Genomic DNA, 60,025 nt, shown 5'->3' with positions numbered 1-60,025 from the left:
CGGGAGGGAACAGCATCAGTAGAAGGTGAAACCCGTGAGTCACGGCCCGGGCCTGAACCTGGGATCCCCAGATTCAGGAGAGTTTGTCTCTGACATGGCGGCAGACAGTGTTGCTTGTAAGACTGTGGGGAGCCACTTTGTGGGGGCGCCTTCACTGTGGCTATTTAGGATTCTTTTTTTTTTTTTTTTTTTTTTTTTAGTTTTTCGAGACAGGGTTTTTCTGTGTAGACTTGGCTGTCCTGGACTGGCTCTGTAGATAAGGCTGGCTTCGAACTCACAGAATCCACACTTGCCTCTGCCTCCCAAGTGCTGGGATTACAGGTGCCAGGCCGAAAGTGGGATTCTGACATGTAGGATTGTTGACCAATTTCGCTGGTGTAGAGCCTCAATGTGATCAGATTCAAGGCACCATGGTGAAAGCTGGCTCCCTGGATTCCTGAAATCTTAGCATTGACTATCATGAGCTAACTCTAACAATCAGTTGTCTGGCTAGTTGGAGATGCCCTTCCAAACCCGGGGACCTGCGGATACTGACAGGGATATGAGAGACAGGTTTTAGCTGGAATCGAAGAAGACAGAATCCCCATCAGCAGCCTTCAACACAAAGATCTTTATTGGGGGTTCACAGAAAGGCTGAGAGGGGGCGGGATCGGGGTCAGGCCTGAGCTTCCAGCTATCCTAGCTTTCTGCGTGGCTCAGAGCTGCCATGGTCCCAGAACACTCCCTCTCAATCTATGACTTACCACCCCACCTCTGACCCGACCCAAGGAACTCAGTTTAGAACCATGTCTTAAGCAAATGCATGTGACTAGTAGGAGGGAAAGGGCCCAATGGGGCCAGTTGGCTGGGATCTGGGATGATAGGTTTATACTGACTCGGGTGGTGGTGGTGACAGGGCAGGACACTGAGCCACAGACCACCCACTGTGCCTGAGAACATTTTGGCACCTCTGTTATGTGTGGCAAGGCCCTGCCTGCCTTCTAGGGTTGGGGGCGGGGTATGGCCCAGAGTCTCCCAGATCTAGGGGGTCTGTGCAGGGTTGGGGAGAGAAAACATCTCATTGAAGGAGAGAGGGATGGTGAAGCTGGTGGAAACAAGTGGGATCCAGGGAGGAAGACCATCTCAGGACAGCTCTGTGAGCGCACGCGCACGCACACACACACACACACACACACACACACACACACACACACACACACCAGTCTCTGTCAGGGACTCCAGCCTCATACATTTATCCTGTCTGTGAGCTGGTCATGGGAAGGAAGGGAAAGGTATAAGAAAAGAGGACAGGGACTGGGTTGGCAGAGAGATAAGAGTCCAGAGCAGCAGGGCTGGAAGCTTGGATGAGCAGGAGAGTGCTGAGGTCTCTGGAGTCCTCCTCACAGGAGGAGGGGGCGTGCTCGCTCCAGGGTCCACACAAGTAGACCTTCCCCAGCCTCCTCTTCCCAAGCAGGGGCTGTGAAGGAGCCCTGCAGATGTACAATTAGGTAGGGCCAAGCCCTAGGCTAAGGGCAGCAAGCCTGGCAGTGAGTTGAGTGGCCTAGGAAGGAGCCCTACCCCTGTGTGTCTGAAGTGCCCACTGGGGTGATTCTGGGACAAGAGAGAAAGAAGAGCCCTGGGGTGCTGACCTCACCGCCCAGCCTCCATGCATGCTCTTTCCTGACCTGGTCACGTCAATGGGGCAGGCGTGCTGGATAGTGACAAACTCCTCACACAGGACCTCCTTACTATGTAGGATAGTGGAAGAGCTCCAGGGGCCCCGCTACCAGTCTGTACCCCCAGCCTGGAAGCAGCTACCCTCCCTGCACTACGCAACAAGAGGAATGCAAGCCATACCCTCCACACTAGCATCTCTCAGAGCAAGTGCTGGGCTAGAGGTGTCCCTGAACACAGGGCAGACACAGCTACTTCAGCACCACCACAGCTTGGATGGCACCTCCAAGCCCTCATCTCTGGCCTTTTAGCCTCTTCTCCTTGGCACAGAACCACCCAGGTCCAGACCACCCTGCCCTCAGCAACCTGCCTCCTCTGAACACCTAACTGGACATGTGTGGACCATGTCTGTGCCACGTGGGCCAGTCAGCAGTCACAACTGTGCCCGGTGTCCCTAGGGAGGCTTCCCCGAGGCGCCAACCCTTGTGGGAATGGGGATGGTGCTACTAGCTCTGCCAGGGCCTGACCCTTACAGCCCTGCAGACAGTGAAGCTTGGCACAGTGCAGTGGGGACTAGGGAGCAGGGTCTGAGCTCATCCAGGCTCCGTATTGATACTCCAGTCACATTACACATGTGGGCATGCTGGCCCCAGGGCCACCGTGGAGGTGTGGCCACTCAGCATCGGGGAAAGTCTGGAATTCATGAGTGTCTTTCTTTTTCACGTACATCTGCAGCTGACAGTCATGTGGCCTGAGGCCACTGTGGGGATGCTAAGACCAGGCCAGGCCGGGCCCCTGACACAGTCTCACTTTGCCCCTGAAGATCACAAGAGACTTTCCAACAGAAACAGAAGCCATAGTCGGTTCCTGCTTGGAGAGGCATGTAGATCGGACACTCAGCATCCCCCACAATCCACACCGATTTGCTTCTCCCAAATACTGGATGTAGCTTAGGAGAGAAACACTTATACAAAAGGATGGTAAATGATAAAACTGGAAGTTAGTCGAGTAGGTGGCTATAAAGTCTACCCCTGAACATGAAGTCATCTAGGTAAGAAAACTGATCAACAAACTCTGGGATTTCAGCGAGGTGAAAAGAGAAAGTTCTCGTTGCTAGAGAAAAGCAGCATCCTGTTGATTGGCATGGAAACCTTCAACACCAGTCCCTCCTTTGAAAAGGCTGCTTCAGATATTGGCAGTAGAAAAGCAAGGCACAGGAGCCGTTGTGACCGACAGGCTTCCACTGGCCAGGCACAGATGGGAGGGGCAGAAGCAGGGAAGAGCCACAAGTTGTCTGGCATTGCCACAGTAAGCCCTCAAGGGACCTTTTTTTTTTTGTGTGTGTGTGTTTCCCCATTTTCTCCCTCTCCGGTGGACTGAAAGTTTGGCACAAGGGCAACTCAAGCACTCCCAGAGCAAAGGTCAGCACGGGCCAGTGCAGGCCGTACTTTGCACTGACCCCTCTAGAAAGGCCTAGATCGCCAGCGCTTTGCTTTGGGAAAGGGCAGCATCTCTGTGTTCAGATGTGCCGGGAGGGCAAGCGTCAACAGAAAAGGCCATCTCCCAGTGGCAAAGCTGCTGGAGCCATCCTCCAGGGCCCCGTCCTTGCGTGCATATACATCCACTTCCCACAGCAACCGTGTGGGAAAGGTAGGCAGATCACGGGAGCGGCAGACCTATGCCGCGAGCAGCCTGGGTTTAATCACCAGCTGAATCCAGCCCCGGCAAGCTATTCCGTTTCTCTAAACCTCAGTTTACCTTCCCATCAAGATGGGCAAACCCCCTACTGTGGTAGGCAGTGGCTGCGGGGACCAAATGCCAACTCCGAACGTGCTTCCTGGGCTGTGCGGAGGCACCTGCCATGCACCTTCCTGGGGGCACAAGAGCACCATCGCCTCCACCTGCTGCAGAAGCCAGGGCAGCCAGGCTCAGCGGCCCACCGGAGGCAGACGCTAGGGCACAGGGCTGAGAGGCTCCTTGGAGGCCGGGGCACTAGGCAGGGACTTCAGGTACTCCAGGTGTCGCCTGGCGTCCTCCTGGTTGTGGCGCACATAGTAGACGACGTAGGCAATCACCATGGTGAACCAGCCGAACATGGTGACCAGCATGGCCACGTCGGTGGTCTTCCGGTGGGTACTGCAGAAGCTGGCACCCGAGTCCAGGACCTGGATCAGCGGCTTGCCCACGAACTGCTCCTGTGCCGAGGTGTGGCAAGCGATTTCATCCACAGAGTCAGGGTCCAGCTTCAGCTCCCACAGGGCCTCCTGCAGGGCACACTCACAGTGCAGCGGGTTGTGGGACAGGCGGATCTTGGCGCTCAGCTTGCCCAGCGCGTCCTTTGGAATTCTTCGGATGCGGTTGTGGGATAAGTCCAGAAGCCTCAGGGCCCCGGCCAGACCTGAGAAGGCTGCAGGCCCGATGGCCTCAATGGCATTATGGGACAGGTCCAGCTCCCTCAGCTGGGGCAGGTGCTGGAAGGCTCCGTTGGGGATTCGGGAGATCCTGTTGGCGTCCAGCTTCAGAAGCACCGTGTCGGCCGGGATGTCCCTGGGGATCTCCTGCAGGCCTCTTGAGCTGCAATGGACAGCCACGGCCCCGGCATGGTCAGGGCACTGGCAGGCCTGTGGGCAGGAGGCACCTAATCGTAAGCAGAAGAGGATGAAGAAGCAAGACCCCTGAGAGGCGGCCAGTGGGGATGACAGGCTCTGCCTGCCCCTAGGGCCCATCTCTCGCCTCCCCAGGACCCAGGCAACTCTTCTGTACTGAGATTTGCAGGTGAGTGTTCTTTCCTCGTGTTGCAAGCCTTCATCCAACACAAACTCTGTCTTCACCTGCAGAAGAACCTGGTGGTCTCAGTTCTGCAAGAAAAAGAGAAAAGGAGGATGGGTGACCAGAACTGAGCATTTGGTCTATCTGGGAGGATAGGACCAGGGAAAAACGGAGCCAAAGGCACACCAGGCTTGAAGCAGGGTTGCAGGCTATCAAACATACCTGCTTTGTAACTCCTTGGAAGACTAAGGCCACCCAGAGAAGCGTCTCCCGGCTGCAGGAGACAACTAGAGCTGACAGCTGGCTGGAGACCGGCCCTCGCAGCGAGGTAGTTACAGCACCCTGCCCTAGCCCTCTGGTCACCCACCCATAGCTGGGGACCCAAGTCTGGGCGGAGGCCCAGGGATCCATCTATCTCTCCCCTCCCCCAGCTCCGAGCCAGTGCTGGCTGAGGGCTTCTCTTCCCATCCGTGCAAGCCAGGTCGGGTGGGGCAAGTGGCCCCGCGCGTGCCAGTCTGTCCCCGAGCACTCAGCTACCTGTGACACCTTAAAGATTGAGGTCATCAGTAGAGCTCGCCGTGCACCTTGAAACAGCAGCTCCACGCCCGCCGGCGCTGAGAGAAAAAGCAGCCCCTTGAGTGCGGCAGGGTTGGGCGGGGAGCGGTGGCAGAAAGCAGGGCGGCAGGGCCGGGACCCTGGAGCTCCGAGGGTGGGAGGCCACGCGGGCGGATGGGGGCTTTACCTGAGCGGCCGCGGCTGGTCTGCGCCTTCCGAGCCTTCCCGGAGCCTGGCCAGCGCCCTCCCCGAGCCGCGGCGATCTGCCCGGCGCCCACCCAGCGGCCAGTAAAGGAGAGAGGCTGGTAAGCCAGGGCGGGAGGGGCGGGGACCTTTGAGATAGGGGCGGGGCCGGCAGGAGGAGGGGCAGGGTGGGGGGGGTGAAGCCAGAGGGGCGGGGTTTTGCGTGATTGAGGCGGGGTCTTGAGGGGAGGGGGAGGTCGGAGAGGGGCCTTGCGATAAGGGAGGAGCCGGTGAGAAGGGGTCCTGGTAGGGGCGTCGGTGTTGTGTGCGTTGGGGAACAAGGCGAAGTCTGTTGTAAACGAGAGGGACCAGGTAAGGGTGTGGTCTGACCGTTCAGGGGCGGGGTCTCTAAAGGGCCGTCTTTTGCGAGGGGAGGGGCATGTAGGAGGCGGGGCTCGGTGGGGGAGGGTGCTGGTTGAGGAGGGCCAAGGCCATAAGGGGAAGGGCCAGATTGGTGAGGGGCTGGATGGGGTCTGGGGCCTGCGTAAGGAAGGGCTGAACTAAGTTCAAAAAACCTACCCAGCCAGAACACACAAGGGGTGGCCTGGGGAGGGACGAGAGGGGCTGTGGGCGAGGTTTAGGGTGAGGGGCGGGGCCCGGCGGAATCTGGGCGGGGCCTGGGAGGGAGTGGGCGGTTTTAGGTATCGGCTTTCTAGGGCATTGGTAAGGGGAGTGTCCGTGGACGTGCCACGGGGCCATGCCCCGCCCCGAGCATCCCCACCGCCAGAACGACGCCCCTCACCCCAAGTTCCAATGCCCAAGGCGAAAGGGGGCGTCAACGCGGGACCTGATCCTCAGCCCGGAACCTATCACCACCGCCCTCGGGAGGACCTCCGTCTCCCCTTGTTACCTGCCTTCCTCGCGGCAGGCAGCGGAGTTTCCCGTGACTTCTCTAAATGGCCTCCTATCACATAGGTTCTCTTTGGGCCTCCTTACTTCTCGAGTCAACTCTTTGGGCTTGTGGTTCTCCCTAGGTCCAGCGTGCCGGTTTCTGTACACCTGTGCAGCTGCGGCCGGGTTTTAATCTGGAGCTCTAACAGAAGGTCCACGGGAGCACTGTGCAGCAGCCCAGAGTTCATATCCTGAAGGGCAGTGGCTGGAGCATGCTTGACTTCCGGCTCCGTGTCACACCCCACTGACCATGCAGGCTCAATAGCTCCTGGTGGGCCAGTGGCCTTGACTGGAGACGCTGCGCGCGGAGTGCTGTCTTGGCCTGTGGGTATGGGTCATGGTGTGCTCTGTTTTTCCGTCTGCTCCCCGCTTCTGCCTTTGTTGTTTGTTTTCCTTAGTTTTGAGTTGTGAGAGTTCTTTTGGAAACACACCCTTCGTGATGCGTAAATATTGCTCCTCAGTCTGTGTGAGCTGTCTTTCCATTCTCTTGACAGTTTTCCCCCGCAGTTGGTCGGTTTTGCATCTTGAGCGAGTCTAACTCAGCAGTTTTCTTTGATGGATTGTGATTTGGGGTGTCATATATAAGATGTCTTAGGGAACGGGGCAGGATTTTATGGATGTAGAGATCTGCGTGTGAGTCCGGGTTTGGAGCTCATCTGGGTACAAGAATGAGACATGGTAAACAGCCCATTTTGTCTGTTGTCGAGAGAATCATCTTTTCCCCTGTTCTCTGGGAATGTTTTTTTAATTAGGAGCAGATGTTGGATTTTGTGTTCTCAAGTCTGTTAACACTGAATTACAGCAATTGATCCTCAAGTTTGTTAAACTGGCCTGTGTTTGGGGAGAAAGCTGACTTAGTCGTGATGTTATCTTCTTTGTATGCAGTTGCGTTGCTGAACACATTTACCAGGGCGGAGTTTCCCCCCTTAACCTTATGTTTCATATCACTCAGAGTTCCCATCTCGCCAAAGCTGTCGCAATTGTCAGCATAAAGGAGTTCGTAAACACATCGCCGTAACCCTTTCAGTGTCCGTGATTGGCACCGTTCTCACGTGTGACTCCTCCAGTGCCCTGCATATATCGTATTGTTGATTAACTCAGAACAACAGTTTTTGGTTTAAGTGGCTTCTCCACGGTTTCACTTTTCTCCCGTTGATTTCCGCCCTGAACTTTCTTCCGTCCTTTGCTTGCATGTATTTAATTTCCTCTCCCCTTCCTCCCTAGAGGCCGAGCTCCTGGGCAGTGTTTCCCTTACCAGCATAGGCACACCCTCGCGTCCTGTTTCAGCTGCATCCTAGAACTTTTGATATTCATGTTTTTTTAAATTTTCACCAAGTTTAAAATACTCTATAACCTCTCATTCTACTTTTTAAATAAATATTTATTCACTTGTGTTTGTGTGGTCAGGCAAATGCCACCCAAGTGTGTGGAGGGCAGAGGACCGCCTGCAGAAGCTGCCTCTCTCCTTTCCACCGTGTGGGTGCTAGGGATCAAACTCGGGTCCTCAGGCTTGGCAGCAAGCGCCTTTTCCTGCCGAGTCAGCTCATCAGCCTCTCTATTTCCTGTTTGATCCATGAGTTTAGCAGTGTGCCATTCAATTTCCAGACGTTTGAAATTTCTCCAGTAATGTTTCTGTTATTACTAATTTAAATACACTGTCGGGAGATATATTCTATGTTTCAGGTCCGCTTAATTTTACCGAGGCCCACTTGCGGCCCAGAATGTGGAGATGGCTTGCAAGCACTCCAAGCGTGTGTTCTGTTGCTCAGTGGGGTGTTCTGTGTCTGTGGGATGGAGGCTGCTGGCTACATTACAGAGAATTTTCTGGGATTACCAGCTTGCCTACTTGCTCTAGTAATTACTGAGTATGGGGATTGAAATCCCTACCTATAACTGTAGATTAGGACCATTAAGGCGGCTCAGAGAGCAATGGCCCTTGCTAAAGCCTGATGGCCTATGTTCAATGCCCAGAATCCCCAAAAGGGTAAAGGAGAGAACTGACTCTTCAGAGAAGTTCTCTGACTTCCACATGTATGCTATGGTGCACACACACACATATATATAACACACAATAATAAAATTAAATGTTTTTTGTTTGTTTGTTTGTTTTAGGAAGGTTGTTTTGAGACAGAGTCTCTCTGTGTAGCCTTGGCTGTCCTACATGTTCTGTAGACCAGGCTGGCTTCAAACTCACAGAGATCCGCCTGCCTCTACCTCCCAAGTGCTGGGATCAAAGGAGTGCGCCATCACCAGCCAGCTAAAATAAAATGTTAAAGAATAATTTGTTTTAAATTGTAGATTAGTCTGCTTTTCATGTGTATGTGTGTGGGGTGTTTGTCTATGTGGGCATGTGTATGCTTACAGTGTGTGAGTGAACACGTGTGCGTACAAACCAAAAACTGATATTTAGTGTCTTCCTTGGTCTCCACTTTAGTGTTTGAAACAGTATCTTTCACTCAACTCAGTGTTCACTGATTTGGCTAGTGCAACCGGCCAGCAAGACCCAGGAATCCCTCAGTCCCTACCTCTCCAGCACTGAGAGTCCAGCACTGAGAGTCCAGTGCCTGCCTTTTTAAAACATGGGTCCTGGGGATCTGGGCTCAGCCTCTTGTGCTTCTGCAGCAAACACGTTACCAGATGAACTCCCCAGCCCCATCATCAGAGTTTGTTTCGTTCACTTTGACCCTTTATGTTCTGACTGAAGGTGTTCTCGGACTAAGTGGCCCTGTTGTCACTATGGATTGGTCCTCTGTTATCACTAGAAATCCACCTTGGGTGACCTTAATACAGCCATGCCAGCTTCCTTTGGTGGAGTTAGAGCAGAGTGTCCCCTTCTGTCTTTTCTCACCACACAGTGGGGTTTTCCATTTCAAGTCATTTCCTTCAGAGTCCCACAGTGTCCACGTGCCTCTCAAAACCAGTCAATTCCAAAGGGGAAAACGGTAATTCCCTAGGGATAAAAGCACAGTCTATGTAGCCAAGTGTGCTGGTTGCTCTTCTCATTGGTGTACTATATATATATATATTTTTTTTCAGGACAGGGTTTCTCTGTGTAGCCTTTGGCTGTCCTGAACTCGCTTTGTAGACCAGGCTGGCCTTGAACTCACAGTAGCCCACCTGCCTCTGCCTCCCTGGGTGCTGGGATTAAAGGAGTGCACCACCACGCCCAGGCGGTGTGCGATTTCTTACAAGCCACTTACAGGAAGATTTATTCTGGTTCCTAGTTTGGTGGGGAAGGCTTAGCAGCAGAATCCCACCCACGGCCTGGAAGGCAGAATTCGTTCAAGACTTGCTTACTCCCATCTTGGAGGACCAGAAAGCAAAGTGACGAAACGGTGGCGTTCAGCTGCCTTTTTCCTCTTGTATTCCACCCAAGTACCCAGCACATGGTGTGGGGTCACCCATGCTCAGGATAGGTCTTCCTGCCTCAGTTAAACTCCTCTAGAAACACCCTCACAGACGTGTCCAGATGTTTAAAAACCCAGGTGTGCTGTGTGACTATGTTTTTGTCTTATTCCCAGGTATGGGACCTAGGGCTGCTTCGGGTTGTCCATAGCTGCTGACTGTGATTTGTCTCGTGCTTTATGAGAGGAGTGATTTTTGCCAGCTAGAGATAGTTTATGTTTAGAATTCTGGGGACTCTTGAGGGGCTATAAATCAGAGGGCCCTAAGAGGGCCTGCAGTGGCTGCTGCTCCCCTGCTGCTGCCTTTGCTATTGCTGTTGGCTGGGTTGCTGACTGGAGATATCCTGATGAAGAAGATTGGACTTGCCCCAAGGAACTCAACACCCATCATCAACAGGAAGTAATCTAAAGAAGTCTACACCTCCTCTAACCTTCTTTCTTGCCTACCTCAAGTTGGGAACTTGGAAAAGATTGGGGTGGAGAAGGGTAGATATAGGAATACACTAAGATAGCCAGAAAAGCTCCCAGTTACATCCAGAGGTTTTCTTCAGTCTTTTAGATGATTCTAAGTCCTATCAAGTTTACAGTGATTAGTCATCACATGGGTTCATATCCCACTGACCAGACAGGCAGTGGCTACACATTGAGAAAGGTATAACCTTGCTCTGCGGATGCTCTTGTCTAGTGAGTCCCTTCATGCAGCTGTGAGAAGACAGCAGACATACTCAAGCTGAATACACTGTCCAGAGCGACAAGATGGTCAACAGTGAAAAGATTACTATGGACAGCAGGAGTCTGAGTCACTGCTGCAGACGGAGGAACTAAGAAGTCAGTGTATTGAGATCCTAAGACCAAAGACAGCCCTGGGAAATCCAGAGAAATAGAGTCAGTATTCAGTTAGACTGCATCTTTTTTAGCCTGTGATATCTCCTGGCACTGCTGGCTCGGCAGCTGGGAGGTAGACGGGCAATTAGGCAATCTCTCAAAGTGCCTTTTGTTTCCTCAGCTCCTGCCTTCTTGGCCCAGGCATGGGACTTGACTGTTGGAGTCCTCGTCCTTAGCATGGTGTTGCTGGAAGGTGGTGGAACCTTCAGGAGGTGGGACTGAATTCGAAGGTACCCTTGAAGGAAACCATGACCTGCATCCCTCAGCTGCTGCACATGTGATTGGTTTGTTTTGCTCTCCATATGCTTGTCCCACCTCTATCCCTGTGCCATCGTGCTATTAGCCCACCCAGTGACTCAATCTCAGGACAGAGGGTGGCCAAGAGGCTACAGGGCCAGCCAGAGCAGAGCCAGTTGCCTTTTAGTCAACTTTCTCAACAGTTTAGGCCAGGTTGGGCCTCCTCTGTACCACTAGAATCATTGTTTCTCCTAGAATTCCTAGCTCTCTCAGAAAGCCTGGAACTCCAGGGCTTCCTGGATCTTCCAGAATTCCCAACTCTCTGCATTGTTTTGAAGCCTGAACTGGAAAAAGAACAACCTAGGACTATGTCCTCCAGCTTCCATGGAGCCACTTAGCAGCCCTCCATAGGCTACCTGTTGCTTCCCAGAAACCCTTCTGTTGCTTGGCAGGAGATGCCAATCTGATCACTTCCCTCTGGGCATCTTGGCCTCCTTTCTCGGAGCCAAGGATACCTGCTGTCTAGGAAACCAGGCTGTTTCCAGTGTCTCAGGATGGCTCAGGATGTGTTTCCCAGTCTACTGGAACAGGCCCCAGCCACCCAAGAGCTCTCATGCTTTCCTTTGCTCCCGGTGTTCCAAGTTGAGTCCCAGACTTTTCCAAGATTAGCTTTTGGATAGACTGGTCATATCAGTTCTTTATTGTCCCATCGCATTAAAGCCGAGCTTTGCCCACCCCTCCCTGGCTCCAGTGCTGATCTCATTGCCAGTACCAACCCCTGAGTCACCTACCCTGTCAGAGAAAGCCTCTCATTCTCAATGGTGCATTCCCCTAGAGGCCATGACATAGTGACTGCCACTGTCTTCTTCCAGTACTTTCTGTGCCCTGAGGTCAGCTGGAGCTGGGGGTGGGGACGCCCCTGCCTGTGTGCCTTCTGAAGTGTAGGGATGAGAATGGTCCTACCTCAAAGCCCTCACTGCCTTTCCCAACGCCTGTGACCCAGCACTGGCTGGGAGTCATGAGGACAATGCCCCTTCCTGAAGGAGGCCCAGCCTCTATCTATGGTCTGCTTAGGGCAGAAGGCTCCCACAGTGAAGACAGAGGCCCCTCCAGGGGATAGCGCCTGTCCCAGAGGTAGCACTTCCAGCCAGGCTTTACAGGTAGTGGCAGCATCTCACTGGACAGGGCCCCATTTAGCCCCAGTCAAGGCATGGTCCCTGAGAACAGAGGCTGCTGTAACCCCCCTGTTGTGGCAGAGGTGGCTCTCAGGACAGCATCTCCGGGGACCTGTTCAGATCCCGGTGGTCACCCAACCCCACCCCACAACCTGCCACCCGGCCCTAAACTAAGCAGCCCAAGTCCTGGGGGCCATTGGTAGATGGCCATCCCTGCCCCTGGAGCTTCCGCCAGAACCCGCAGTCAGAAGTGAGCTCCAAACAGCGAGGCCACCTTCTGGAGGATGGTCTTGTGGTTTGCATAGAGGGGGATGCGCCGATCCACCACCTGCCACTCGGTAGACATCCCCAGGACACTGGCCGACTCCTTTGGATCATGGGTGTGCAGGTTCTGCAAAGACAAACACCTATATCTACCCGGAACCCTGGATCCTCAGGCTGCAGGAGCCGGTGCAGCCTAACCATACTGTCTCCCACCCCTGCCCACTGTATGGCTCAGGATCGCCAGCTCTGGGTGCTGAACCGGCCCCTTTGGATCTTATAGTCCCAAGTGAATGGGGAGATTTGACCTTACTCAGAGGCCTTCGTTCTACCAGGAGGCCTGGATTTCAGAGTGGGACTTTTCCCATCCTAGTTCTAAATCAAGCAGTATAGAGGACTGGTGGACAGATGTCCATAAAGAGGGCACAGGGAGTGGAGAAGGCCTTGCCAGCCTCTCTCTGGACATGGTCCTCAAGTCCTCTCTCGGTGGCTCATAGGGACCATCAACTTGACAGTGTCTAGAATCACCTTGGAGACAAATCTCCAGGCAAGTCCACCAGAGACTGTCTAGCCTGGACTAACTAAGGAAGGAAGACCCGCTCTGAATGTGGGTGGTGCCATTTCTGGAGATGGGATTCTGGGAAACATAAGGTGTTGAGATGCATCCCACATCTACTTCCTGACTGAAGATGCAACCTGAACATTATGGGAGCAGCTGCTTTGTGTTCCTGCTCCCATACTCCTCAGCCGTGATCAACCGCGAGCCAAGAGAAACCCTTCCCCAAAGCTGCTTTGTCCCAAGTATTGTCACAGTAATAATCTACTAATATACCTCCTCCCCAAACAACTTGGGAACGGGCCCACTGTTCAGCCTCTACCGTGGTTCCCCGGCCTCTCCCTGATGCCCCTTTGGTCTCTTCAGGATGAGAACCTCCATGTTAGCCTCCCCATGGATGGGCATCCCTGTCTCGAGACGCCAAGCAGACCACTACCAAGAGGGCCCCGAGACGCATCCGGAGCATTCTACCATGCTCCCTGCTTTGGAGGCTGGCCTCATACCTCTTCTAGCCTCTTGAGCTCCACATCATTCTGGCCCTGGAAATGGATGCTGACAGCCACCGTCTCGATCCAAGCATTGTCTGTGTTCCGTGGGTCATCCACGTACCCTTTGTACACCTGGAGGCCGGGGCAGGGGTAAGCCAGCTGGTCTAGCGAGGGGGCCCTGACTTCCCAGCCCACCCTGCAGGAACTCCGATCCACAGTGAGGGAGGGATTCCTGGGGCAGAGTCTGAACGTGGCTGGCTACTCCTGCCTGAGGCTACCCAGTACCTGATTTCTCCCTGACCAGTCTCGGACCCCACAGCCTCCTGACCCTACTCCTGGCTTCTGGCACAAGTCAGTCATAGGACCCGGCAGCACCGGGCATCCAGCAGCCTCATCCTCAAGTACTCTGCTCAGGGAGAACCCAGACAACAGTCAGTGCTACACAACCCCACACAAAATGGGAGTCCAGAACCACAATCCCAGAGATAATGGCAGAAGGCTTCTCTGGGGCATGGGGGCTTCTTTTTTGGTGTTGAAACTAGAGTATTAGGGAGTGTATAAATGTGAGGGAATTGCTCATTCTAGACAAAGTCTCTGTCAGCCCCCTAGTGGGGCTAAGGAGGAATCACAGGAAACTTAGTCTGGAGGTGAGCAGGATGGCCTGAGCTTTCTCAAAGAGGGTGAGTAGCAAGCATTTCAGCCTTGTTTCTGGATGTGTCTGTGTTTATCCACAGACTCCAGACTCATGCTATGTGAGTTTTACTCTAATAAGAAAAGAAATTATTTTTTTTAGTTGCAAGAGAGAAGGCAGTGGTGTCCAGTGAGGTACTGTACCAATGATACCATCCAACACTGAGGGGCTCCAAGTAACATCAGGAGTCACCAGCCATCACTCTTGTTTCTTTCTAACATACAGAACAGCTGGATTGCCCCCAGAGGGCTGTTGAAATTAGTCACGGTATATCCACCAATACATTAGTCCCGAAAGACAGAGATGAATTTGTAAATCTGGACGTAAAGACAGCTTCTCATATGGTATGAAGAAGCAAGTCATAGTCTGCTTATGGCCCATGTCCATCAGGAACACACATGTCTGTGTACAAAGAGTCACCCAGACTGACTAGGGAGGGTAGAGGGTCCTATAAAGAAGTAAGCATCAGAGCCCTGCCCAAGGACCCAGGACGGCGCTGCTGAACATGTGGGACCCAATACACAGGGCTCAGTGCACAGGGAGTGGGCCCTACCTCTGTACCCTGCATCAACAAGGTCTCAAAGGCCACCCAGAACTCTTGCCGGAGGACCCGTTTCAGCTTCCGGGGCAGCATCTCCCCTGGCTCCCGAGAGCCCTAAGCAGAGAAGAAGTGAAGTCCAGTCAACAAGGCATGCAAGCTGGATCCCAGGCAACCTAGGAGCCCATCTCCTCTGGCCACCTGCCCAGAGTAGGCAGCCAGCCAGCCCCCTGGAAAGCTGAAGGCAGCAGCGTCTGTCAGCTTGCCGCCTGAGTGACACTGGCCAGATCCACCAACCACGTCAGCAGCCTGCAGCCTGAGCAGGGGTGTGGAACTAAAGAGGGGCAGGGACAGCCACTGTGACTCCAGGAAGGCAACTGGGCCTTATCACCACCTTCCATCAGGGACAGGCACTATACCCTAATTGTTTGCCTGTCCCCTGTTCCATCTGCCTAGTTCCCGACGCTGGGCTCTCAGCATCCAGAAGGCCTGGATACTGCCCTGGCCCTGCAAGCCACCCTCTAGCCTGAAGACCCTGGCTGACACCACTGGCCCGTACCACTTCAGGGACATGTGCCTCTACCAAGGCAGCCACTAAGCTGTGGGCACAGACAGAAGCCTTAAAAGCGGGACAGCTTTTTGTTGAGTTGGGGAAAAATCGCAGACATGGGGAATAGGGACAGAGGAGGGACATCATTCCCAAAGGGCCTCTAGGATGCCCTCTCACCTTCAGCCCCTTAGTTAGCAACTGTTCCTGAGCCAAAGGCCTGTGCAAAACCCCACCCTTAACCCTTAAACAGCACCTCTCTGCCTTTAGGGCTCAACTCAAGAGTCTGGAGCGGGAGAAGCAATCCACATCTGAGCCACTGGGAGCTGTCCCTGCCCTGAGCTCTGCCACCCAGGGAAGGCTGGCCTAGGATACACAAGTGTGAACCTGTGTGGAAGCCGGGAAGGGAGCTCTGAGGAGGCACTGCACCGTATTAACTCGCTGAGGGCGATGGGAGGCTGGGATTGTCCGTGTTCCTGCAGTGAGTGTGACAGGGATGGATATGGTGTCTGGCTTACCCCTGGCAGTGCCCAGTGCTCTGAGTGAGGCAGCTTCATCACCAGCACCTCCAGCATCTTCCTGACACTCTTCCGGCAGATGGCTCCACCCTGGTTCCTCTTCCACCTACACAAGGGACCCTTTTACACCTGCATGGCCACGGGTACCCTCATGCAGAGCAGCCGGCAGGGACTGGCCCCAGCCGGGAGCCAGCATCAGACCCACTGTGGCCTCTCCGACAGCCTCAACCCCCACCCTACCCCAATTTTCTTCCTCCCTATCCCACCCCCAACCCTACTCTACCCCCATCTTCTTTCCTAAGCACCTAGTTCCCAGGCAGAACAGAAACAGAAGCCACATGGAGAGAGCCCATCCCAGTTGCCCAACTCCACAGCTCTCTGGCACTGTCGGAAGAGCCCAGTGTCTTGTTGTACTCCACACATCCTGGGCTAGAACCCCCCAAAGGATCCCCCAAGTGCAGCCAGTCAGCACCTGCCTAGAAGGTAGGCGGGACCCAGGGTTGGGTTGTGGTTAAAAAGCTTGAGGGGAGAATATGGGACTATTCCTGCAAGGCTGTGTAAGAGTGTGGATTTGTACACATTCCCCTGTAGGAGAACCCCCAAATTTTAACATTACAATGGGATTGTGCGTGGGCTTTGTTTTGTCTTGTAATTTCTGTAGCTTTTTCTTTTTAGCTCTAGACACAGTTTTTTATCAGCCCCTTAGTAGGGCTACAGGAGCACCCCAGGACACTTAAACAGCCTCCAAGGGGTAAAGGGGTAGCCTGGGCTTTCTCAAAAATGGTGGGGTGCAGGACACATGTCTGCGTTTTTCCGCAGGCTGTGCAAAGTGTCACGTACCACAGCCATCCCGGCGGCCCTCAGAATATGGGGGGTGGGGGAGTCAAGGCGCAGATGGCAGACATGGCGCTCACCGAGTAACCACCGGCTGCAGGGTATGGTTGGGCCCAAACCAGCTGAGGCTCCCGCGTCCACGCAACCCCGTTCGGCCCATGGGGTTCCTAGGTGAGAAAGGGTTCACTTACCCACTGTATCTGATGAGGAGGTTAGGAGCAGGGACATTGGGCAGGTGGGGCCAAGTCACAATGGGCACAGCAGGGATAGTGTCCTGGCTCCTGCCAACCTGTCCTGGCTCCTCAGGGATCTCCACGTGGTGAATCTAGTATACAACCACCACGGCCAAGCCTCCTTCACAGGTAGGGCCGAACACCCAGAGAGTCCTGTGTCTGGTGCTTGGGGCCACAAATGATGGGTGACTGCACTTGAAGCCAGGCTGAAGAAACTAGGCTGTGGATACGTGGCTCCACTGTACCCTTGGAGCAAAAGGGCTAACCATGAGCAGCAAGGTGCACAGGTGCCTCTCATTGGGCCAGGACCCCTCTCTCCCCTCCTCTCGTACAACCGGACCCCATTCCAAATCAAGACTAGGAACTGGTAGATCTCATGACTTCAACACAAAACAGAGGGAGATGCACCCCAGGGCGGCCACACAGGACAGGCCCAGCCTCCTCCACACATCACCCTCCTAGCCCACCACTCCACATCTGCCACCTGGCAAGACCCACCTCATGGGCAGGCTCTGCTTCCTTCATCAGTTCCTAGTGGCCCCGGCCACCCCTCTTCCTTCCCTCTCCCATCTCTCACTGCTCAGCTAAGGTCCTAATGTCCCCACACCACCCAATGGCTTGGTCCTAGTGTGGAGGTATTGGGAGGTAGAGCCCTAGGGAGGTGAGGCCTGATGGGAGACTTTACCTCATCGGGATGCCCTTTTGTTTTCCAGTGGGGAGGTGAACAACTCTCTCTACCTCACACACTCTGCCATGATGGGGTTACTGCCCCACAGAGCCACCAGGGCCAGCTTGAGTCTGAGGCCACAGTGACAGTGCTCTGTCTCTCTGCTGGTTGTCCTGGGTGTTTCGTAATGATGGAAAGCCGACTGGCCCAGTAACTTCTCTACCTCGGACAAGCACCCCCTCCAGCTTCGAGGTCAACTGGGAACACTTACTTCAAACACCATTTCGTAGAAGGAGAACAATGTTTCCTTACCATCTACGATCTGCCCTTGTTCCTGCCAAAGCCCACGTCAAGTCCACCCCATCACCAGACACATGGAGCACTGGGATCAGGAGGGACCTTCAGGGAGTAACTGCCCTCACAGACTATCCTAGCCATATGGCATCCTGTACTTCCTCTGCCCCATCAGCAAGAAGGCATCATCGGATGCAAGCTTCTGACCTTGGGCCGGAACCATGAGCCAAAAGCAACCTGTTTTTTTTTCCCTCATAACATATTTAGTCTTCAGCGTTCTATCATGAGTAACATAAAACAGACTTAGCCAATCATTTCACAAATGGAAACTAGATCTAGGGAAATATAATTTAAAGAACAGTTCATGGGTCCTAATTACATAAGCAGTGTTATTATATAAAAATTATTGGGGCTGAGAGATGACTCAGGAGGGAAAAGCGTTGGTCGTGCCAGCATGAGGACCAGGTTCAAATCCTCAGAATTCATGTAGAAAAAAGGAGTGAGTATGGAAACATGTACCTGAAATCCCAGGGGGTGGCAGAGACAGGAGGATTATTGACCAGCCTGCCTAGCCAGCTGGTGAGCTCCAGTCTCATGGAGAGACCCTGCCTCAAAAAGTAAGTTGGAGAGTGATCCGAGGAGACCAAACTCCTCTGGTTTCCATGTGTACAAACACACGGCATCTGTTTCCACACAGTGGTCATGACCTGTCACCTCATCCTTGCTTCTCCTCCTCGGTCACTCACCCCACAACGGACCTTCCTTTCTAAGCACTGTTCGCCCCATCTGTTATGGCTCCATCATGCAGACACCCAGGTTGGAGCCCTAGTCTGGTTCATGCCACCTCTCCCCTGCTGCCAGCTTATACAACCTCTGGCTGCTGGGACAGTAGCCCACTCTGTTCCCATTTAAGCCCTTAGCATCCTCTGCTCCACTGCTCCCCCTGCTGGCCACATGCCATCTGGAAGCACAGTGGTGTTTATGGGTCACTTGCTATATCCTCATAGTAAGGGTAACCATGCCCTATGGTTACTATGGGCTCACCAGCCACACACTGAGGCAGCAGAGTGCTCTCCTCACACCTGACTGTGGCCCCTGCGTTTCCAACCATGAGTCAAAGTCCCCAGGTACCAAACAGACCCGTGTGCTTGGGACCCTGCTGGCGTAGCTCCAGGAGCCTTCTCGGGAAAGGGATAAAGAAAGGCTCTGAGCATCCTCTGAGGAAATGACTCAAGTTGAGTTTTCGTTCCTCTTGTTGCTTGCTTTTTCCAGAAAGAAATGTCAGCTTGCTCAGAAAGGAATGCACCCCAAGGGCCAGCTTACTGATGCCACCTGACTCTGGCCATACTTACAAGGGGAGCCCGTACTGGACCACATAGGCTCCGTGGAAGCTTCGACGGTCTGTCATTCCATCCACGATGTTGTAACTGATCTTAGACAGAGGTTCTGCCATGCTGGGGGCAAGCAAGAGGACATTTCCCTATAAGAGGGACATTATGGCAGAGTAGGGACACAGGGAGACGGGCTCAGCCCAACTCCAGTGACCATGGGCCTTTCCTTTAAGAGGGGCCTCTGGCCACAGCTCATGTCCATTGTCAGAATGAGCTGTTGCCCAGGACAGGAAGAGCTGACTTAGGGTCCCTGGGGCAGATGAGGGAGAGCCTGCCTGGGCCTGCCCCATGTGAATCCTGGGACCCCTCTACTCACTCTCCCACAGGGTCTGTGAGAGCCACGTCCTTCTTCTCGGCGGTGTAAAATGGAGGGTCATAGATCAGAAACTCCGCCTACAACAAAGCAGATAAACTCCCTCAGAGGGTCACCCTAATTCTAGGAAGGCTAGGCCTGAGGGCTACAAATGGGCCCCTGAGAAGCTACAGCCAAGGGTACCACCCAACCAGGACCAAATACCCTTCCCCAGTGTGCATGGGCATCTCCCAGCCCTTGTGGAGTTGAGGAGGAGACTCCAGGTGGACACTCCAATGGGACCAGCCCAAGCATCATCATGGATGGTGTGAGCCCTTCCCAGGATGGGGTGGGGACTGCGTGGGTCCCTGGAGGTGAAAAGGATTCCATGCAGCAGAGGAAAAAGTGAGATGTGAACTGCAGCCTGGAATGTTCCAGAAGAACTGAGAGAAAGCAGGCAAGCAGGTGAGCTCCCAGGTGCCATTATCTCCGTCTCTGTGTGCAGAGAGGTCTCTCTTTTATGCCCAGTATTCAAAAGGAGGGTGATGGTTGCTCACTAAGGACCAAAGAGTCAAGAGCAAGGAGGAGTAGGTGGGATGGCAGGGCCAAGACAGCTGGAGCATGTGAGAGGCTGCAGAAACATGACTGCAGGGCCATGACTCTGAAAGGCCACGGTGCCTCAGGACCCTTCCACAGTTTGGTTGTCTGGCTCCTGTGATTGCGTGGATTACCTAGTCCACCAAATGCTCAGATGACCAGAGAGGCTGTAGTGGGCGGAGGCCACCATGAACACAGGGGTGGGGGAGCTCTTCTCCCGCAGAGCCCAGCACCACCTCCTGCCTTGGTGCACATGAGGGAATTATACTCACCTCCCAGGGCACCTTCTCATTAGGCACGGGGAAGCGCATGATGCGGGCATCGGGGTAGAGGAGATGCCGGGCGTTCACGTGGTAGCCATCTCCTGGCTCCTCTGCTTTCCTCCTGATACTCAGCTCGGCATCCGGCTCATCGAAGGCCTTCTGGGGTGCTAGAAACGGTCACATGTTTAAATGCCAGATCCCGACTTCCCACCTCAGGGATCTCAGCCATGGAAAGGCAAAGAAGAAGTTAGGTCACCATCCACTAGCAGACACCTGCCACTGAAGCCACACTGAAATGTCTCAGTTGGTGAGCTAACCTCACAGGCTGCTGCAGGGCCTGTCCAATGAATGGGGACAAGTTTGCTCCCTCAGGGCCAGCCAGGGAAGACCTAAGGAAGACCACAATCATTTGTGTCCACTTCCTTCCTGGCTGCACATTCAGGGAGACGGACTTTACTTTCTATTCCTTGACTGACACGATAGCCTCAGTCACTTAGAACTGTTCTTTGCTCCCAACTTTGCGGCAAGATGTAAAGAAGGAAGTCAGAAAGGAGGAGGTTAGTGAGATGTGTAGCATGCTGCCCCTTGGAGTCTAATAACAGCTCAAGCCAGCCTGGCTCACAGGCAGAGCTGAGGGCTGGCCCCGCAGGGCATGGAGATGGCTACCGCCAAAGTCCTCCTTCAGCAAAACCCCTAGAGCTCCCTCTCCTCCCAACCCATCCTCTGGACTCAAAACCACAGATTATTGGCGATGGCTCCTGAGACACCATATACTCACCCAGGGTCAGCACGCCTGCCCCTGAGCCAAAGCCACTGTCCTTCAGGGCTGTCACGATCCAATGCAAAGCTCTGGCCGTCTGAGCCACCTGGATGGCATGCCCCAAGAAAGACTGGGTTGGCATGTGTGGTCCACAAGGCATATGGCTTACGTCCTGGAGGACTGGCCTCAATCCCCGAGTGACCCAGACAACTAGCTGGGTCATGCAGCCTCAGAGGAGAACTTGAGGTTGTTACTCTAAGGTCCCAAGATATCAGTGTCTCGGGGGTGGTCTCAAGTGGAGAGAGGAGCCATGTATACTGTGGGACCACCAGAGCCATGTACCAAATATGGCTGCCTCACAGCTCAAACCTGGGAGAGCTCAGTGTTAGAAAGCTTGGGTAGAATTTTCTAGGGAATAAAAAAAGGAACTTCTTCTTTGGATAATGACCCCTCCTCTTCCTCCCTCCCTCCCTCTCTCCCTCTCCACCCCCCACCCCTTTACAAACCTCCATTTCTCCATCTTTTCCCAAAGTGCCCAGTCTCAGCATCGCCACACCACAAAATGCCCCACCAGGCCCTGACTCCCAACCCTACCTGTTCCTCCAAGGAGGCCAGCCTCTGTTCCATGGAGCCTGACCTCTTCACACGGTCCATGTCCAGCAGACCCACCATAGTGTCCACTCTGAAAGAGGACAGATGGATGAGCGTTAGTGAACTTGCCGATTATAGAAAACATGACACCCCAATTCCAGACAGCCCCCCAAGCCCAGCAGCCCAGGCGTGGCATCCCACTGGCTCTCATTTCAATACTGTCTCATGTCATCTGAAAGTATCTACAGCATATGTCTCTATCGTAAACCAAAACTGTCCCAGCAGGTGGGCAACCCAGGCTTCTGTGGCCCAGCTCAACAGGCCACCCGAGGTGTCAGCTGGGGGAGGTGACAGTATGCACAGCAGCCCACCTGTCTAGATTTGCCACACGGTGCCAGGCCACAAGCTCTGAAAGCTATCTCAGCTGACAAAGCTTGTGGAGACAGCTAGGTTGGTACAGGTGGGGTACTGGGGCTGTTGGGGAATGTTTAGTTTGAACTAAAAGCCCCTCCAAGACCAGCTGTGTTTATAGTCAAAACACCACTAAGCCTGCCTGCCCAGCTCAAAGTTGTTTACCCAGGGATTCCTTTACTTCCTCTCACTTGCGGTGCCAGACTGCTAGCAATATCCGTTTGTAATAAAGTGAGCCACTTGGTAATATCTTATCAGTGTCTCCGGGATGTGACCCAGTTTAAACAGTCATCCAGGGAAGGGAAGCTAGGAGCCACCCGGAGTGCGCTGGCTTCTGCTGCTTCAGTCCACAAAACACACCCCTGGTGCCCTTGCCCCTTTTTCCAAGACAACCTTGCCAACGTGTAAGGGTGAGGCTGTGATGTTTTCAGCATGTTTGGAAACCTATGATTCAGTCATGGTGACACAGTGAGAACCATTTAGATTTGCAGAAACCCCAAAACGTCCAGCTATTCTCTACGGGTGAGAAGCTGGGACCAACTTAGCTCAGCCCAATGCCATGAGGTGCTAGCACATCATGCATCAGGGTGCCTCCCTGGGTCTCAGATCCCTCACCGTGCCCCCAGAGAGGAAGTGGCCAGGCCAGGGTCTTCACCAGGTCCGAGGGACCGTCACTCATCATCTAACCTGTCACTCTGTGCTTCACGGTACTTACGCCCTAGGCGCATAGACTTCTGTTAAAGACTTCTAAACAATAAGCCAGAGACCCCGAGAAGCTACATCTTAGCACGCTAGGTACGATTCCCACTGGAATGCCTTAGGAACCATCTTGGAAATTTGATATTTTAATAATCCCTTTTAACCTCAGGAAGTAACTGGAGAAGCCCAACTTCTTCCAGGCCCCAGGCTGGAAACTAGACATCAGATCCTTTCTGAGCCTCCTTCTGGGACAAGGGCTGAGTGGGTCCATGTAGCTGATGTCTTCAGGGCCAGCCTAGTTCCCTGAGGCAGGAGAGCACAAAATCACCAGGACAGGCTCTCGATTCCAGGCTATATTGTTCACCAGCAGTGAACGCTGGACCCATGATACTTTTGCCCCTATCTTGAGTCTTTGTCATTTCAAATGCCTTTCTGTAAGAAAGGCTAGAGTAGGGATGCAGGTCATGTGCTCAGTCAACAAGCAAGCCCTTGACACTGTGCCAGGAGAGCCCTCAGGCTGACTTTACTGACCCAGCTTCAAGATCACCCTGATGATGGAGCATCCAGACATAAGCCCCATTTTATCAGCCTTGGATACCACACACCCCAGAATCTGGGCAGCGGGTACAGTTATTGTTCAAAATCTAATGACACCATACAATCATTCTGATGAGCAGGTGCTGAGGGGCTGCGTGGACTCCAGCACCTGCCATTTAAATAGTCGATGAGAATGTGGTATCAGCAAAGAACACAACCCAGTCTGCTGCAGGCCAGCTGGCCCAGGACCCACAGCTCAATAACCTCAAGGCATTCACAGTTTTTGCCAGGCTCTGGGTTTTACTGGGGGGAGGGGGGCAGCTACTCTGGGGGACCCTGTAGGATTCTATCCCTGCTCTCAGGAAGCTCATGGAGGGACAGCTAGGTACTACCCCCAGCCCACTGGGGTGATCCGAATGAGAAATTTCCTCCCCGAAGTCTTGGGTATTTGAATCCTTGGTCCCCAGTTGATGGTCCTGTTTGGGAAGGCATAGGTGCTCTATTCTTGTTAGAAGAAGGATATCACTGGCAGGTTTTTAGATTTGCTCTCTCTGCTTTGTGCTAACAGTTCAAGATGTGAGCGCCCAGCTTACATACATACTGCCGTGGTATGACCACAGTTATGGACTCTAACCCTCTGGGCCTGTAAGACAAAATAAACTTTCTTCTATAAGTTGCCTTGGTGTTTTCCCACAACTACCAAAAAGGAACTAGCACACCGCCAAGCAATCAGCTGATACACTCACCAACCAATAAGCCTCTAAATCCACCAATAAACCACAGATGAACCTGAAACAGACTCACCAAGCAATACACTCACAAAACCATCAACCAACCAACACGCCAGTAAAGCTGCCAACCAGCCAGTCTGCTGAAGTGTCACAGGTATGGACAGGGAGTGTGGAAGCAGGAAAGACCCTTCCATATGATGGCACTGAGTAGAAATCTGTTCCACGCAGAGGGCATTCCAAAGAATAATTCGACATCATAGTACCCGAACTCAAGCAAAACAGTCTACATCTTTGTCTAGCTTACCCATCGTGATGGGTACAAGGGGCTTCGATTGTCAGCTAGGTGTGCTGATGCTGCCGTCATTGTCACCATGACTCCCAGCACTATCAGGAGTAGTACCATCACTCTCAACACCATCATCTCCAGCAGCACCAGCACCAGTGCCATCACTATAGTCACCATGGCCTCCAGTACTAACCTCATTGTCACCATGTCACCTCAACATCATGTCACATCAACATCGTCACCGTTATCACCACTACCATCATCAGCACCATAATTATCGCCATCTCCACCATCATCACTTTCATCACTACCATCATCACCATCACTGCTATCACCCTCACAATCAGGTCCCTGCTTGCTTGTCTGAGTGCGATGACATCCAGTTTTCTCTCCCACAGGGCATGGGCCCTCCCCCCCCCCCCCCCGTGAGATCATACTTTGAATGGCTTTGGGGCATGGCTTTCAGGGTGCATCCCCCAGGGCCCCCAGCCTCTGTACTTCTCACTGATGTCCTGGATCTTCTGCTCTGGCCACTGTTTGTGCTGGAACTGCTGGTTCTGCAGGTAGTTCTCCTTCAGGTAGACCTCCCAGGTCAGGAGGGCCACCTCCTCGTTCTTCTCCAGCTTGTTCTCTGTAGGCGGGATAGGGCTTAGCAAGGATCTGATAACCCACCGAGGGCCCCATGGAAAGGGTCTAGCACCCCAGGCCCAGGCCCAGGGAACTACTGGCTCATGCCGGTGGCAGGGAGAGCCCAGCAGCAGGAGAGGTCCCCATGCCTGCTGACCGCCCGGGGTTCTGAAAGGAACCCCACATTCACAACTGCACCCAGCATGGCAGGACTGCACGACGTGGGAGGGAGGGGTCAGGGGGCTCACTGAGCTGCTTGTGCCGCTTGGCAGGGATCTTCAGGACAATCCTCTTGATCAGGAGCTGCAGGTGGCTGAGGAGGATGAGGGGTGGAGGGGCCGGGGGCCGGCCGTGGTACTCCTCAATCAGGTCGTGGCGCTGGAACTTCCAGATCTGGTCCGTGTGCTCCTGTACCTCCTGGAATGTATAGCTGGTGGGAGGCAGAGGTGTGTGTGTGTCAGAAGGCTCGTGGGACACAGCATTCCAGAGCCAAGTGTCTGGCACAGCAGAGGCAGGTGAGCGGAAGGGAAATCACAGGGATTTTAGGTTTGTATTAATGAATAAGAAAAGATGGCATCTGGGAGGGGCTAGACACAGGCTCTGAACTGCACAGAGTATCTAGTGATTCAAAGAAGGAGAGGATGCTGTCTCAGGTACTTTAGGTACCCAAGTCTGACACTGAGGCCCGGGGGCAGGGGAAGTGACGTTTGCCACATTATCAGATGGCTTGTCCTCCCCACTCCTACCCATACCCCTTGCCCTGACCTCAGAGGTAGCTAGCTCCTGTGGTTCTTAATGTTTAGAATACTCTAAAAACAGAAGGGGCAGCCCCCAAACTCAGCTGGTGAGGAAAGAGTTTGTGGTGCAGACCACAACAGAGGGACTTCCAACGGTCACAGCCACCAGGAAACCTGGGCCAAGGGCTCAAGGGTTGCATGCGGGAAGACTGGGCCTTCCATGGCTAAGCTGTTCCCTATCAGAGCAGAAGTGGGTCATTGGGCCCCAGAGTCAGTGGACAGGGGTTACTGGACCGCTAGGAACAGTGACACGGAGAAGATGGCATGCTGGTTCCACAGGAACTACGCACACACTCTCACGAGGATATCATGTGCCTACCTGTGCACACGCCAGCCCAGGAGAGCCCTGCCCTGCACCCGCGCCCACACTCACTTGAACATGGCGATGAGCAAGTTAAGCAGCAGGATGTTGGTGAATAGCAGGTAGAGGCAGAGCAGGGTGACTGTGAGCCACTCGGGGAAGGCAGGCACTTTCCCTGTCCAGTCGCTCTCCGGACACTTGGGCTTGTAGGGGTCCGTGCCATTGGGGCTGCACTGGTCCATGCTGAAATTTACACCTGTGAGGAATGAGGGAGGGGGAACCAAAAAAACATGCAGTTTGTCACCAGGAACTGGCTGCCAGGGACCCTGGCCATTGGGGTACCTAGGGTCCTCACAGTGTTTAAACATTACATCCCAGGAGTTAGGAGCTGGATGTCCAAAGCCTGATAAGATGACGATATGTACTTGGGTATCCTCAAGCAGGGAGTGGACTGTTGGAGGGGAGCCTGGAGCCAAAGCTTTCTCCCAAGTTGGCACCCTGTACCCCAGGGTCCAGCTGTCTCTCCCAAGGCACTTCTCATGGCTACTGTCATCGGTGCATGGGCCTTGATCCTGAGAAATTTAATTAGAAGGAAAGGAGTTTGAAAGAAACAGTGGGGGCTAGAGAGGTGGCTCAGCAGGTAAGAGCACATAACTGCCCTCCCAGAGGACCCAAGTTCAGTTCCCAGCACCCACTTCAGGTGGCTCTCAACTACTATAACTCCAACTTCCAGGGATCAGATTCTGTGGGCACTGTTTTCATGTGCACATACCCTCAAACACACACACACACACATACACACACACACACACACACACACCATTAAAAATAAAATATATCTAAAAATAACAGACATAAAAGAAAAATAACAGCAACACACACTAAAAAAGAGGGCGATACCGCAGGTCTGCTCAGCAGACCTGGCCACTGGAAGCCAAAGGAGGACTAAGATAAGTCAGTGTTCCAAATGGTTAGAGGGAGAGTTTGCTTCCAGCCGAAAGCCCCAACCTTCACGTGGACCCAAGGAATTCAGAGACCAAGGCCATTTGGGAAGAAGAAGAGCAAGCCTGGAGGCCCCACCCAGCCTGATATCAGAACTTACTATAAACTACAGCAGCCTTGGCACAGCCGTAACAGCAGAAAATGATGGGAGGCCTGAAATGAGTGCTTTTATTCGTGGTCAGGTAGCTTTCCCAAGGAGCCAAAACAACTCAGTGAGAAATACTTGCCCCATGGTGGGCCACAACCATCTCTCACTCCAGTTCCAGCAAATCCGATGCTTTCTTCTGGCCTCCCTGAGCACCAAGCAGACATGTAAAACATACGCATACATGCAAGTGAAATGCTAACATATGTAAAATAATAAATAGAAATCGAAGAACAACCCTTATCTCACATACAAACATGTACAGACAAAGTAGATTCATAGCCGCATAGGGGAAGAAGAGAGTAGTTATCACTGATGTGGCGAGGCTGAAAGCGAGTTTTTGCCAATGAGTCAGAGGTCAAAAGAAAGATCGAAAGCTATAAACCCTTACGAGAAAAACACACACATAAACCTTCTGAGCCTTCGGTTAAGCAACGTTTTCTCCACCATGACACAGAGGCTCAAATGATTATAAAAATCAAGCTGTACCTCATTAAAATTACATGCTTCAAAGAAAGTGCCTTTCCGTAAATAAAATAAAATGACAACCTCTGTAATAATAGAAAGTATTGCAAACTAGTCCTCTGACAGAAGTCTTAAAAGCTCAATAAATAAGAAAAAATATAATGGAAGGGGGAAATGAGCAAAAGACAGAAATGGACATTTCTCCTAAGAAGATGCACAAATGGTCCAGTAAGCACATAACAATACGTTCACAGAAGCCATTAGCGAAATGTCAATCAAATCCACAAGGAGACACTGCTGACACCCACCCGACAGTAACAAGTGTGAGGTGAGTGTGGAGAAACTGAGACACGTTGCCTCTGTGGAAACAACTCGGTGTGTTCCCAGAGTTAAACATACCCACACAGAAGCACAGATGTGAGTTCGCGGCGGTGGTGGTGGTAGCAGTAGCAGCAGCAGCAGCAGCAGCAGCAGCAGCAGCAGCAGCAGCAGCAGCAGCAGCAGCCACGGTAGCCCAAACCCACAAAGAACAAACGTGGTCACAGCTTATGAATAACTAAAATGTGCTCCATCCATGCGGAGAAACACCATTGAGCCATAAAATGGAATGAGGTGCTGAGACTTGCTCCACCCCCTAAGACCCTGAAATGGCTATGAGTCCTTCCAGAGGACCTGGGTTCAACTCCCAATACCCACATGGAGGCTCACAGCTACATGAAGTCAAACACTCACACACGTGAAATAAAAGTAAAAGGGAGAGTAAAAAAACAAACAAGGTGGGTGACTCCTAAGAAAGGACACCTGAGGTTGTGCTCTCGCCCCCATGCATGTATATATACTCACACACATATGCACACACTCACATAAACACACACATGTGCTCATATACGCATGCTCACACATGTATGAGCACACACAGGCACAGGCACACACACACACACATACACACAAACACCAAAAAGTCATCTTCCTGTCAAGGAGTAAGAATTTCTGACTGTTGTGGGGTGAGGGAGAGGGGATGACGTGGCTTTTAATGTTGTGGACTGTCAGCTGTGCCCCATACATCTTAAGTTGCTGTTAACACACTCTTCCTTGGGAAACGCAGGTTCCCTTCACTCTCCTTTGAGGGCTCTCAGCATCCAGGGCAAGCTAACCCAATGGAGCCCCGGGTTTTCCTGGGACTCAGAAAGCCGCACACCCTAGCTGGAAATGACCGCCACCTCCTGTAACCTTGGACTCTTAGGAGGTCCTAAGGAGCTCCCCGTCTCCATCTCTCTCAGTTCCTCTTACCCCGGAGGTTCCCACAACCTGGCTCCCTACCATCGATGTAGGTTGGGATCTGCCCAAAGATGGTCAGGTAAGAATGGTAGACGACCCCTCGGAAGATCCAGTCCACTCGGCTCTCGTTATGGATGAGGATGGCCTGCTTGGCCACTCCGAAGGACACCACCCACACCGCCAGGAGGAAGAGGAAGAAGAAGACGTCCTTCATCTGCAGAGAGGGAAATGATGAGCGGCACGTCCCGCCCCGGATGCCCTCTTCCCACTGTCACCCTGACACTGGGGAGCAGCCAGGGCCTCCTTGAAACCTCACAGAGAGCACACTGACATCTTGACAGGGAGTACCCTAAGATTTGGAGGGGGGTCAGATGACCCAAGAACTAAAGGCTTGTATCTGAGCAGCAGTGGGGCCCATGCGGGGGCTGTGACATGGGAAACAGGGAAGGCAGCCTGGAGGAGGAGGCATCCAGACAACAGTCTGAGGGAGATTCATCGATTCTGAGGATGAGGGCAGGGGCAAGACACAGGACAACTGGTAAGCCCTAGACCCAGTCTCCCTCTTTCATGGTGGGCACAGCTCTGGGCTCCCCTTACAGCGGCCATGGGCCCCGGCCCTTCCCAGGTAAGCCCCCTGTGCCCTCACCATCCGTTTCACGATGATTATCTTGGGCCCCAGCGTCTTGCTGATTGTGAAGATGTGCATGAGGCGGAGGCAGAACATGATGAAGTCCAAAGACAGGATGATACGCCCGGGGTACAGTGTCGCTGGGATGAGCCTGGCAGTGGGCAGGGTACTACCTCAGGCTCTGCTTGAAGGGGGCAGAGGTTTCCAGAGCCTCTCCCTGGCTTGGGGTGGTCCTTGGAGATACCAGGCTCTGGAGGAGCCAGGCCTAAACATGTTGAAGGTGAGGGTAAACATCAAGAGCAAACCATCCATAGAGAACTGGGTTGGCTCCAGTGGAGTCCAGAAACTCAGGCACAAGGACATCCCAGAAATAACTGCAGGAGCCTTGGCCATATCCATCCCACCTCAAGAAAAAAGGGGGGCCATCACATCTCAGACACACAAGCTGTCACTGGTGGGGTATAACCCAGCAGGGAGGGACCAAGAGGACACTGTGTGCCTCAGAAGCTGAGACAAACAATTTGACTGGTGGGCCCTGCACGTAACAGCAATCCAAGATGGCCAAAGAGAAGTCACACACCCCAACACCATGTCTCCATCAGCACCGAGGGCAAGCATGGTCTTACCCATCACTGCACCATGGACAAGCAAGAGTCAGAGTTCAGAGATCACCTGTCGGGACTAAAGTCAGCTCCCCACCTTGTCTTAAGCTGGCTGGGTCCGGGTGCCACACAGGGAGAAGGCCACTCACCGGCAGGTCAGTCCTGCTATGAAGAGCAGGATGGCCCCAATGTCCAGCTTGTTCCAGAAGTCACTGAAGTACAGGGATGCCTTCTTCATCAGCCCGCAGCCATCGGGATCGTAGAAGAGCTACTGAGGAGATCACGGTTAGGGGAGGCCAACCTCTCCATCAGCGGCACACAAACAAAGCCCTTTCTCAGCAGAGCGTGACTGTGGTGGGGGCCAGTGGGACAGAGGGTGGAGCTCTGCACTCGACAAGTTCGGGAACAAGCACGGATAGAGGTAAGTTCCTGCCAGACTTCACTGTTAGTCTCCCATGAACCAGTGGTGCTATTAAGCCTGTGAGTGTGTGTGTGTGTGCGCGCGCGCCTGTTTGTGAATGAGTTATGAGTGGGTGGGTGTGCCCTCTCTAGCGCCTCCCACAAAGACATTTGCTGTCCAGAATGATGCCTGCTTCCTGAGATAGCCTGGGAAAAGCGGGCCTAGAGGAGCCCCCAGGAGCCTCACATGCTCTGCCTGGCAGGAATTTTTCACACTTCTCTGGTACCAAGCCCTCAACAAAGGCACGTCCTTTCCCTTGGTCTGAGTCTAAGAGCCACATGTGCCCTCTGTCTTGGGCTGCCATGTGAGTTGAGTTCAGGGGACATAGAAGCCCTGACCCCCATGGAGGGTCTGGCTACAGAGGTTGAGGAAGCCCAGACTTCCAGAGCCTCAGACCCATCCAGCTCCTGCCTCATGGTTTCTTCCAGAGGTCTCCTCTTATTTCCTTGGGTCCCCCAACAGGAAGGGTGTCCACCCAATGTAAGCTTGTACCACAAGGATTCAGTAAGGACCTAGAACAGTAAGGGTTGGTCTGCTCAGTGGTCACACAGGCCTTTGTCCTGGGAGCTGACCTCAAGTCCCTGGAACATCCATCTTTACAGCAGTGTCTTGTTTGCCAGAGATCTAAGCTAGTGGTCAGACAGGCCACTCAGGACTAGTTCAACCTCTAGAGGGGCTGGAGACAGATCAGCCATGACAACAGAGCCATGTCTGTGGGACTGACCTGCAGTTCAAACCCTGGACCCTGCGGCTTGCAGAAGCAGCTGGGGTGCCACTGGCCTGGATGTCCTTACACATCCTTGCAGGGAGAATCAAATTCTGTCTCGGCCTCAACAAAGGGACCTCTGGCTGCTCTGGATCAGTAGTCCTTGGGTAGATGGATCCCTTTGGGGTCTTCAAGATAGGGTTTCTCTGTGTAGCATTGGCTGTCCTGGACTAGCTTTGTAGACTAGGCGGGCCTAACTCACAGAGATCCACCTGCCTCTGCCTCCCCGAGTGCTGGGATTACAGGTGTGTGCCACCACACCCAGCTAATATTTGGCATATTTTATTCTAAGCCCTTTTTTTCTGGGACGAACCATAACCACATTCACGGCTCTCCATCAGCCCAAGCCTTTTGCAAATTAGCACCCACACTTGGCAATGTGGGGGAGGCAAACCCCTTCAAAGGTGGCAATAGAAAGTGATTAGGTGGATGGGGGACCTTGGGCACACAGACCCAGCCTCTGGGAGCAAATTAGGGCTCCACACTTGGCAATGTGGGGGAGGCAAACCCCTTCAAAGGCGGCAATAGAAAGTGATTAGGTGGATGGGGGACCTTGGGCACACAGACCCAGCCTCTGGGAGCACTGGAAACTGAGGTGGGTCTCGAGTGTTTTGTACCGGAAAGGTCCAGAAGCCCAGCCTCAGACAGGGCAGGCAGGCCATGGGGGCAAGGCTCGATGGAGGAGCCAGGAGGAGTGGCTGCCTGCCTCCTGAGGTTCTGCCCAGCTCCCAGGGGCTCGAGTGAGGCTCGGTGGAGACAGACACTTGGTGAGGGAGCAGTGAGCACCTGCCGCATCTCCTCGCACACCAGGGAGAAGAGCCACAGGTAGATGAGGTACTCGCACCAGGATGGCGAGGGCTGGAAGTCCACCATGAGCACATAGGCAAACAGACAGAGAAAGGCGAAGTAGGACAGGATATTCAGATGAAAGATGACCACGGGGGCATTAAAGAAGGCACGGACGCGGGCTGGGCGACACAGTGCCTGCAGCCTCTTTTCCCTGCAGGAGAAGACACCTCACGTGAATGCGACATCCCAGACTTTGGTCCCCAGGATCTCCACTCACCCTGCAGGATGTGTGGCTCAAGGGGCAGATGTGCTCAGAAAGGAACACCTCGTCTGATACCCAAGGTCACGTAGCAGTTACAGGCAGGCCAGCAGAGCAGCCTTGGCTCTAAAGACCTCAAATCTTGCACAGACCCAAAAGGCCAGGAATCGAGTCTCTGTACATCCTGTGGACATCACAGCTCCTACCCAGGGCCATGCTTGGCTGTGAGCCTAACCTGGGTTAGGTTCCCTGGGCAGTGCTCATAGCATCAGAGGCGTTCTCAGACCTCAGGATCTCCCCACAAATGAGGACCTTAAGGCTCAGTCTAATGGGATGACCAACTCCCATGCTCTGATGCGTGGCCTTTTACCACAGCTGCTACTGGAAACGTAGCTCTGTTCCTCTCAGGGTAGGCTGGGGAAGCGGGCACACACTACAAAGGTCACAGGGTGATGCCCATGAGCCCTGACAGGATGTAAGACTGACTTCTGGTCGACCTGGTTCTGTGCAGGATGAGAGTCCAGAGGCAGAACAGACTGAAACTGTTTTAATACCTGCGCTGCCCCTCAGTGCCCCGGCTTCCCCTAGGACATGTTCCCAACAGTCAGGCTGTGAGAAAGCTGTGTAGCATGTGGCCTACGGCTATGAAAGGACTTGTGACTGGCCACCTGGGCTGAGGCTTGGTATCTGCCCCTGAACTTCCAGGGAAACCAGAGATGCTGTCTATCAAAACAGAGATGACATCTTAACAAGAGCCCATGTGCTCTGAGGCGACCGCCTCAGTGAAGCACAGCCAGGCCTGGTCTCCAGTCTTCCACTCGGTCTGGCTACAGCACTGAGGGTACCCCATCCACTCCATGCTCCCTGTTGGCACGGAACTGAGGCCAGCAGACAGGCTCATCAATATCCACCCTCCAGTATCCGGCAGTAAATGCAGGGCACTGAAAAAGTTTGTCCCCTTCTACTGTCTGCACATTCTAGGAGCCCAGACCCCCCCCCCCTCACCTGAAAGAGATGAAGCCGGTGAAGAGCAGTGGGAAGACCAGCATGCACAGGATGATCCTCCACAAGCCATTGTCCACACAGAGCTGGCCCCACCACACCTTGGTCAGGAAAGCCTGTGGACAGGGTGGTCCCAGGACAGTTGGCACCCAGCGGCCTGATCCTGACCCTGCTGGTCACGTCCTTGTGACCACAGAGCTCTGAACCCCTGACCATAGGTGGCCAGCCTGGCAAGCACCCCGTTGCCAGCCAGCAGAGGAATGGGGCTTTAGGTGGTTGGAGCCAGGCTACCGTGCATGGTGGAGAAATAGGACTTATCACACTGGGGTGGGGTTGGGGCTGACCCTTTTTCTGCCCGCCATGCCTCTTCCAGCTGCAGAACTCCCCACTTCTGCAAGGTCCCGAGGTCATACAGTCCCAGGCTGTCATAAGTGACCCTTTTTGGCACCATGGAACAGGGCTTGATTCCTTCCTCGTATGCCCAGACTCTGACAGCACAGGAGCTCCATAGGCATGGCAACAACATGAGACTGTGCTCCGAGGATACCCAAGTAAAAGGAGTGTACGCCCTGGTCCCAATATTCCATGAAGGCTACACTGTCCCCTGTCCTTCCTGTACTCCCCCCATGAGGTGAAACAGGCTTTTGGAAAGTGCACGGGGAGCCACCTGATGCTTGGACAGCTTCCCCCAGGCCCACCAGCCATTTGGTGCACCAATTTCCTCATCCCCCAAACCAGCAGACAAGTGCCTGTCTATGAGCCACTCATTAAAGAGCCACAATGCTGGGAACAACCATGTCACCAGAGCTGGGCTGTGCCCACATGAGCAGCCCCGGGAACCTGATTCTGGAAGTGGGCCCTCAGGGGATCACCTGGATGCCTCCATGAGACACAAATTTCATGTCCTTGGCCTCAAGGGCCAGCTGCAGGCAGGTGGTCTTCCCCCAGGCCTCGGACACACGGACAAGCAGCTTCTGGGCTCTTTCCTCATCCTTCCGGTAGCACTCAGTGAAGACACCTGAGGAATAGAGGAAGAAGTACATTGGGACGATCAGACCTGACCCTTGGGGTGGTACCCAGGACACGGGGTAAGACTAACACGTGGGTACTGCCCCGAAACATCTAGATCATGGACAAGGACAGCATCGGAGCTGACACACAGAGACGGAGACCCTGGTGACAGTGCAGGTGGCCTGAGGAAGCTCACCTATAGCTCTGTGTTCAAACTCGTCCGCCAGTGCCAGCATCTCCTCTGAGCTGTCTGTATCTTCCTCCTCCTTGGACAGCTCCTTCAGGATCTTGCTACAGGCCAGTGCTGCTGCAGTACAGTCCTGGCTCTGGGACACAGGGTTACTATGAGGACCTGGGGGACCGGCTAGGTTTACCCACCCTGCCCCTAGAAACCTATGATAGCAAACAGAGATGGTTAGGATCTGAAGTTTATGTGGGTCCTGTCCATATGAACAACTTGAGTCATCCCATATTAACACATAAGCCCTTCTGATAGCAGCCTCTTGTACAGACCCATGGGTACCAAGTGCTTGTCTCCCTAGCGGGTATAATAAACAGACAGGAACCTAGGGAGGTCACAGAGAACAACACTGCCTACATTGTGAGCCCTGGAAGTAACCACAACCGATTGCTTATAGGGTCCTTATCTGTCCTTCCTTTTCTTTCTTTCTTCTTTTAAGAATTATTTTACCACCAAAGTCGTTCATTTGTTTGTTTTTGTTTGTTTCCTACTTCTGGGTGCACCAAGCATCCCTGGGTTGAACATCTTACTGTCCCATACGACCATGAGCTATGATTTGCTATAGGAAGTGAGTCCCTGACTCAGATCATCAGTCTGGACATTGCAACTAAGCTGAGCCCGGTACCTGAGCCCAGATGATGCCTGCCAGCTCCCTGTGGTTCTGGATGACGGCCCAAATGAGAAGGTCGCGGACCGGGTCAATGGTGAAGGTAAGATGGTCTGTTGATCTCTTATAGAGGGACCGGAGGCTCACTCCTTGTACCTGGTAGGCAGAGGACCCAGCATCAGAACCCCAAGGTGGCAGGCAGTGTGTGTCCTGCCTTGTGTAGTCGCAGAGAGGTGACACATATCACTCTTGGGTACATAATTAAATGATTCATTGGGGAATGAGGAGATGGCTCAGTGGGTAAAGAGCTAGTCGCACAAGCCTGAGGACCTTAGTTCAAATCCCTACCACTCACATTTAAAAAAGAGAGAGAGAGAAAGAGAAAGAAAAAAACAAAGAAAGAAAGAACAAGCACAGTAGTGATTGGGTAGTAGAGACAGGAGGACTTCTAGAGCTCATTAGCCAGCCAGGCTAGCTGAAAGAGCAGACCTGAGGTTCAGTAAGAGACCCTGTCTTCAAAAACTAGGTGGTGACAACAGAGGAAGATGCCTGACATCAACCTTTGGCCTCCACACACAGACACCCTAATTTGCATATGCATATCACACACACACACACACACACACACACACACACGTGCGCGCGCACACACGCACACCAATTCATCAGAGTCATGTCACAGATAGAAGCAAAGGGGTCCTCCTGCTGCCCTTCTCACCAAACATGGATCTGCAGGGTTTCCCACAACCCATGCCTTCCAAGACAGAGTGTGGAGCTCATTGCTTTGGTTGGGGTTGTTTGTTTGGTCAATTGGTTTTGGTTTCCTCTTTCTCTCTTTTCTCACCCTTCCTCTCTCCCTTTCTTTCTTTGAGGCTACCTCAGTGATGACTTCACCATGTAGCCCAGGCTGGCCTTGAACTCTTCACCTTCCTACCTCAGCCTCATGAGAGCTGAAATTATAGGACACACACACACACACACACACACACACACACACACACACTTAGCAACTCCTAATTTTTATTTGTTTGTTTGGTTCGTTTTTTTAAGACAAGATTTCTCTATGTAACAACCCTGGCTGTCCTGGAACTTGCTCTGTAGACCACAGTTCCTAAGTTCTAATGACCATAGAGCTCATAGCCAAGGTAAGGATGGTCTTGGCCATCCACCAAGACCCAGGCATCACACATCACCAGTGTGTCATTGTACCCCGGACACCAGCACCCACATCGCTTGTGCCCACATGACCAGCACTCACATTGAGTTTGATGTGTGGCATGGGTAGTGAGAGCCGTGGCCGGTCACTGTACCGGGGCCGGGGGTACAGCAGCTGCGTGGAGTCCCCCAGGAGTTCACGTAGCACCTGGGCCACGTGGTGCATGTGCAGCCGGGGGGCAGTGGGTCCACAGGCCAGGCGTTCATGCTCTTCGGCCAGCACCTTCTGCAGCTTGCTGTGGAAGAGGCAGGACGGCTCCAGATTCTCGTACAAGCAGGCTAGAGTGTCCCAAGTGACAAACTCCTTCAGCCGCACCCCATTCTCCAGAAAGAGCCTCACAAACTCAGGCTTGTTAGAGATGAGGGCGGCTGTCATCATGGGGTGCAGATCTGAAGGCTGAAAGGGAGCACTGTTCAGTGACTGTCACGATAAGTCAGCACCTCCTGGAACTCCACTCAGAACCCTAGAAGAGGCTGCTGTGAAATCGTTCCTGGAAGATGGAACCCACCCTGGTCACCTAGTCCCTAGGCAGAGCTGGAACCCCACAGAGACACACACCCCCATTTGTGTAAGACATCTCACCTTCCACTGCCACTCATCGGTGAAGATCTCACTGCGAGCGATATCCACACGGTTCCACGCCACCGCCAGCTTCAGCTGATGGTCCCAGTTCTCGTGGCCGAAGTGGTCGAGGCTTCGAGAGGCTGTGGGGGACAGTGTGTGTCAGGTGCCTCTAGGTGAGGCTTGGTGCCAGGCTCCGGAATCGGTCAGGAATTCTAGTTCCCTTAATGATTTAAAGTGAAAACCCTGAGCTCGGTGGTGACACCCCCTCTGGGACACCCAGTTTATACAGTTAGGCTCAGAGAATCTCAGGGCTTTGTTTATCGCTACACCCTATCTCCCTACTCTGGGCCACCTCCCTAAGTGCCAAGTCCCTATGTGACAAGTAGACTATAGCATAAGGGGGAAAAAATCACACATACAAAAAAAGAGTTCTAAAAAAACATACATTTACACTAATATGAAAAGCAGATTTCCAAAAGCCAACACACACACAGAGACACACACACACCTGTGCCGAATTTGTCTCCATTCTGTAGCAGCCATACCACCCAAATTCTCAGGAATGCATATCAGCCAAGCATTTCTTAGTGTGCTCTCTGCTTAACTGTGTGTGTGTTGGAGATCAGAACTCAGGTCCCCAAACCTGCACATGGTTTCTATTTGAAGAAGAACAAAACCAATTTTGGCTTTCTCCCTTACACCACAATAGGGTGTTTAAATGGGCTCTGTGTGTAAAAGTGATATCGGTGAATATTTGTAGCCTTAGGACAGGCAGAGTTCTAAGCCAAAACACGGAGAACACAAACTGCAAAGGGAGAAGTTGAAAACCCATGAAAGGTAATCCCTGTGCTCTTCAAAGCCACCTGAAGAAAACATGGCCGCAACCCATAAACCAAGGAAAGACTTCCCATTTCACATGCCTGACGGAGGACTCCTATCAGAATGAACAGTAAACACCTATAGCTCAGAAACAGGAAGACAAACAACCAAAAAGAACGCTCAAAAGACACAAAAGATGCTTCGCCAAGGAGAGAAAACGACAACGGAAGCTATGAAACATGCCTGATGCCACAGGAAATTCGCCAGGAAAACCATGCTGAAACCACACCAAGACTATGTATCATGTCCAGGATGATCTCCAGCCCCTGTTTCTCCAGCTGAAACCTTCTTTCCTGCGGGCAAGCCCAATAATACTCAGGAAGTCCCTGAAACCCACCAAACTCGCAAGGTCCATTACTTCCCACAGTTATATAAGCAATGAGGAAAGCTAAGACAAGGAGACTTTCCCACACACGCAGCTTCCTGAAAGTGGTACAGAGAGCTTCAGGGATGCAGTTTTTCTGAGTTTTCACCCATGCTGGGGGGGGAGGGGGAACTTTCAGTGACGATGCCTTTGAATCTACCTTTGAATCATCCATGCATCTGTGAGTAAATGTGAGTAACTTCTCACCCACACTCCTCTAACCTCAGTAAACTCACTGGTTTACCAAGTTGGAGTTTGGTGGTTAGTGCTGCTTTGGCCTGTCATCCGTTCCCTATCTGAGGTGAGCAGATGGTTTTGAAAGGGTTAGACTAACTTTGTAACCTGTATGTCTTCTAAAGCCTATAGCTTTGAGTTTTAGGTTCAGGTTAAGCTAAAGCCTCTTAGTAACTTTCCGGAGAATGGAGGAATGTGATCCTATCTGTGAGGACAGATATATATATATATATATATATATATATATATATATATATATATATATATATATATATATATATATATAAAAGGCAAGCAAGCAATGACCTTCACTCAGCAAAAAAAGGACCAGACCCTTGTCTTTGAGATAGCATTTCTTAGCAACAAACCCAGACTTCTGAGTAGCTTTTGACCTGCATCCAGAAGTCCGCAGCCCCTAATCTTCAAGGATGAGCGAACCACCCCCACCTTAAATTGCAGCTGCATCCACACTTGGCAGGACTGGCCAAGCTTAAGACTGGCCAACACCTAAGACTAACCAATTATCTTACTTTATAGCTTCCTCATCCAATCCTAAATTGCCAAAACTGCAACTTCAAATTTCCAGCAATTTTTCTTTTAAAAACCTAAGGCCTTTGTCTCCCAGTGCCACTCTTTGCTGACTGGCAGGGGTGACCCCATTGCGCAATGGTTAATAAACCTCTTGCTTTTGCAACGAGTCGTGGTCTGGGGGAGCTTCTGGGAAGGGTGCGATCTTGAACTCCTGAGCTGTGAGACCCCAGGTCTTACAATACAAAACCCTTTTTCTGGAGCCTTCTGTGCCCCTTCTCAGCACCTGTCTACCTCCTTCTCCACACTTGTCTTTTTAAGTTCTTCTTATGAGTGGAGTTTGCTGTAGTGTAGACGCTTTGTAAGCTGTCTTGCAGGCTCCACAAGTTAATCTTGAATATAATATAGAGCCCAGCCTGGCCTTAAACTTGGCAGTGAATCTCTTGCTTCAGGCTCTGAAGTTCTGGAATTATAAGCATGATCCAGGAGACCTGTCTTAGAATACGAGCTTTTAGAGTAGTAATTGTTATTGTTTTAACCTCTAAAGTAATGCGGAAAACAAACACTGTGGTTATGAACCACTGTTCCAGTGACACACGCTTTCATAACTGCCCGTGCATTTGCCTGTTTGGGATTTTTATTTCTTCATATGGTATTGAGTCACTGTCTAGTATCCTTTCAATACACACCGCTGGCTCTCTTGGGCATTTCTTGTAACTCAGGCCTTGTGGTTACAAGTTCCCTATGCTTTTGTTTATCTGAGAATATTTTAATTTCTCCCCTACTTTGCAGGCCTCTGCCTTCCACCTTCTAAAGCGTCTAATTAGGAATCTGTATATTGGGGGATGGAAAGATGGCTCAGTGGTTAAGGGCTCTGACTGCTCTTCCAGAGGACCCAGGTTCAAATTCCAGGACCCACATGGTAGCTCACAACTGTAACTCCAAGATCTGACACTCTCACACAGGCCTACATGCAGGCAAAACATCAATGCACATGAAATAAAACTAAATAATTTTTTTTTAAAATCTGTATATTAGCTTATTGAGACCCCCTTGTATGGGATAAGCCACCTTTCCTTGCTAGTCTCAAGTTCACTGTCTTAGAAAAGCTTGACTGTAATGGAAGAGGTATGGATACCTGTGAGTTCATCTCACTGGGAATTTGCTGGGTTTCTTGGGTGGGAAGAACGTACAGAGGCGTGAGCCAGAGCAGCTGCTCTCTGGCCAGTCCATCTCACAGAGATGCTGTCATTCATCCTGAGCACCTACGTTCTGGCCTCTCCCCTCCGTTTTTCCCCTCTGCCCCTCGACTCACCTTTTAGTAAAGCCTGCAGAATGGCCACATCCACATCTTGCTGACCATCCTTGCCTTCCCGGAAGATCGTCAGCAGCTGTCGCCTCCGGACAATGTCTTGGATCTGCAGCAAATGGATTTCAGCAAGACTCAGGGTCGGAGGTACTCTGCCTCCTTGAAGGACAAAAGAGATTGAGGCCCCCAAAAGAAGCCACACTCTCTAGTCTGGGCAGGCTCAGCCAGTAAGAGCACTTGCCACCAAGCCTGGTGACCCTTCTTCAATCTCCTAGGACCCATATGGTAAAAGAAAGAACTGACTTGCACAAAGTTACCCTCTGACATGCGTGATGTGTGCACCAACATGTGAGCATGACTACACACACACACACACACACACACACACACACACACACACATAAATGTAACAAAAATACTTTTAGACAAAGAGAGATTCAATCCAGTTCTCTGAATTGTCTGAATAATTTATAATCTTGCTGAGAAAAGGCTCCCAAGCTGCCCAAAAGCTCACAGCACACCCAACAAAGAAGCAAAGGCCTCCAAGACTGGAGAGGTAGGGAGGGGAAGAGAGGGGTTGAGGGGAAGGGGTAGGGAGCTCACAAAAGTCATTGTTTCTCTGCTGGATAATCTCCACAGAGCACTCCACCCCAAACAAGGCCACTCTGAATCCTTAGCAAATTTAAAATGAGGTCTCCATGCTTCCCTAAGTCACGGAGTTGGAGAGTTCTTAATTCCCCTCTGTGTAGCCACAACCTAAGCCCCTCCGTGAGTCACAGGCTAGTGTGGATAGCTCCAGGTATCCCTGTAGCTTATGGCTACTGGGACCTAAACTCAGCTCCCCTGGAGCTTGGCTACTCACAGAGTGTGTAAAATCCTGGGTGTGAGGTCTGAGCCCTGACCCAGCCTGCTTTGCAGGGGACATACCAAAGGTGTAGACACTTGCTACACACTCGGCATTAGTTTGGTGCCTCTTCAGGGCTCGTTAGGGCATCACCCCAAAACCCAGCTTCTGGACTGGGGAGCTGGGCACTTCTGAGGCCGCTCCTTAGTGCTCTTATGAGGAGACAAGGCTAGATTACTCACTGCTGTGGCCGGTAAGGTCCTCTGTGGCCAGCCTCTCAGCCAAGGCCCTTCCTGTGCTCTGCAGTGCTTTCTGACCCTCCACTGCAACAGGTTCTGGGTCCCAGAAAAAGCACTCCCAAGCTCTGAGGTGTCCCAGCCTGGCCCTGTCATCCTACATCCTACAGAACCGAGTTCAAATCTCAGTTCTCCTTTGACATGCTGTTTTCCATATTCAACCTCCCAGTGCCCAAACAAGAGACCCCTTCCTTTTCTGGGGTTCAGAGCTCCCACCATCTGCAAATTCAATCATATACCCACTCTGACCCATTTAGGGTCTCTGGAGTCCTGCTGTGTCTGGGGGTCAGCCTGGTGACCATATGCGTGTGGGCCTCACCTTTTTGGTCCATTCCACGATCTGGTTTTCAGTGAAAGTCTCAAACATCTCCTGGAAGAAGATGCTGAGCTTCTGTTGGATCAAGGAGATGGTGATCTCGGAGACGGGCAGAGCGGCCACCTGTGCGATGACGTCAGCCACTCGGCCGGAGCCCTCCACTATCACACAGGGTGTGCCGTTGGTGATGGCATTGTAGATGGTCTGCCGAACCAGAACCAAGCGTGAGCTGGGCCAGAGCCCTCAACCAAGTGTGAGATGGCCTTTTGCCATCATTCAACGGCAGCTGAGGCTGCAGCTCTGAAGCTGGAAGCCCTCACGGGTATGGTGCCGTCCACTGTTCAAGAGGCAAGAGAGCTGTTGCTGACACACAAGGAATGTACCGCTGGCACAGCTGACTCGGGCTTGTCACTGAACACCCAATACCACTGTGATAAAAAGGGTTCATGGCATAGCCATTGACCAGACCCACACACAGGGGTGCCGTGAGAACTTAGAATGACCAAAGCCAAGAGGATACCAGGACCATGAGGAAAACCCCAGATTTCAGCTCCAGTGCCTGGGACACTGGGTGGAGGCCTTCGGGAGAGGTTCTGGGAAGAGAAAGCCAGCGTCCCCACCATGGCCTGGGCTAAAGCCGAGCCACCTCTCCCACACACGTGTCTACACAATCACATGCCTCCTCTCCCACCGGGAAACAGCCTTGTCCTGTTGTGGATTCCCTTTCCTCCGGATCCAGAGGACAGCATGGCATGTGTGCCGTCCGTGCTGGCACCAGATTGGAGCAAAAGCACCTCCCCGTCCTCTCTCCACAGCTCCCCACCCCGAGCCCCACGCTGCCCGGCAGCTCGTACTCACATGCAGGGTGCCAGGGCCACCCTCCAACACCACGCAGACAATGGGGATCCTGATGGCCACACCTAGGCAGACATGGATCCCAGGTGAAGGCAAGTTGGGGGAAGCACAGACCTAGTATTCAAGGCTGCTTCCTCGGCAGGCTCCACCCTAGTCACGAGCGGAAGCACCAGCTGGGCTAAGTGGTGGATAATGGGCAGCTGCTAAAGGTGAATGGTGATGGCCCTACCAACAAGTGGCTCATTCACCGAACAAGAGCAAACCCAGGCAGGCGGCGGTGGCGCACGCCTTTAGTCTCGGCACTCGAGAGGCAGAGGCAGGCGGATCTCTGTGAGTTGGAGACCAGCCTGGTCTACAGAGTGAGTTGCAGGACATTCGGGGCTACACAGAGAATCCCTGTCTCGAAAAACCAAAATGGATGGTCTTGGCAAGCCCAAGACCACCTGGCTGTTTGACCCACCTCTACCCCTGACCATTCTCCTGTCCCTGTATCCGACCATGCTTCCCACCCTTGCACCTACCCCTGAGCTACCTACCACATCCCTCCTCCTCCACCTCCCGAATCCTGCATCTCCTGCATCCTTCACTTCCCTCCTCCCGTACCTATTACACATGCCATCCTTCCACCTGCATCCTACCCCACCCTGATTGATCTCCTGTACAGAGTGGAAAGAGCAGAGCACCGCCTCCTCTACCCAGTGGACCACTCCAGCCAGCCTGCCTTTCTCTGCTGCTCTTTTTCTGTTACCTCAAAATCCAAGCTGGCCTAAGGAACCTCTAAGAGGGGCCTGATGCACCCTGCATGGGCTGGATCATGAGTCTATTCTGTTCAACCCCACCCAGAAGGCAGGAGGAATAGAGAGTGATGTGAGGAGTTCCTTCCCCCACCCAGTGAGGAGGGGTCCTGCCTTCACACCTCACCCTGGCTGTTCTTACTGAAAGCATGCACTCCCAGTGTGGTCCCTCCAACAGGCAACAAATATCCTGGCAACTTAGCGGGATGCCAATTCTGTGCTATCTAGACCTGGGGGAGGTGATTAGAGGACGGGGTGCCCAGCCCCCTTGGGGTCCCTGATGCAGAAAGCACAAAGAAACCTGAAATCTGCGGTTCAGAGTCATCCCAGACAACCCACGTGCTGAGCTAGAACCCTCCCCATGCTGTCTGTGCCCTCTCCTCACCTCACACACTAGTGTTCCCACCCCTCTCCCCACAAGCAACTGAGGTCAAGGTGTGAGTTCTGGCAGTCATCTATCCTCATTTCCCAGCCCAAAACCGTCTCTAGTCGAAAATGTAGACTGTTCTGTTAACTGGTAGCAAACAGACAAGCCTACACTGGCACCCTTCCACTGATCCATGAAGCAAGAGGAGACGGGTCCCCACGAAAGAGCATATAGAGACCCAGGAAACGAATACAGGTGTGCTGTGATCTGTCGGCCAGCTGTGGCTCTGACACAGGGCCAGCCTCGGTTCTCTGCATCCCAGATGCCCTCAGAAGCACACACACTCACCTCCCCTTTCCTTTGTTTGCTCCGATATGAACTTCTCCAGCTTAGTCCTCAGCGGAATCTCCACACCGTACTGCCCATGGGTCCCATCATCCACCAGGATGAAGTGGGAGTGGTTGCTGTCTAGGCAGGTCAGATTCCCTTGGCCTTCCTCATCCAGCATGTACTCAGCGGGGAAGCCTCCCTGTGGGTGACGGGGGTGGGGGGAGGCTCACACACATTGGTTTAAAAAAAAAAAAAAAGCCATACCTCCTGTATTCTGGAAATGGGGGGGTGGCTAACAGCTTGGATAATGACCCCCGCAAAATACCAATCCCTAAACCCAAGGATCTGCTGAGATTCTCTTATTTGGAGAAAGAGCCTTTGCAGCTGTGATGTTAAGGATCTAAACATAAGAAGATTATGGATTATCTGGATTATGTGGATGGCGCCCCAGGAACTCCCAGAAACACCAGAAGTTAAAGGGGCAGGAAGGGTCCTCATCAGTGCCCCGGAATAGTGTAACTTCATTTTTTGTTGGGGCCGAGTGACATGGTGTCCGTGCTGTGTGGGAGAGTAACTTCTAACTGTAGATGGATTCATTAGTTGCTTGATGCTATCAGGTTTGCGGTCATGTTTTATCGCACCCCAAAGAGGCTACTAACCTAAGCTGGGAGATGCTACTAGACCAGACACCTTCTCTACTGTTCACAGGAAGTGGAACAGCCTAACAACTGGAAGGGCTCTCAACTCGAAGCACCCACACACACACCTAGCCTCCCTTAGCCTCAGTCTTACACCATAAAATGGGTGTGCAAAACAGAACAGTTCATCAGTCCTGCCCAGGGAGACATTCCATGATTCCGACACAAAAGAAAGAGCATGGGCTCAGAAGTTAAGAGCGCTGGCTGCTCTTCCAGAGGTCCTGAGTTTAATTCCCAGCAACCACACGGTGGCTCACAACCATCTATACTGAGATCTGGTGCCCTCTTCTGGCATGCAGATGTACATGCAGACAGAACATTGTATACATACTAAATAAATCTTTAAATAAATAAAGTTTTTAAATCTTAAAAAAAATAAAAAATAAAAAATACCCCAAGACTGTTCTTTGAGCAACTATGTCTGACAATGAACCACTGAGCCACACTTTCTCCAGCTACAGATGATGTTCTCTTCAGACTTCCCTACCCAGACTGAGAATGAAATGTCCATGTCCTCATTAGGACAAATCCAATGTGTCCTTAGAAAACCCTGCTTAGTGAAACAAGCTATCCAACTCAAGTTTCGGTTCTTAAGCAGCTGCTCAGGGTGTGGCATTAAAGGGCAGCCCAACTTGCTGCTGACTGCCAGAAACCGCTGTTCCATGGCATTCCTGGCTGGAGGCCTCTGAGAAAGCCCAAATCTAAAAGCTAGGGCTTTGTGGTCAGATACCCTGGCTCAATCCAACCCCAGTGCTTGCTAACTATGTGTTCCTGATCGGTCTCTCCCTTCCTTGAAGCCCATTTCTCAGGAAAGCCGCTCTTGGGATGTAGCCCCATGTAGTAATAACTGGCATGTGGATCCCTCCTGTACAGAGTCATTCCGTGTTAGCTGCCCACCTTGATCACTGTGTCCGAGGTGTCGCAGCACCTAAATCAGATCCATACCCTGCAGCACCACTTCACCCCTCCCCCAACACCCTGCCCCAACACCCAGCCTGCTCCCTGTACTCCTCTCCCTCTTCTCCCTGCCTCCCTCCTCTGGCCCAGGCTCACTCTGGAGCAGCTACTCACCGTGGGATGGATCAGCCCCTCACGGTTGTGGATGGTACCCCATGTGGCTACACCAATGGTGATGACTTCTCCTTCTTTGCAACTGCTGCTCAGGCTGAAGTCTCGTACTGCCTCACCCACCTGCTTCATCACCCCCGTGTGGGACCCCCCAGTGATGATCCAGGCCCCTGGGGAAAGAGATGGGCCATGCCTCTAGGTTCCAATGTGCACCTTGTCAAGCCAATATGGACACCCAGAGTCCCACTGTGCTCCTAACACGGGACCTCATCCTTAAACTCTCAAGCACATTGACAGATGTCTCTACAGTGGGATTAAGGAGGACACACTGTATTGTGACAGTATCCTCCTAATGCCTTTCTGGGAACTGAGCTCCCCACATTGCAAAGATGGCAATAGGAAAGAGCAGGAACAAAGACCCTCATCTTCTCTCTGCACATCCCCTGCCCCTCAGCCTTCTCTGTCCCAGGCTGAGGAGCATACAGGGTCTGAGTCTCCTCTTTCAGGGCCTGCAGCGTTTCCCCTTCCTCTCAGAGTTTGAGACCCAAGAGTGGTGGGTGATGTCCATGCCCCTCAGCCCTCGGCCCTACTTCTTACAGATGACCATACGCCTAACAGTGCTTCATGAGCCAAGTACATACATGCTACATGAACCAAGACCCATCTGCTGTTGTTTGGGTGGTTGGCTTACTGCCGAGCACTGGCCAGACCTCTGAAGTCATTGCCTTGAAGCCATGTGTGATGTGGACATTAAAATCCAATCCAATCTAGGGTCTGGAGATAAAATAGCTCAGTAGTAAAAGAGTACTGGCTGCTCTTCCAGAAACCCCAAGTTCTGTTCCTAGCACCCATGTCAAGAGGCTCACAAGCACCTATAACTTCAGCTCCAGGAGATCCAATATCCTCCTCTGCCATCCACAGGCATCTAAATACATATAGCATTCACACACATGCACATGAAGGCACATAGGCACTAAATCAAAATAAATAAATCTTTAAAAAAAATTTTAACACACGCAGTTGCCATGGGACAACAGAGAAATAAATCGTATGAAGGAGGTGTTGTCTGTAGATGTGGGACCCAAGGAATCTGACCCTAGCTGGGGTGTGAACTCAGCTATCCCCAAGAGTTTTCCAGTCCCCATAACCCTGATCTCCAGGGATCTCCTTCATCCTAGGTTGCCCCATGGCCTGGGCAGACCTTAGCACTCACCTGTGGTTTGGGCCACCTTGACCAGGCCTCTCCGGAAGATGCTCTTCAGCCTCAGCTTCATGTTGAAGTTCTTGGCCCCACCAGTAACCGAGATGAGGAGGTTGGGGACATCCAGGCCCCAGTGCTGGGTCATGAGTTGGTAGATGACAACGGAGGGTGTGTCCTGGGAGACCCGGACATACTGTGGGGGAAATCATGAGCTGGTGAGGGGACTTTGCAGGAGACACAGCAAGGGAACCTTATGAGGCACAGGGACACCTGACTGGGGACAGTGAAGGCATCCTGCAGGGCGAGGGAACCAAGTGGGGGACAGAACCCTTCAGGGGCCAGTGTGGATACCCTGCAGGGACAGGAAAGGTACCCTGAAGGAATGGCAGTCTTCACACTCAACATGGAATGTGGCCCACCTGTGCCCTGCCTGCTCAGCCTGGGGCTGGACAGCTTGAGCTCACACCCAGGAAGAAAAGTCACCAGCGTGTCAAGGCATGAGTTGTAAGAAGAAAGAGAAGGCAGTGAGGCCTAGAAGAAAGGCCCAGGTACTACGGGGCCTCCCTAGGTAAATCCAGGCTATTCTTTATGAAGTTCCAAGGCCCAGTTCCCCAACTCATCCATATTTTCTCTTTACCCATCCTTTCCGCTTAGGGAACACCTCAGACCTCCTTATATCAGCACCTTTATATCAGCGCCTTTATATCAGCCCCTATATCAGCCCCTACACTGGGCTCCTCCCATGTGGTTTGGCCTCTACCCCTTCTGCTTCCTATTCTCCTCACACACTCAGTACTGGCTGCCCTCTGCTGGCGTCTGTCACTGGGGTACACATTGTCTGCCCCTGAGTAAGGTGGGGGTGAGTGATAAAAGGTGTCAATTCCCTGGCGCCACACTCTGGAACACTCTGAGCCCATGATGGACCATGTGTGGGTGTGGGGGGGGTGTTTATGCGTGCATGCATGCACAGAACCCAGAGACCCACATATACCAGGCAAGCACCACAGCCCACATCCCATGGTGGACTTCCCCATTCTGGCTAAATCAATTGTCTGAGGAGATCCAGCTTGACTAGGATACACCTGAGGGACCCATGAGGTGCAGGATGATGGACAACACAAACTCCAAAGGGACATTAGGAGTCCCCAGAGCAAACAGGACACAGCCGAACCACCAAGAATGTTAATGGATACCACAGTGGCTGCTGCCTGTCAGCCCTCAGAGCAGCTGTTCTCACAGGGTTGAGCAGGGGTCCAGGACCAGCCTCTCATGGTCTTGTTCTTAGATTGTAAAGCCTGTGATGCCCAGAAGAAAAGGGGACCTGGCTCCACACTGAAGGCTCCACGTTTAAACATTAAATGTGCCCCAACAGGCTCAGGCAGTTGAACATCTGGTTTCCGGTTGAAGATACTGTTCTGAGACACTGTGAAACCATTAGGAGATGGCATCTAGCTGGAGCAAGTGGATTGCTGGTTGCTGGGGAGCTGGTGTTAGCTGGGGAGTGGGGGTAGGGGTTGCCAGACTTCCCTTTTTGTCTCTCCTATGCATCTCTGTATCTCTTAACCCACCAAGATGCAACCAGCACCCTTACATCCCACACAGCTTTGAACTCCTTGAACTCCATCATGCCTTCTCCATCATGCTGGAATGTGTCGTCTCAAACCATAAGCGGGAATAAAACCTTCCTCTAGAAACTGCCTTTTATCACAGGAAAAGAAAATGAGATGGTGGGCGGCTCACATGTACTCAGGAAGGGCTTCACTAAGGTCAGAACATGCTTTACGGTTCTCAACAGATGTTGCAGTCACTGGTAGAACAGGAGTACTACCCCCACCACCACCACCGCTAACTGTCCCTGGCTTGGGACTGTTCCTGTCACTGCCCTTGAGGAATCAGCTGGAGCCAAGAGGTTGTCAGGTTAGGGACCTGGACTGGGGTTCAGTTGGTTTCAAGCCTGCCATTGCTCTTCCTGTCATAACTCTGAGTAAGAGATGAGGCCTCTCCATGCCTCCCCATGCCTCACCTGAGGCCAGGTGACAGGGCCTCCTCCTGCATCTGTCTGTATCATCTCCTGCCCAGTGTTGCTTTGCTCGGCCAGCTGCAGTGACTCCTGCCTCTGCTTCCCACACCAGGCTTTTCCCTCCCGCCTCCCTTCCAGGGACCTCACTGCCATTCAGAAGTGCACCGCATCTATGCCGGGTCCTGGGTTCCTCCCCTCAGCCCCACTCCCTTGGACCCAGACAGACAGCGGACCCTTCAGAATTAGCTCATACCTCCCTTAGGAAGCTTACTCTCCCCTCTGCTCACAAGCCTCTTGTTTGCCCGAGGAGTGCCCAGCATCCCTTGCCACGCTTCAGTATATAGTGGGCTTCCCATTCTCCCTACTCCACCTGAGAAATCTGCTGCGGCATCACAGGGGCCAGCACATTGAAGAATAAGAGGGGTGGAACCCACCTTCCCCACTTTCTGGCTCAGGCCCGTGAAAACAATGTCGCCAAAGGCATCTGTCGGCATCTCGTGGACGTGCTTCTTTGGGTCCCACTCCTTGCCCTGGAAGCTGTGGGGCTTGATGGCCACCTCCAAGTGCTGTTCGTGGGTGTAACCACATGCACACACGACCTTCCTGTGAAGATACCAAGGTTCTCATGGGAATCAGGGGACCAGAGGAGAGCCAGGACATTCATCTCATCCAACAGTGGTGAGGCACCCCGCCTGGGTGTCAAGTGGGCCATATACACAGCGGGTGTGTGGTGTCCTTGTCCGCTCAGCCAGGCAGCATCAGCAAGGATATCCAGTTAGGCCAAAGGGGACCTGGGGCTTGGACTTTGAACTTTTCCCATGTGGCAATGAAAAGGTTCTGCTTCTCCCTCCCTCAGACAGGCTTCAATTAAAACTCATTCGTCACGCCAAGCCACCAAGCAAGTCGGCTAGGACAGCCACCCACGCCAGAATGCCACAGGTGTGGGAGTCCCCTGGTGAGGATTTTAAAACATCCAGGTTAGAAATGCTTCTACAAGTGATTCAAAAACACCCAGGACACAAACTGCAGCCTCCAGAAAGACAGACAGTATGGCAACCGGAACCCTCAGCTCTGTAAACAGTAATAACTACAAGAGAGGAAAAAAAAAAATATATATATATATATATATAAATGTATAGACACAGAGCCACTGAGACCGTCGGGGTCATCAGAGTCCCAGAAGACAAGGGTAAGGCAAGGCTGCAAAGAAATAATGCCCTAAACTTCCTGTTGACGCACTCCCGGCCATCCAGGCTGTGTCTCCGTGGATTGGATGCAGTAGAGAAGATCTGCGTGGCGTAATCAGGGAACTCAAATCATGTCAGCACAAAGGTGGCACAAACAAAACACTTCTCATTGTTCCTACTAGAGCAAGTAAAACATGAGGTGATGCTTACAAGTAGCTCAAGTAGTAGGTACAGCAAGGATGTACTTATATGACTTATTGTCTTTGGTCCTGTTGGGGGGAAAAGACCAAGAATATTCTTCCTACGCCTTTGCCTTTCCCACAGAGATAATGTGGACATGCCATGGGGAATCCCTTCATGTCCTTGTTTTCAAATGCATTCACTTATTGTGGTTTATGCAATTCTTTCTAGGGGATGGAGAGATGGCTCAGAGGTGAAGAACACTGGCTTTTCTTCCAAAGGTCTGGAGTTCAATTCCTAGCAACCATATGATGACTCACAACCATCTGTAATGAGATCTGGTGCCCTCTTCTGGCCTGCAGGTGTACATGCATTCAGAATACTGTATATATAATGAATGAATAAATAAATAAATAAATAAATCTTTTTTTTTTTTAAATCTTTCTAGAAGGCCACCTGTGGGAAGAACATTCTGCACTCTGTTCCATTCATAGTTCAGAGTAAGTTCACAGCTTTTTTACATGGGCTCTCACAAGTCCTCATGTTTGCTTTAAAAACAAACAAAGAAACAGACGAACAAACCTACAGATACAAGGATCTGAGTGAACAACAAAAAAATGTAAACCCAGAGAGGAGTATGCTAAAAGATGATATAGTCAAACTTGCAAAACGGAAGAAGAAAAAAAAGCTTGATTAAAAAAGGTAGTGAGACAAAAATGTCACCTGCTGATTTCTCTTCCCTACCAGCCTCTTGGTTTTGCTGTTGTTGTTTCAGCCTGTATGAGTGTTTTACCTGCATCGGTGCCTGGTGCCCAAATAGGCCAGAAGAAGGCATCAGATTCCCCAGAACTGGAGCTAGGAACAGAGATGAGCCACCACATGGGTCCTGGGAACTGAACCCTGGTACTTTGAAAGAGCTGCTAGTGCTCTTAAATACTAAGCCATCTCTCCAGCCTCGTAGAGATCTGCCTGCCTCTGCCTCCTGAGTGCTGGAATTAAGGGCATGCGCCACCACACCCAGCACACAACATACTTCTTATCAAAAGCCATGGAAACCATTAAGAAATTCAGTGCTGAAAGATTAAAAGCTACAACCCAGAATTCTATAGCCAGCAAAACTATCCTTCAAGAATGACGAGGTCAAGGAATGTTTTTAGCTGAACTACCATTAAGGAGATTTGCCAACTGTAGAACAACTAGAAAGACTGGCTAAAGAAGGTGGGGAGGTAACTCAGTTGGCAGGGTGCCTCCTGGCACGTTCAAAGGCCTGGGTTCAGTCTCTAGCACTGCATTAGGCTGGCATGGTGGTGCATTCCTGTGACCCAAGTATTCAGGAGGTGGAGATGGAGGCAGGAAGATCTTAAACTCAAGGTCGTCCTCAGATACATAGGGAGTTAAAGCCAACCTGGGCCACATAAGACCCTGTTAAAAAAAATTGTCAAAACAAAAGTAAAAGGACAAAGACATTCTGAATATCAGAGAGGAAGATGAAACAGTAGGAAGAGTAACAAGATGAGTAAGTATATTTCATTCCTCTTGAATTTTTAAAATTGTGTTTGGTGGTTGAACTGGATCAAACATGGTATTCTAAACTATTGTAAGTGAGAAATGGTGAAAGGATGTGTTTCTGCATCTACTGCAACTCTCAGCACTTGTGGATAATGACACATTTTGTTATGCAACCTTAATAACCACAGCAACCACAAAAAAGCAGAACTGAAACAGAAAGAAAACAGAAAAAAAATGGGAGCTTTAAACCCTAATTCAGCGATAATTATATTAAATACACCCATTGAAAAGTAGAGAGTACATCAGGCATGGTGGCACACACCTTTAGTCCCAGCACTTGGAAGGCAGAGGCAAGCAGATCTGTGAGTTTGAGGTCAGCCTTGGAGAGAGAGAGAGCTCAGAGACTGACAGATGAGGTCAAGAAACAAAGCAAAGCAAAACAAAACCCAGGATGTAGTCATTATTGACAAAGTCTCCCCTCAAATATATACAATCAGGGAATTGCTCAACAGTGAAAATCGATGCAGGAACATGAATGAATCTCAAGGGCTATGAGCCAAAGGGCACAGCTCCCCCACTGTGAGGTGTCATCTGTGTGACACAGGCCAGGAGGCATAGAACATTCTCCAAAAGACAAATTTACAGAAGATTTATATAAAGCTTGGATTACTGGTTGCTAGAGGGTGAGGAAGGATGCAGTGGCTATGTGTGACCTCGAGAGGAAGTACAGGACCATCTCTGTGTGGGAACGGAGCTGTGTGCATCCTGAGTGAGTGGTTTCACACTCTGCAAGGATGCCAAAAGCGCACTCTGACCAAGTGTGAACTCTCAGTTCTGATATAGCACCACAGTTATACAGAGCAGAGCTACTGGGACAAGGCATATCTTTCCTTCAAATCTATAGTTATTTCCAAATTAAAAGTGGGACACACACCATAGAAGCCCAACACAAAAGAGAAGAGGCAAGCACAATATACTGAGCCCTAAAAAAGACAAGGTACAGTGTAGGCAGAGGACGTATCTAAACCAGATGAACTCGAGAACCCAGAGAAGCAGGAGAAGGCAGCTGATTCGGGGAAGGCTGCCATGTCATTCTGACACTGTCGCTGCCAGGTTCATGAGGGGTCACATTCCCTTGCTCCACTCTGAAAAAAAATCATAGAGACCCCTGAAAGTGACTCCAAGTATTTTTTATTTCCAGGGACTTTTTTTTGCTTTTTGTTTTTGTTTTTTCAAGGCAGGGTTTCTCTGTGTAGCCTTGGCTGTTCTGGGATTCACTCTGTAGACCAGGTTGGCCTTGAACTCAGAGATCCACCCGTCTCTGCCTCCCAAGTACAGGGACTACAGGTGTGTGCCACCACCCTGTTCAGCTTTCAGGGATCTTAAGGAACATTTGTGTGGTCTCACTCTGTGGCCGGGATTAGGTGAAGGCAGCTACCTGTCCCTGAGATAAAGCCTGGCTATTGTATCTTGACCTGATGATGCGGAGGATCTCACCAGGCAGTGCCAAGCTATCTCCATTCTCTCCTCTCTTTGGCAAAATGAGCTCTTGCAGCCCCCTGGTGTTCTCCAGCCTAGCCCAGAACAGGAAGCTGTGCTGTGACAGATAACCCAGAAATGGAATAACCAGACAGTCTCGGCCTATTTAGGCATAAAGAGGAATTAAAAGAGGAATTACATACTAAGCAGGAGAAAGATCTCGTGGGGGTGCTTCAGAGACCCTGTCCCAGATGTGATGACCTTGGCCTTGCTCAGCATCCATGCTTTAATGACGAAGACCTTCCCAGCTCCACTTCAACCTCAGACAAATGCTGCGGAATCGGGCTTCAGGGTGGGAAAGCGGTGATGTGCCCACAGTTAGAGGGAAATGCTCACTGACGTGGGGCAATGTCTGGACTGTGGTGGCAACAGTCCAAAGGGACGTGAGTCATATCCGTGCTAAGCTGAGGGTGGCCACTGGTCTGGGGGACTAAGAAACAAGAGGGATGGAGTCAGGAAGTGAAGGTTCTGGGTCTGACAGGACATATAGAGAAAGGAAGTTCCTAAAGTGCTTGGTGGCCACAGTGGCGAATCTGCTCCTAGGCTCTGTCCTAGAATGCTGGCCATTCTCTCTACTCCTCTGCCTGTCCCATGGGCAATGGCACACTCTCAGCCCCCTGTTCTTGGCTCCAGGGACCAGGCAGAGGAAAAATGCAAGATGCTCCCCCTCCCCTAGCATTCCCCTAGGGCTGAATGGAAGAAGATCCACCTACCAGGTGGCCCATCTTCAACCTGGAGGCTGGAAACAGGAGCCCTCCTGACCAGGTCTATCCTGCTGCTACAATATGACACTTGCTGAACACTGGTGTTCCTTCCACTGGTGGCTGCCAGGTGGACCTCTAAGTGACTGTCAGCACATACAGGCCCCGTGGTGGTTTGAATGAGAATGGCCTCAAAGGCTCATATATTTGAATACTTGATTCCCAGATGGTGGAACTATTTGGGAAGGATTAGGAGGTGTGGCCTTGTTGAAGGAGCTATATCCTTAGGGGTGGGCTTTGAAGTTTCAAAATCCCACACCACCTTCTCAGCTTCTCTCTCTCTCTCTCTCTCTCTCTCTCTCTGTCTTTCCCTCTCTTCCCCTCTCTCTGCCTTATGATTATTGTCTCAACACATAAGCTCTCCACTGCTCTAGTATCATGCCTGCGTGCCTACTACCATTCTCCCCAACATGATGACCATGGATTTATTCTCTAAAGCCATAAACAAGCCCCCAATGAAGTGGTTTTTTGTTTTGTTTTGTTTTGTTTTGTTTTTAAGTTCCCTTGATCATGGTGTCTCTTCACAGCATCAGAACAGTATCTAAGACAGGCTCTCTCTGGGATTCGAAAGCAGAAGTTCCAACATAGGCAACTGGAGAAGGTACTTTCACAGCCATGACCCTCTGCCCTGAGCACAAACACATGGAGCCCTCAAGTCTCAGTGAGCACATGGGGTGACCTTGGAGAACTCAAGTTCACACAGACCACGTTGACTGAATCAGCGTTTACTTTCTTTGGCCTGTGGACTTTCCCAAGGTCCCCACAGTTCCTGATTCACTGATCCTTTGGACAAAGACATGAAATGGAGCCCTGGCCCACCAGGCTTGACCTGAACACGGCTGCTTTGCAGCTGTAGCAAGACTCTAGACACATCACTGGACGAGTCAACCGGCCCTCTGCCATAGGCTGACCTATCTGCAGAGCACATTACTTTTTGGGACATGAAGGACATGGACTGGGCATGTTCCCAAGTGTCTCCTGAGATGAGATGGGGAGACTTAGGGGTTCCCAGCCTGGCATGGACACCAGATGCCCTTTTACTGGCCCTGGTTGAGGCGGCATGAGCAGGTCCTATCAGCCAGTCACACGGCACAAAGAGAAATGGGTCAGAGAGCTTAATCAAAACCGTGCCACTTACCCTGCATCAGAGAGTTTGGAACTTTCCACAAAATACACACATTCCTTCTTCTTGATGTTTTCAGGAATCCATGAGCTAAGGTTTTCTTGCTGGAGGTCAAAAAGAACATGTCGACATTATGAAGCCACATACCCCAGGCCTTCCTTAGACTTCTCTCTGCTCCTTGACAAGCTTTCATTGAGGGACCCAAAGCCACCTCAAAGCTTAAAAGTTCCCTTGCTGGGGCTCATCCTGGAGTGTGTACTCAGGAGGCAGGGACAAGCCTATGCAATCCTTTTCTCCTGGGCAGGGATACTTTGAGCTGAGCACTTTACAGTTTATGTCCATCTTGCTTTCCTTGGGAATAGTAGGATATGAAAATAACATTAGGGGCGGGGGTGGGACTGGAGGGATGGCTCAGGGGTAAAGAGTACTGGCTGCTCTTCCAGAGGACCTGGGTTCGATTCCCAGCACCCACATGGCAGCTCGCAACTGTCTGTAACTCCAAGATCTATCACCCTCACACAGACATACATGCAGGCAAAGCACCAATGCACATAAAAATGAAAATAAATAAATTATTAAAAAAAAAATGAAAAGGCCATCTGGGGTGAAAAAACTGGTACCTGGCTTTCAAGACACTCTCCTGCCTGCCTGACCACACACTCAAATATACTTTTGATGTGATTACTCAAAAGGGCTTTTGCTGACACTAGCCTGGGGCCTGGGACCTGAGGTAATACCCCTGGATGCCACAGAAAGATAGAGGAGATAGAGCTATGGTGCAACAGGAAGACAGAAGTGAGGGTTTCCATTGTCTGGCACGGGGCCTCAGGGTCCACCTGGCCATTTCTCAAGCGGTGGAGAAGAGGAAACATCTGTATGTGGGTAAAACTCAGTAAGCAATCTGGCTGGTGCTGCATCATATCCCTGGCTCTCCTCTCTCAAAGAGCATTTCTGGGCTGGAGGTACTGAAATGGGCAGATCCTCTACCTAGATAGGAAATGCGCCTGTGGTCACTGGCTGCCTGGACTAACCCAGGGTAACCTAAGCGATGGTGACCATTGGGTGGCCTCTGTGGCCCGGAAGGTAGCAGACCAGCCAGCAGGAACCTACCTTCTCACTGCTGAAGGGGCACAGAAGCCTCCTGCTCTTGTAAAGGCTGCTATTGCTTCGCCGGAGATTGGCGACCATGCCCAGATCGGTGGCCCTCCTGGACTGCACCCCAAAGCCCTCCTCTTGCTCAGAGCCAGGTCTTCTCCGGTCCGAGGACTCCATCTTCCACAGCTCCAGATCCACCTGAGAAAAGACATCTCTAGATGCCATCAGGAAATTCTCATCTCATTTGTGAGACTGGGGGGTTCTAGAAAAACAGTCCAGGAGAGAGGTGCTGAAATACTTCTGAAAGAGGAAGATGAGGCTGCAGTTCTGAGCAGACACACCCACCTGCTTCCTCTGTGGAGTCTTCATCTATTTGTCTGGACATCCCTTTGTCTGGACATCTCTCCAAGCTTCCAGAGCTCTATCTATCACCTAGCAGAGCCTTTGGACAGTTTACAAGCACGCATGCATCTGAGAGCCATCAGAGCCCATTCCTAATGGGGACTCATGTGTCTCCTTAGCATTACCATTCACCAGTTCCCTGAATGAGAGCCCAGACCAGTGAAACTAGACAAATTTCTATAGTCTCCACATGCCCTGGTGTGTGGCCTGTGGTTCTGCATCTCGTGACTGCAGAGATCAGTTGGCTTCTTTTATTTTCCAAAAGGAAGATAAAAGCTGGCCCACGAAGTAGGTCTGGAAGGGAGTTACCACAAGGCTTCGCCCTAAGAAGCCAGCTGTTAATGACCCCTGGTCTGTCGGTACAAACCGTCCCTCCCTGGCTCTCCTTCCAAGAGGCCACAAAAAAAGCTGTCAGTTTTCCTCAGGTGACAGCTAAAGAAAACAAGCCGGGCATGGTGAGCAAGCTGAAAGACAAACTCAAGTGAAAGTAAAGAAAGCTGAACTCCCATCAGACCCCGAAGCCCTCCTGGTGGGAATGTCAGAAGAAAACTCAATTTGAATGCCAAACACACCTGTGGGCAGCATCACTTCAGTGCTGTTCATGGGAGCCAAAATGACAGAATTCACCTGTTTCCTTCTCACTGATGAAACTATGACGAAGCTAGATGGTGGCCTACACCTTTAATTCCAGCACTAGGGTGGCAGAGGCAGGAGGATCTCTGAGTTCAAGGCCAGCCTGGTCTACAAAGAGAGTTTGGGACAGCCAGGGCTACACAGATAAACCCTGTCTTGAAAAACTAAAACCAAAAACCAAAACAAACCTAAGGAAAACAAAGGTATTCATTTCTACAGGGTTTCCCTGGGCCGTCCTCTGATGCCAATCGCCCTTCACTCAGCTGCTCCAGCAGGCAAACAGGAGGGAGTGCCAAGGGGCAAAAACTAACCACACACTTCTGCCCCTCCCTGCACTGAACATCACTTCTCGGACACCAGGTCTCCAAGCTGTTCCTCCTGCTCTCTTCAGCGCTCGTGCGGCTGAACTGTGGCTACAGTTGCTGGCTGCAGACAGATGCTGTGTGTGACCCATTGATCTACCATCCTCTCTCCATCCCACTCCCATTTTGTCCCCAGGACTAACCCCTTGCCAGAACCCGGGGGCTGTGAGAATACATACTGGCCAGCTTCTTGCACAACTGTGAGAGTACAGGACACAGATTGTCTGTATATGACTTTTCAGCATCTTAGCTTGTACCCTCAGTGGCCACCAGTCTTGCCTCCCATCTACAGAGAAATAAAGAAGCCCAGGTGACAGAAGAGGGAAAGGAGCCAATACAGAAACCAGTGTGGAGAGACGGAGACTAGAGGCAGCTACGCGGAGATAGCCTACCCTCCAGACGCCAGAGGGCCAAGTACACAGCAAGTGTCTGATGGCTTCACCTGTCCTGAGGACTCCGAGGTATTTGAATCCAGATTCACATTCAGACAGCTGCTGTCTCAGCATAAGCCACTGGGTATCTGCAGATGTTCTCAAAACCCAGCTGCAAACAGCCCTCAGCTGTCCATCCCCCGAACCCACCTCTGTCCTTAGGCCGCACTGTGACCCTGCCTCAGCCTCTTTCCCTTCCTATCCTCTGCTCAAAAGTAAAAAGCTATATAGACGGCGGAGCTCTGAGACCCAGGACTGTCAATGACCTTAATCAGTGTCCATCTGGCCCTCAGTGGGGTTCCCCAGCCACTGACACCTACATGAAGCTTTGCCCACACTAGCATATAACCAAAACTCTCCACAAGCAGTTGGCATAAATGTGTGTGTCCAGAGCACTCCAAAGGGAAAAGAATGAATGGACGGACAGACAGACAGAGAGGACACACCAGTACCTACACCCTGGATATAGGACATATAACATGACATCTATAAATGTATTTGTCTGGGCCATCTGGTCTACCTGTAGAAGCCAGCAGGCTGGAACAGAGCAAGACCCCCATGTGAGATTGGAAGAGACACTGGAAGAGACAGGAAAGGGCTCAGGTGTGGGTTAATGAACAGTGAAACACCCTCCCTGATAGCCTCACAACAACTAAGTCCAGCATCTGCTGAGATGACCCCCATTAGGAAACGATGTATAGCCAAACGCAATTGGGCTCTGAGCACATCTTCCAAGTAGGCGTTAGCTTTCAAGACCTCTGTACTCGGGGTGTATCTGGGCACCCCAGAACACAGATATACCAGAAAACATGAGGGACTTTATTGGGAGGGAGGCCTTGCGAGCCCGGGCTGATGGCCGGGGCATGTGGCTCCTTCTCTGCCTCACTCGCTGTAAACTCTATGGCACTCGAGCTTCCTGCTGGTTCTCTGCTCCTCAGGCATCCTGGACATACGGGCCTGGAAAGCACTTCAGGTCTAAACAGCTAGGCACAGGAAAGGGCACAGGAGCTAAGAGAAAGAGTCTAGAGAAAGCGCAGGGAGCTGGGAGCGATAGCATGGGCACAGAGCACACCGGCTGACACTGAGCCTGCGCCATTTATTAGCTCCCAAACCTGTACTGGGTGCAGCTCAAACCCTGCAGCCCCTCAACGCCCCAACTTATGCCCCATATCCCAGGGCACACCTCCCCCCCCCACACACACACACCCAGGCTGAAATCTCTACACTCAAGCTCATGCCTGCACCCGGTCCGAGACTCAAGCTTTACACTTCTGCCACACTCAAAGGACACAGCAACCCGTGCCCCTGTACCTCTCACTCACTCCCGGGACAGAGCGTCCTCCCCGCATTCCGCCTGAGCCCCTGCAACCATCGCTCCCTTCCCCCGACTGAACCCGCATTTCCTCTCCAGATGCTGGATCAGCGCCCCGCTACCAGCGCCGGGTACCTGCTCAGAGGCCGCGCACCCCAGCGTCACTCGCGCAGCTGCGCAGGACAGCCGCCCTAACCCGCATCTCTCGGCTAGGCGCAGCCTGAGTGGCCCGCCCCGCACTCTGCGTCATTCAGCCTGGTTCTGTGGCAGCCGCAACTCAGAACGTGGAACCAAGCTTGTGTTGGGCCTCCTGAGATGCTCCGCTGCGGGTCCGTCTCCTCAGGACACCTAGTGACAGATGCTCAGAATGGCACTTGCGGTCCTGAGAGGGAGAGATTTGTGTGTGCCACCGAAGCCTTGTCTCCAAGCCCTGAACCAGCGCCAGGGGTCTCCTGCTGGACCTGAGCCAACTTAAGTACGACATACACCTACCTCAGGACCCTCCTGTTAGAAGTCCCTTGCAGCTACCCTTACATTAGGATCACCCCTTTGGAACTGAAGACTGGGGCAGCACCAGGGTCCCCCCAAAAGTGTCACACAACAGAGAAAACAGGAAAAAAAAGGCTCAATC

The 60,025-nt window shown here is 52.0% G+C and overlaps 2 protein-coding genes and 2 non-coding genes across 18 annotated transcripts; all 4 read right to left on the bottom strand.

Annotated features, from left to right (window-relative positions):
* Positions 1–590: 590 nt before the first annotated feature.
* Positions 591–5,299, bottom strand: Lrrc3 (leucine rich repeat containing 3). Of its 2 annotated transcripts, XM_060369248.1 has the most exons (3): positions 5,165–5,299; positions 4,960–5,036; positions 591–4,511 (listed from the first exon to the last, which is right to left on the bottom strand). In XM_060369248.1, exon 3 carries the CDS (start codon positions 4,377–4,379, stop codon positions 3,606–3,608), a length of 774 nt encoding a protein of 257 aa, XP_060225231.1. In that variant the 5' UTR covers positions 4,380–4,511; positions 4,960–5,036; positions 5,165–5,299; the 3' UTR covers positions 591–3,605. The 2 variants fall into 2 exon arrangements, with proteins under 2 accessions (XP_060225231.1, XP_021505394.1); XM_021649719.2 differs by lacking the exon at positions 4,960–5,036.
* Positions 5,300–11,307: 6,008 nt separating this feature from the next.
* Trpm2 (transient receptor potential cation channel subfamily M member 2) lies at positions 11,308–59,717 on the bottom strand. Of its 14 annotated transcripts, none has more exons than XM_021649666.2 (33): positions 59,530–59,717; positions 56,270–56,452; positions 55,175–55,263; positions 49,295–49,463; positions 46,853–47,033; positions 45,643–45,809; positions 43,892–44,072; positions 42,386–42,447; positions 41,531–41,731; positions 40,078–40,180; positions 36,776–36,897; positions 36,236–36,589; positions 34,996–35,133; positions 34,326–34,455; positions 33,991–34,136; positions 33,122–33,234; positions 31,855–32,068; positions 29,992–30,110; positions 29,259–29,391; positions 28,655–28,826; positions 25,795–25,978; positions 24,873–25,054; positions 24,496–24,628; positions 21,337–21,424; positions 20,761–20,848; positions 19,992–20,149; positions 19,147–19,223; positions 18,792–18,893; positions 16,326–16,412; positions 15,412–15,517; positions 14,362–14,463; positions 13,133–13,249; positions 11,308–12,203 (listed from the first exon to the last, which is right to left on the bottom strand). In XM_021649666.2, exons 2-33 carry the CDS (start codon positions 56,429–56,431, stop codon positions 12,057–12,059), a joined length of 4,527 nt encoding a protein of 1,508 aa, XP_021505341.1. In that variant the 5' UTR covers positions 56,432–56,452; positions 59,530–59,717; the 3' UTR covers positions 11,308–12,056. The 14 variants fall into 14 exon arrangements, 12 of the variants coding, with proteins under 12 accessions (XP_021505341.1, XP_060225227.1, XP_060225226.1 ...); XM_060369244.1 differs by lacking the exon at positions 59,530–59,717 and adding an exon at positions 59,394–59,509; XM_060369243.1 differs by lacking the exon at positions 59,530–59,717 and adding an exon at positions 59,405–59,423.
* LOC132648454 (Z6 small nucleolar RNA) lies at positions 14,420–14,495 on the bottom strand. The gene has a single exon (XR_009586853.1). It is a non-coding gene; the product is annotated as a Z6 small nucleolar RNA (small nucleolar RNA).
* Positions 15,365–15,458, bottom strand: LOC132648455 (Z6 small nucleolar RNA). Its single transcript, XR_009586854.1, has one exon. It is a non-coding gene; the product is annotated as a Z6 small nucleolar RNA (small nucleolar RNA).
* Positions 59,718–60,025: the final 308 nt, after the last annotated feature.

Source organism: Meriones unguiculatus, chromosome 16 (genome assembly GCF_030254825.1).
Source record: "Meriones unguiculatus strain TT.TT164.6M chromosome 16, Bangor_MerUng_6.1, whole genome shotgun sequence".
NCBI lineage: Eukaryota > Metazoa > Chordata > Mammalia > Rodentia > Muridae > Meriones > Meriones unguiculatus.
The sequence above is the reverse complement of the archived record's forward strand: the minus strand, read 5'-3'. Positions and strand labels throughout refer to the sequence as shown.

Bases quoted from the DNA above. Each gene is read 5' to 3' on its own strand.
- Lrrc3 (XM_060369248.1), bottom strand. From the start codon at position 4,379: ATGGGCCCTAGGGGCAGGCAGAGCCTGTCATCCCCACTGGCCGCCTCT.
- Trpm2 (XM_021649664.2), bottom strand. From the start codon at position 56,623: ATGAAGACTCCACAGAGGAAGCAG. The intron at 42,448-43,891 runs GTGAGTGTGTGT...ATGTCTGCCTAG, and splicing joins GCAAACAAAGGAAAGGGGAG to GTGTGGCCATCAGGATCCCC. The intron at 12,204-13,132 runs GTATGAGGCCAG...TTGTCTTTGCAG, and splicing joins AGCTCAAGAGGCTAGAAGAG to AACCTGCACACCCATGATCC.